This window comes from Dermacentor andersoni, chromosome 10 (assembly GCF_023375885.2).
Source record: "Dermacentor andersoni chromosome 10, qqDerAnde1_hic_scaffold, whole genome shotgun sequence".
NCBI lineage: Eukaryota > Metazoa > Arthropoda > Arachnida > Ixodida > Ixodidae > Dermacentor > Dermacentor andersoni.
In genome coordinates, this window is record NC_092823.1 from 25,492,351 (window position 1) to 25,564,439 (window position 72,089).

General features: G+C 45.0%; 2 protein-coding genes across 2 annotated transcripts; one reads left to right on the top strand and one right to left on the bottom strand.

Annotated features, from left to right (window-relative positions):
- Positions 1–5,757: 5,757 nt before the first annotated feature.
- On the bottom strand, positions 5,758–48,315 carry LOC126519170 (acetylcholinesterase-like). Its single transcript, XM_050168784.2, has 4 exons — positions 48,189–48,315; positions 26,015–26,300; positions 19,045–20,267; positions 5,758–5,925 (listed from the first exon to the last, which is right to left on the bottom strand). Exons 2-4 carry the CDS (start codon positions 26,279–26,281, stop codon positions 5,784–5,786), a joined length of 1,632 nt encoding a protein of 543 aa, XP_050024741.1. The 5' UTR covers positions 26,282–26,300; positions 48,189–48,315; the 3' UTR covers positions 5,758–5,783.
- Positions 48,316–55,651: 7,336 nt separating this feature from the next.
- LOC126519113 (uncharacterized) lies at positions 55,652–56,477 on the top strand. The gene is given in 3 exon segments (XM_072284647.1): positions 55,652–56,034; positions 56,097–56,332; positions 56,335–56,477. Coding segments are annotated over 3 exon segments (666 nt in total). The 5' UTR covers positions 55,652–55,747.
- Positions 56,478–72,089: the final 15,612 nt, after the last annotated feature.

Sequence of the window (72,089 nt, forward strand, 5' to 3'; positions counted from 1 at the left end):
CTGAGACTGAACAAATATCCGGAATGAGATAAATGTCAGTGGCAAGAGCCCAGCCAATGATTGTACGCTATCGGCACATCCCTAGCAATATGTCTATCAAAACTGCATTCATCGGGAGAAAAAGAAAGCAAAATTGGATATTCGACAGAATCTGCTATCGTTCCCAGTTGAGTACATAGAATGAAGCAATCCGATATCTCCATCGGAAATAGCAGGAATAAAAAAAAAGGAAACGAGCCTTATCGTGTTGAATTCCTTTTGCAGTGACGAAAATCCAATCGTTTTGATTGCTGAAGCTTTTACTGAAGAGTGTTTGATCCATAAAAACAGTACTGGTGAGGTCTGGAACGTCTATGTGTGAAAATTGAAAAGCTAGCGAGGCAAATGAAGACAGAATTCAGCAATAATAACGAATATTACGAAACAGCGCATGCTCGTCAATTGCGGCAGTCATTCACAAAGAGGAGTAAGGCACGCGCACGAGAATACGCAGAGGGACTACACATATTCTGATGCATACTTCAAGTATACCGTAAAACAGCTGAATCAACGACAACCAAGTAAGTTCTGCAGTTCTAAAAAAAAGGAAAAGCAGAGGAGATAGTAATGAAGCTAAAATACCGACCCGTACGAGAAGTAGAGCGCGAGTGCGTTTATTCAAAGACCCCAAAGATGTTTCTTCCCGCTAGTCAAGTTTTTGAAGGCGTATGTAAAGAGATAAGCGGGCTAGTTGGTGGTCGTTATTGGAATGCATCATGTAACCGCACAAAAACAAGGGACAACGAAGGAACACACAAGACAGGCGCGGAACTTCAACTTCAAAGGCGAACGCCTGATAAGACATAAAGGTCGTCTCCATAAAGCCGACTATCTTATAACCTACGATAGCCACCTGTGCTTCCAGAACGGATTGGCTTCTACAACCAGTGCCTTGCTGGGAAACATTTGTCAACTCACATTGCACGCAGGGGGGACACCACACAATCGCCTCATCTAACGAAGTTTGAATTCATATATGAAAGTCAGCTGATAAGAAAGATGATTCATGACTGCATTAAACGACAAAAACTGGACGCAGACCTGGGCGTCGACAAAAAGCCCAACTCTGTGCTGACAGAATCAACACGCAATGTATGTCATCTGTGTGGATTGCGCTGGCCAAATGTTTATGAGGGACGCGTGTAAAGGTAGTTCGGAGCGGCATGCTGCAACATGGCCCACGGTAGAAGCGGTACACATCAATATTGTGAACAATGCGGTGACCAATTCGTTCTTACAGGCACTTGGAAGACTAGCACGGAGAACAGATTTGTGTTCCAAGGGACGCAGCTGAGGTAGCTCTCACGAAGAAAATCACATGGATTGGTGCCACATCAAAAACAAAAAGAAGGCACTTCAGTTTATTTTGTTAACGCGTACGCTTCAGTCGGTTGTACAAGCAGTGTTCAGACTCATTTGCTGAGATGAGTTGACCAATGCTGATAAAGTGTTTATTAGACCTTGATGTGGAACTGCACGGATTACGAGTACCGTTCAGTAGACTGGTATGGGATGAGCGGTTATTAAAGGAGTACTGACACAATAATTCGAAGTCGAGTTAGCGTGCAAGATCGATTTATGTGGCTGCATGTACATCGTCTACAAAATATAAATGGGGAATATAGCTTAGAACATAATTACAATCAATCTTAAAGTACGCGTGCACGCAGTTAACCGCAAAACGTAGCACCTCGGGAAATCGACATGAAGGAAGGAATGTAAAGAACCGATAAAACGTTACATCACGAGTTTGTGCTGCCATCGAGGCGGGCCCTGGGAGCAAGTTTCTCACCGCACCGTTAGCTCCGTTTTTTTTTTTTTTTTGCCGCTGACGTCAGGCAGCCCAAAAATCATCAAAATTTTTTTTTGTGACGCGGAAGAACTCAGAGTAAACTGACCTCGATAGCTTGCATGTCATAAAACGTTGCGCGAAATAGTAAATCATTGGCGTGATTTTGACTAGCAAGCGGTCAGCGCAGCCGCTGCTGCAATCGTCTCCGCGAAGCGGCTCGCCTGGCTAACGTGTTTTCTCATGGCTATCAATGGCGTCGGGAAAACTAGTTCTACTCTCAATTAAAGCGACACTAATGTGCAAGCCTTGATTGTGTTGACGAATATACGTGCTTTAGTACGAGCTGCGGACGGATCGCAAGGGCCTCCGGCCTCGAGTTCGACTGCCAGCGAGCTGGGCCTGTACCTTTTCCCAGCGACCGCCAGCTCGCCTGGCTTGATCGTTCGCTACTACCGGCGTGGGTGAGCGGGAACAGTGTTTCGAGCTCGTTCGCGCCGCTGGACGCTTAGAATGGACCCCGTTGAAGAGCAGCCAGATTTGCTCGTTTCATTTCGGGCGTGCCTGGTACAAACAAAACCCGCCGAGCTTAGAGCAGTCCCATGACCTTTAACAGAGACTACGTGCCCCCAAGCCCGACGCTGTGCCGACTTTTACTCCGCCTTGTGTCCTGATCTGGAATATGCTTCATTCCCAAATCGCCCTCGACGAATGGTATCTACTACTTGTAGCAATGCGCCCGCATATTGATAGCTGTCGCTGTCCGCACTTTCCGAGTCGCTGCTTTGTAGTGGATACAATCAAAAGTGGTTGGATCCGTCTAATACGAAGGCGACTCCTGCCTGTAGAAGGTAGTCGCCGCTGGAGGACGAAAACGAGGCCGAGGATGATGGCGACGACATCGCAAAGCACGTGCGGGCATAGAAGACTTACTAGCCACTCGAAGCTCGCGCGCCGGCGAGCACGCTGATGTGCGTACCGCACAGTTTTGTGCGATCACAGCAGCGTTTACGTTTCTTCTTTGGCCCATCTCGTTGCTCTCTCAAACCGAAACTTAGACTGATCGCTACAAACAAGATTCCAAATAAATACATGTCGTGCTCTGAAGCAAATGATGTTTCGTGCCGTGATTACTGGGTCATTAGCTACTTACTGCAGCGGAAGAAACAAGATCGAAAATTTTTGTTTCAGTACTCCTATAACAGCTTTTACCGCTGTATTCACTAGTACAGCTAAAATACACGAGTTGAGGTGTCTTTCAAAAGTAGCAAAAAGTGCAAGAAAAGGTACATGATGGATTTGCAAAGAACACCTCATTCAGAGAACATTTTCTGGAGAAGTATATTGTGGGATATCGATGATATGCTAAAAGCTTGCTATGAGTGTGCCAAGTATACTTCGGATGCACGTAGACTAGAATTCAAATATGAATGTGTGCGGCTCACTGCTAGAAAGCGCACTTTAGTGATGAAGTACCATAATTTCACCGTTGGGAGCGTTTTTCGATGTCGTCTGGCCACAAGCCCAAGCAGCTGGCGTTGGAAGTCAGGTAACATCGCGTTTTTATTTGGCATAATGGATGGTCGTTTCAAAGCGTGCTGACAAAGCCAAGGCTCACCCGGCTCAGTGGCTGAATGACTACGGGGTCCACTGCAGAGCATCAGGTTCCATGTTCGACTGCCGGTCACACCATCGCCTTTCAATAGGGGCGGCGCGCATGCGCCCTGAGAGATTAATGCGCGGGCCTTATTCTATTTGTATATTTGTTGCCGTATCGACAAGAACAGATAAGACAACTAGAACACTGAACTGCCTATCAGTTTTAACGTCTACAAAGCTAGCAGTTTGTAAGTTTACGACAATTTTCGTGTACTTATCAGTGTTGCACGCAAAACGCTCTTTATCGTGAAGATGAACACGCTTAGCTGCTTCATTACTGCCAGCTATTCTTTATGCCGTCACGTAGACGACATACAGATAGGTCTTAAATCTTGCAGCCTTGCAGTGTGCGAGAGACAACTACAAAAGGGCTTGAACAAAGTGTCCAAATGGGGAGAATAAAACGGATTTGAAGTGAGCCCCCACAAGAGCTCTTGTGTACTTTTAACAGGAAAAAAAAGGCTCATTGCTGGTTACAATACTGAAATGCATGGGCAACAACTACCTTTGAAGAAAGAGCACAAGTTTTTAGCCATTATACTTGACTATAAGTTAATTTTCATTCCACGCATAAAATATCTCAAGTTGAAATGCTCAGAAACAATGAACTCGCTGACAATGTTATGCCACAAAACGTGGGGTAGCGACAGGATGTGGTTATTGAATCTTTACAAGAGCCTCATTCAATAGCGATTGGACTATGTTGCCGTGATATATCACTCTGCCGCCCCCAGCACGCTAAACACACTAGATACCGTCCATCATCTAGGCATCTGCATGACCACTAGCGCTTTCAGAACAAGTCCCATTGAAAGTTTATACGTACAATAACATGAGTGGTCCCTCCTTCTGCAGAGAACATACATCAGCCTAACATATTTTCTCAAAGTTCACTCTAATCAACGACATCCGTGTTCTAATACCGTTTACAATGTGACTTGTACTACTGTTTTGTAATCGTCCCTCTGTCATCATCATCATCATCAGCCTGGTTACGCCCAGTGCAGGGCAAAGGCCTCTCCCATACTTCTCCAACTGCCCCGGTCATGTACTAATTGTGGCCATGTTGACCCTCCAAACTTCCTAATCTCATCTGCCCACCTAACTTTCTGTCGCCCCCTGCTACGCTTCCCTTCCCTCGGAATCCAGTCCGTAACCCTTAATGACCATCGGTTATCTTCCCTCCTCATTACATGTCCTGCCCATGCCCATTTCTTTTTCTTGATTTCAACTAAGATGTCATTAACGCGCGTTTGTTCCCTCACCCAATCTGCTCTTTTCTTATCCCTTAATGTTACACCTATCATTCTTCTTTCCATAGCTCGTTGCGTCGTCCTCAATTTAAGTAGAACCCTTTTCGTAAGCCTCCAGGTTTCTGCCCCGTACGTGAGTACTGGTAAGACACAGCTGTTATAAACTTTTCTCTTGAGGAATAATGGCAACCTGCTGTTCATGATCTCAGAATGCCTGCTTTAAGAGCTCTGTTTAGCCACTAGTGCTTCTTGGCAATCCTTGCATCTAACATATTTTGTATAGCGGATCATTATTTCGCAATGCATTTCTGAAGTTTATAGTAGACCTGATTGGTCATTGCCACAATCTTACTACGTGTAGATTTTACGTACTTCAGAATGACTATTTCTAGGCCCCTTTACAGCCACGTCTCATCTTCTTCTCACAATTGATCACTCCACTGCGAACCCATTTACACTGGCATGGCGCTCTTTGGCCACACCTGGCCCATAAGCTACGAAACAACACACATACATTTAATTCGGCCTCGCTCTGCGATCTCTTAGCCTCCTTGTTAGCTCAGATATCAAAGTGACCAGCTCGTAAGCGCGTTCTTCGCGGGTTCGATTGCCAGACAAGGACTCGTTTTCATTCGGCTCTGAAGATCTTTTTGTGCGAAAACCATATACATAGATTCCATTTGCATTACCGTGTGCGTGACAATCGTACGTTTGAGATTTCTAATATTCCTCCGCAAAAAATATTTCGTTGCGTCCTATAGCGAGTTCAAATAAGTTCATGCTCCAAGGGAAAGCCCTCAAGGGGCTGCAAATTCATACTGAACTCTTGCACTACTTGTATGGAGACAATGGGCGCTGTAGTTACTATTTTTTCTTAAATTGCGCACTTCTAACGGTGCACACTGGTTATTAGCAAGTGGTATTTATTTATTGAAGTGGGGAAAAATGCTAGCAGATTTCCAACTTATCCGCTATACTCATCAAATGTACAATAGTTGCGAAATGATGATAGAGGTGGATAAGTAAACCCATTTTTAATTCGTTTAGAACAGTGACCTCCATCGCTCGCAGTGACTAGCACGAAATTCCTGTGTCTGGTTGAAAGTTCCGTGGCCCATCACCACCATGAAGGGCGAACTCTGCGTGTACGGCGGCCATTCCTGGTTGTTCGGCAATTCGGGAACCCTGGCAGAAGAGAAATATTGTGTTTGTGACGGATACTTATTCACATTTTTTGTAGAAACATACGAAAATAAAGACAAACCTTATAATCTTAGCAGTCCCCGGCATTGCTGCATTTTCTTATTTATTTACAAAAACTGCAGGCCTTCATTGGCCAAAAAAAAAAAAAAAAAACAGTACAGGCAGCAGTAAATAAGAATGAGCAAACCTTGTAGTTCTAATTAACAAAATACAATTGTAGACAATACATACAACAGAAAACTTAACTTACAAGTTAATACACGCAATACTAGTACAAAAGTATTAAACAATAAATTACACAAACTGGGATCACATGCTGTCGGAGCGTAGTATGCACAATTGCAAACCAGTGTTATCAAACTGGACAAAAAAGTTATCGGACTCAAGAAGACATGCATACTGGGAGAAGGGTCCAATCATTAATTGCTAGAGGAATGCTCTAGTAGCAGCAAGAAAGGGTGCCAATGAATATGTGTTAGTGTCTCGCCTTTCTGGCAGAGAGGGACTTTAGACAGTCTTGTAACTTTATTGAGGCATTATCAGAAAAACTCAGTGCCCTTCCACTCTGTGAAGAAGGCTGACCAGCGAAGCTGTGTATGTGGGCCCCTTAATGGCGAACGACACCTGCCGCGGGTTGGTCCGGCATTTCACCATCCTTGAAATCGGCGCATGCATAGGGAGTATTTAATGCCTGCGTCACCTCCGCCGCGGGTTGGCCTGGCATTGCACTATCTTCGGGATTTTTTTTTACACACGTACACGATAGTGGGGGAAAGCCGTTAGAAGCTACGTTATTTTAACGCCTGCTTCACTTCCGCCGCGCGTCGGCCAGGCATGCATCGTACTATCTCCGGGATTTTTTTTCTGCACGCGAACACGATAGTGGGAAAGGTAGCAAATAAAAGCTTCGCTGCAAAAATAGTTTGATCTGAAAACGATAGGAAACTGACTTTTCTGCGTTTTTCTAACAATGGAATGCTACTTAGTGTAATAACCTGTGTGGTTGAATGCTCTTTTCTCTACTTGGAGAAAAGAAATCTAACCACTTTTCTGGATAATCTCTCTACTTTGACATCTTTTTTAGTATGTAGGTCCATAATAACTGAACATTGCTGAAATGTAGGCCTTATATAGTCAAGAAAAGCTAGATTTCTTGTTTCTTTATTAGCAGACTTAAGTTTCTTTTTAGGAAGCCATATTTCCTCAATGCTGACGGGCAGATGTTTGAAATGTGCTGACTAGGAGAATATATTTGCTAGAGTGACTCTGACGTATTTGTACCCGTAAACTCTTTTGTACTCATATTGAGAAGGCATATGAAAGATCGCTTGGCAATTCGTTTCGTGCTATTCTCAAGAGAATTGATTTTTCCTTATAAAGTTCCATGCTCCTTTAATGACATCATAAGTTAGTAACATGGCTTCTTGGAGAAAAGCATAACTATTGATTGAAGATATTTCTTTAAAAACAACGCAGTCATATTCAAATAAACGAATAAGTATGTCCTAAGGCACAACTTTAACTAAATCATTAACAAAAGTTATAAACAAAAACTGACCCAACACACTACCTTGTGGTACACCTGAAGTAACATTCAGAACGGAAGAGGAATCCTTGACCTCAACAAACTGATTTCTATGTGTTAGATATGCATGACCAGATTTAATAACACCGAGGCCACTATAATGTAAAACTATTTCAAACTTTTCTATTCCGATTTTGCACTAAGCCGTCCGCGATTGGTCAAAAAATGTTCGGACCAACCTCACTTCGCCTGTTTTTCACACGACGTGTCGAAAACCGCGATAGCTCCACCTCTGATATGACGTGTGCAAACTGGTTATGCCTGAATAGACGGAATAAATGAAAAATAATTATTGCTGGTTCGGCGCCTTTTCGCCATTAGCCCTCTGTTATTGCTCAAAAGATTTAGGGCTATGACCACTTCGCCTGTGCGTCCCACGACCTCACAAAACCGCGAGAACTAACCGCGTCAAAGTGACACGTACGCCTTAAGGATGCTTTAATATGGTGAAAGAAGCTGGATTTTTTTCCGAACAGCGGGAGACTGCCCCGTTCCGAAAGGAATAAAATAGGCCTGCACGCCAATTGCTCAGGCATCCGTTATTCGGAGCTGTCGGGGAGCACGGGTCTATTTGCGTTTATTAAAAGTTTTGCGTGGCCGTACAACGTTATCAGGCCCTTTCGGCACGTATTCAACATCACTCTGCCAACTCTCTTTTGGTAAGGCTCTGTTTTCGTGCTATTCTTAACCTTCCGTTGCAGACCCCCGCGGTTTTCAACGAGCCACCGCAAGCTCGGTAAGGCGAAGCAGACCAACCGCAGACTCCGGCAGCGCCATCCTCATCTGGCTATCTACTTTCACTGTTCTGGCTCCACCCCATCGAAACTTTCTCCACTTGAGCGTGCTGCTCGCCTCTTTTGAGTGAATTAGATAAGAAAAGACTGCTCAACGTAGGCAATGCTATTCGCTTTGAAAGCAAAAGAAAGTGACATACTATAAACGAGAAAGGTTTTTGATTGGGCTTTTAAAACAATGTAGCGGATTACCGGCCGATGCTTGCTTCAGTGGTTACATGAATTTCACGTCAGGAGATTCGAATAAAAACAGCTTGGATTACTTTCACCTTATAGGACCCCTCATGGAAGTCAGATACTTTCTAATTTAAACAATAGCTTTCAATGCGGCACTTCTTCAAACGCCTTCCAAAAATAAAGAAACAACAGAACAACTTGCCAGGACCTATCAAACACTAGCGAAATATCGTACAGTGCAGTCACAAGTTTATAGATATTGTTCTCGTGAACATGGTGAGAGTATGTTAGTATTTTATAAAAAATCGCGAATGTAATCTGTAACGACATATGCTGATAATTTAAAGCAAGTACTTATGATAGAAACACGGTGGTAATTACATAAAGAACAGCGGTCTCTCTTTTTTATAATGACACAACGCGCGCTGTACGTCAGTCACCTGGTATCTCACCTGACCGACTACAACAAAAGATCCTGAGGAAACCAATAAATGTTTTTCATGATGATAATGATGAACATGAAGGATCCTGAATCTGCCGGCCAAGTGCAGGGTTCAGGAATTCACTGATGAAAGTCCAACCGCATGGAATGAGCTTTGGGTTGAGAAAAATACCTACCGACAAAAGTTCAATGCTCCGGCTGCAGATTGAATGTTCAATAATGATTTCAGAAGCAATCATAAAGTTCCACTACAAAATTATAGGAAAACAGACTCTGCGTTTGATCTTAAGGACAGGCTCGACAGCTGCGCGCAGAGCATGTAGAAAATTATCGTGAACATGTTCGCGTGTTTTTTTTTTCTTCTATATGGCGCTAATAGACAATGGTATGTATACCGCTTATCTATTTAGCAAGATAATTATGCGGAAAGAATGTCTTCCAGGGCACTAAGAATGCGGATGCTGCAGCCGAGTCATATGAATTCGTCATCGTTGCGATTGTGACTGACATCTCCGCAAACAACACTATTTTCCAGCATCAGACCAATGGCTCCTCGCGCACGTCGTGCTGCTGTGATCCTTGTCAAATTATCTAAAGATTTCGAAGTTATTTCTTAGATGGCAGCTCATGGAGTACTATTATAATAGTGCCGAATAACTTGTGCAGTGACTTCGCAAATACCAGGAGCACGAGAATGTGAAATTGGGTCGAAGTTGAGCGCGAAAACGTATGTAGCCTTCGAACTCATATGTAATTGAAGAGTTATCGTTGTAGGTCCATGCGACATTGGAGCCGCAGCTTAACTCGACTGGAGTACGCGCCCTGTATGTTCATCAAGAAGCATGCGCTAGCAGTCGGTCAACAAAAAGGTTTCCTGAATGTTTTCACGTCCATGACGCTTCCTATGAAACCGATACATGGCACCCATTTGTGATAAGAATGAACAACGTTTTCTGTGGTTTTAGGACGACTTCGTTTTTTATATACTAGAGGAGGTTAAGGTAAGATCAGTCACCTGAGGAGTGGTAGTCAGGGATGAACCTTTACGAACCTTACTAAATGCAATACAGTTGACGGCAGAAAAACCAGTTATCGTACAGCAGAGAAGCGTTTCTTACGTGCTGATGAGGGCATATATGGCGGAATTAAACTCATATGCGGCCGGAACGAATTGAGCGCTGACCGTGATCGAATTGTGCAATCGAAGTCACGAAGCTTGAGTGTAGTCAAGATGTCCGACATTAATGCTGAATAGCTAGCCGCTACACTACCCGGAAATATAATTGACGAACTGAAGGAACGTCAAACCACCGCTCTGCAGTCGGTGACTTAATGTGGGTTGTCATATGTAGGCAGCTGCAATGAAAATTTAATAGTGGAATTTTGTGGTAGATTCCGCCCCAACGTGCAAGAATAATGATCTCCCTACACTCTCATTGAAGACTGAAAAAGAGTGGCTTGTCTTGTCCAAGGGCAGAGTTCCTTTTTATGAACAAGCTATTGAGTTTCTGTGACAGTATTTCAAAATACCATCCAATGGCGATTATACTCGAAGCTTTAGTCAGCATATTCAGTGAAAATAGTACTAAGGTTTCTTGAATGTAATAACTGCAACCCCAAAAAGGGGCGATCAAAGAGCTTTGATTGTGAAAGAAGTCATCACACTACTCAAGGTGTCCCACTAGCCGTGAACCACAAACACAAGCCTTTCGGATACTTGCACAAGCGATGGAATCAGTATGTGGTCCAACGCTTGTCCATGTATGCCCGGAATGCTGCTGCGATGCCCATGGCCAATGGGATGTTTGATGTCTATTATGTTAGATTACGCCTTAAGTTACCCATTACAGAAGTATTACAATATAGCCGCGGTGTCTGCGTGATCCTATCTCCAGTGTTGAATTCTCCCTCAACCACAAAGCCGGAAGCGACTATATTTCAAACAAAAATATCATATAAAAGATGTCGTAGAGCTTAGTAGTAATGCTGAATATATTTTTCAAAGGCTAATGGGACTGTTGTATGCGTACGGGAGACGCTTAATGTGCTTATTACACTGCATATCGTCAAGTTTAGTAGTTGAGGACCTCATTAACAAAATGCGTCGAAATAACCTAAATTTGTAAGGCATCCATGATTCGCTTTCAGTCATGGAAAGACAAGGAAGGTCTTGAAACGGGATTTGTGTAAAAAAAATCTTGAAATTGCAACTGAAGAAATTGAGCCTGCCCATAGAATAGGGGAGAAAATACAAGATTACTCTCGGCCGGACATTGTGAAGTTCCTCAATTTCAAACACAAAAATTACACGTGGAAATAATGCATCCAAACTGAAAGAATTCATATAACCACGTGCATGGATTGAAGAGGACAGTTCGCCCAAGATGCAACTTATAAGGCCGAAGCCAAGAGTCTTCGCTCGTACTGAATGAAAGCCTGGATACAAATCCAACCTTGTGTTTCACAAGCTTGCCTTAAACAACAGAATTTACACCCTCGACCATACATAAGCAGGGTAACGGCCCTACCGAAGCACCATGCCCCCACTAAATCCAGTGACGAGAACAGGAAAGCCAGGACGATTTTCGTCGATTCTCGTGTCGAGCTTACGTTGTCTGTACCATGAACAAGGTCAGCTTTAATTAAGGAAAAATGAGACATCCACCCGATAGTAGCAATTGCTACAAAGGAAAACCATACGGGTTCATTACTTCTCTACACCTTGTGTTTTTCCGCAGAACTATTACGTCATTATCAGCTTTGTTTGTAAGTTGAATCATCTTCAGTAGATATAGTTTTAGACACAATAACCTGGCTATTCACGATATTGCACACTGCGAGTTGTCATTGTCCCTACAATTTACACCATTCAGAAAATATAGGGGGAAGTCGCGAGGTGGTGGTGTCTTAATTGCAGTAAAAACAATCTGGGAGCTTATATTCTTCATATTTATTCATGCCACAAAATTGTTTGGGTAGCCCTATATGGTGGGCTGCACGGGTCACGAGTGTATTTGGTGGCTGCTATCGCCATTTGATTCATCGGATGAATTTTCTGAGTGCCTGAATTAGTAACTCTTATGCGAAGCAAGTAACCAATTCGTCAATACTTTTAGCTGACGATTTAAATTATCCAGATGCTGAATGGCAATGATTCAGGCCTCTAAGTAGCACAAAGAAGCGTGAATTTCATGATTTCTTCAAGTACTGTCGTCATTTGAATTGCACCAGGTGGTTTGTGCTTCAACACGTCGAAATTTACTTTTAGATCTTTTATTAACCAAAGAGCCAAACAGTACCCAGTAACTATCCTGGGTTGCATGAGCAATCACAATATGCTGCATTGTGAATTCGTATGCAAGCAGAAAAAACAGGAAATGCAAAGGAAGTTTTTCTTGATTACGGCCAAGCAAATATCGATATGGTGATTGGCGATTGGTGATTTTTCGACATTTCCTCCCCATTTTATGCGATCTTTCCACCTTCACAATGTAAGCATGACCTTGGCTCTCATTCGTGCATATTCCTAGGTATGGACAGCGCAACCCTAACCCTAGCAATACGTTCAGTCATCAACTCGCCCAGCTAGCTGTGTTAATTTTTATATCATACATGACAAGTTGGCTTCTCCTAACAGTAGTACATCCCTGAAGTCAATATAACGGTCTCGACGCAAAGCCCATGGTTTACGATGCACGTAAAACGTTGCACTAACAAAAAGAAACGTTTGCACTCAAAAATGCAGTTATCAACCACGGAGGAAGATTGGAGCGTGAACGTGCGCACTTGTAGAAGAACCAAATAACAGCCGCCAGTGGTATGTTTTTTTACCAATGACATTTCAAACACGGTCAAAAACGATAAGAAATAATTTTCGCAAGTTCGAAACCCTAACTACGCGTCAGGTTCAACGGGATGGCGGTATTCTTTCTCCTGAACATGTCTCTGTGGAATTTAATGAGGTTTCTTTCGTCTGTTTTCAAGGATGAGATTCCAATAACAAATAACCGATAATAATTTCCTGTTTTATATTATACTATGCACGATATAATTATTACTGCTCAAGGAACCCAATCTTCCATTGACCGTCTTTCGACTAAACATGCACCTGGTCCTGATGGCTTAAGCCCTAAACTACTCAAATTAGCAAAACCTGGAATATTATTAGCAACATATTAGTCCCCTTATTTCAACAATATATTGACTCGTGACTCATCTAATACCTCAAACTACAGACCAATTTAATTAACAAGCCTTGTGTTGCAAACTTCTTTAACGTATAATTTCAGCCGAAATCATGAAGTTTCTGATAGAACAAACTTATTTTTTGTCAATCAGTATAGGTTTCTACACGGTGAATCCTGTGAAATGCGACTCTTCGAACTATTGACCGACACACACCACTCTATTCATTCTTTAAACAGAGTTGATGCGGTATTTGTGGACTTCGCGAAGGCTTTCGACAAGGTTTCTCAGTTGCGGCTGAATCACAAACTGACTGGCCTGAATATTAGTACGAGAATTACTAAGTAAATTACATATTTGTGAACTGGCCGCTACCGATCACTTATTGTGAGGAACGTTCGTCTCCATTAAATCTCGTTAAATCTGGTGTACTACAGGGTCCGTGTTCGGAGTCATATTATTTTTATTTTATATTAACAATATCAGTAGTGGTCTGCTTTCCATAGTCAGTATATTTGCTGATTACTGCGTGATTTACAGATCAATTACCAATCATTTGTGTACTTGTTGCTTACAATCTGATTTAGACAAGCTGACTAAATGGTGCAATGAGTGACATATGCAATTGACGTCCATAAAATCAAAGCCTTATATTTACGGCCACAGATAACCACATGTTATGCGACTACACATTAAACAATAGGCCTATAACCTGAGCATGCTCTGTAAAGTACTTGGGCGGCCATTTGTCAACAGATTTGTTACGGAACACTCATACAGATGCTATATTTTGCAAAAACTTTGAAACATTTGGCTTCGATCGGCGAAACTTGTTAGCTAGCCCCACCACTAAACTTCTCGCTTACAGCACTTTTGTACGCTTTAAGATCCAATATGCATCCCAAACTTAGAATCGGCGTGAGGCCTACCTCATACAGAAATTTGAGTTTCTTCACAAAAAAGATGCTCGATTCCTCACAAAAAACTACATGCGAACATCAAGGATGAAAGAAATAAAATCGTCAATTAATCTAGTTCTTCTGGAAAGATGCAGACGGCACGCGCTCCTTTGAGTTTTTCACAGGGCTTGCCAGAATGAGTCATCACGGGCTACGCTTCAGATCAGACCAGCCCATAGTGTGTCCTTGAGACTTGGTCCTCAGCTTAAAGTGGAGCCTCTGAATTCGTCAGACCTAATCTCTTTTTTTCACTCACCGCTTCATCTTGCCATACCTCAGTGGATGAGCTTTCGCCTGACATCGCGCGTATTACTGATCATAATGCATTCGCGAACCATCTCAAATGTTTTTGAAACCATAAACTCCTGCCTGCTAATAATTCTTGCAAGCAAAATTGGGTCATCTTGACATATTGCAGATCCATTGCAGTACCTCATTCTCGCTGTGCTTTTTAGAGGATCTTTTTTGTAGTTGTGTTTTTGGTTGTGACATCGCATATACTTCGGGTTACGGCACATTTCTAAATTATGTATGACGTGCTTCCAATTGCTGTTATGATTAATCATTGCGTATTTATCGATCATATGTGACATTAGTGCTGTCGTTGCTCAATCTTTGGTGTATTGATTGAGTTTGTGTTTATGCTTGGTTCTGTATGTTAAGAAATTGCGCTACCACATTTTATTCAGGGTTGTGTTCCCCGATGTGATGCATTTCTGGCTTTTATAAACGAATAAATATATTAGGTGTGCCATTGCGCTAAAGTTACTCTGGATATTTTTAACCTCACGCGTGACTACTGAGTCTCTCGCAAAATTTAAATGTTTAAGCATGCTGGTGCAACAAACTACCCTTGTATGTGATTTCAACAGTAAATTCTGTCAGCGGCCATGATTATATATTTGGTTCTAAGTAACAAAATATTTCGTTCTCTCGCAGTTTTTATCATTTGGCGCATCGCTGTATAGAAGGGCCCTTTTCGTATAGCACATCGCACGCCTACTCCAATTTCTCTCGAAGACAGGTGCATAATTGTTTTCTAAAACCAAAAAAATGTAGCGACATTCAAAGGTGTCACTCTTGTTTTGATGTTTTGCAATGCACAATAATAGTGTAGTTCCCTCTGAAGTACGAATATAACTATGAAACTTCGCACACGTGTGTCGCAGTATCAGCTGCTATGTTTATGTACATTGTTCATGTACTTAATTCTAAGGGGAGCATGGGGTTGAAAATGCCGCAAACAAGAATACCGACCCTTCTGCGGCAGTTATTGATTAAACATAATTAGTAATACTTTTTTCATCACATTTACATTTTGGATATCTTAGGCACGCTTCTTATCTTGATACGTTCGGGGTAAGATTCACTAAGTCATTATTGATATTTAAAAATACGTAATTCGAGTTTAGTATTAGCAACATCTTGGTGAGAGCTAGTTGCTTAATCTTTAAAACTAAGCTCAAATAGCGCGGCTAAAACACACGCGCACAACGAAGCAAATACCACAGAACCACAGAACAAACACTGACTGTCGATTTAATTTTTATTTCAAGAAATCCAGCCTTTATATATGCTATCCACAATAGGCATGCCTACAAAGATACATATAAGCTCTTCAGCGCCGTAATACCTAATTACGTAGATTTTTTCTATTCTTTAGGATTGGCTCAGATGCAATTGCATAAATTAACATGCGCCGTCTCAAATTCTAAAGCACGCGGAATTGCATGAAAGTGGATTAGGCGCATTATCTCTGTAAGCTTGTTACGAAAATTCTCACCAATTTCGTCTAGGCCGTTGTGTAGTCACAGAGGATAAAGGCAACCACGAAGTACCTGTACCTCTACATTGCTGAGTTTACAAAAAATAAAGGATGCAGCAGCGAGACACCAACGTACCACACGATGTTAGATCTTCATCTGTGTCTTTTGGTCGATAAAAATGTCTTTTTATGACAAGAATCATACGCGGACAGTTCGTGTATTTACATGTGTATGCTGGCTCCAGCGTCTATCCGGTGCATTTAAAAGAAAAAATCGTGTTTTCACGTTCATAATATACCAGTCGGTAATAGGAACCGGGTTCGAAAGTTATCCCCAGCGGGCTTCGTGTCTGAGGAAAATGCACTACAATATCTGTCTATCATGCAAAAATGACGCTTAGTATTATTATAGAGTATGCAGGGGCGCGCTTACACCGCTGTCTCCAACCTTCCTAATGTAAAATGCCTCTATCATTTCTCTTTTCTATTCAGTTTTTCCTTTCGATAAGAATTTCGTCTTCTCAAACATGGGATTGAATGCCCACTTATTACTGACGTCAAGGATAGCTATGGAAGCGACTTAGCGGGCCTGTGTAGTAATCACTCATGCCCTCCTATGTGAGAACATACATACATACATACATACATACATACATACATACATACATACATACATACATACATACATACATACATAGATGTGTACATAAGCATGTACATACATACATACGTACATACATACATACATACATACATACATACCTACATACATACATACATACATACATACATACACACATACATACGTACGTACGTACATACAGACGTTTTTTCGGAAAGGATAAAGTAAGAGGGTAAGCGAAATAATGGAGTCCTTTTATACATAGCTGTTTAAGCGGGCCATCTCCTGCTTGGTAGGCTATAATTTTGTATTGTATATGTATATGTGTACTCATCCATTTTCTGGGCAGTTAATATAAAAGCTGGCATTTCTCAAATAAAAATGAAGTTTCCTGTCAGCGCTTGCTCTGAGTTACTTGTATTTCTGTGCATCCTTGATTTACTCGCGCTGTTGAAACTTAGTTATAATGTTTATAAACTTACGGCAACGAAACTGCCGAAACAGAGATCGCAGACTTCATTCCCAGTCGTGTCAGGTGAAGTGCGATGGCGTTCGGTGTGCAAGAACGCTTGTGTGCTTACATTCGGATGCACCTTGCAAAACCCAGAGTGATCAGAATAATATGCAGTAAATGCTCAATGACGGTTTTCATTACCTCGATCCTATGCACAATAGGGAAGTGAAAACGAATATTTGATTTGAATAGTATGCCTCTAGACGCGCTTGAACCAAACATAAATTGAGGAGAATCATGGTCACTGACTAAGTATAATGAAATATCTGGCGTTTCGGAAGTGCGTACGCGTTAATTGTTCACTCAGTTGGACAGGAAATTGTCGTCACTTATGTAGCCAGCACCTAACGCAACGAGCATGCGTAAATGGCAGGTATGCATGGTCCCTGCTGCTCGCTTCATCGTAGCTGGTCTCGACTAAATGATTAGCTATTCAAGCAGCCGCCGGGATGACGTGTTCTTTTCCTAGGCGACAACACTATACCATTGTCCCAGTCAATCTGGAGATTATGTTTTTCTGCATGCTCGGCAATGGCGCCTTGGAAGCATTGGGATAAAAGGTGCTGGCCACATTCAAACCGACACCTACCCCCGTATTCAGAAATGCAACTTAAGTCGAAGCCCATGCGTGACTTGATTTAGATGACGCCTGGCGTTAACGTGCCCAAAGACGCTCCTTGCGCTTCCTTCGGCGCGTTCATGATAGGCGTCACTTAGATCAAGTCAAGCATGGGCTTCAACTTAAGTTGCATTTCTGAATACGGGGACTAAAGTTTTTTATCCCTACGTGGATGACTGCCTCTGTATCTTGAAGAAGCAGAACAGCCCACGCTTCCTGGACTGCCTGAACGAACAAAAGGCGCACATACCGTTCATTGCTGAACATGAGATTGACCATTTGCTGCCTTTCTAGAACGTACTGGTTCACCTGGATGGGGGTGCTCTCGCCTTCTCGGTTTACAGGAAGCTTACGCACACGCGTGGTAACCTCAAGTTTAGTTCCTGTCATCCTGTCTACCACAAGACGTCCGTAGTATCGTCCTTGATAACACGCGCCGTGCGCGTCTGCTCAGGTGGCGATGCATTGAAAAAGGAATTGCGGGTGGTTCTCCGTGAGCTAGCCTGCAACGGCTACCCTAGTCGTTTCATATGGAGGACCGACAAGCGGACATTAGAGCCAAGCTCAGAGATCAACAGAACAATCTGTGCACGTACAGCCGTTCTTTACGTCCAAGGTATCAGCGAGGCATTATCGTGCATGTTTTTCAACTAACACTTGCGCGTTGCCCACATCCCGACTTCCGCAACCACCTAATGTACGTGAAATAAAGGTTGCCCATTTAATCATTTCCAGGAGTCGTGTATAAAACACCGTGCGCTGATTGCCATCAATCATATATTGGAAAAACACAGAAGTTTTCAAGACGCTTCAAGAACCACAAACGTGACGTAATAAATGAGAAGGAAGGGGGCTAACCAAGGGGAAAGATTTTTATTAATCATATAAGGAGCCAAGAAACCTTGACAGCAAGGACAACATAGGGGAAATTACTTGTACCTACTACATGAATTAATTGATTTAATAAGTAGAAGTAATTTCTTCTATGTTGTCCTTAGTGTCAATTTTTCTTGGCTCCTTATGTTATGATTACACGTGACGTAAGAAATAACAGTCACACGAAAACATAATCGCAAGATTGACTGGAGAATGCAACTGTTGTTGCCAAGGAAAAGAGCATGTCATCCCGGCGGCTGCACGAATCGCTATTCATTCAGTCGACGCCAACTACGATGAACCCGACATCAGTGACTATGCCTGCCTTTTACGTACACTCGTTACGTCCCGTGCTGGCTACATAAGTGACGACAGCTTCGTGTCCAACAGTGAATAAGGAACCCGTACGCGGTTCCGAAACGTCAGATATTTGAACAGACTTCGTCAGTGACCGTGATTCTCCTCATTCGTTGATATATAACTAGATGAACATTCGGGGAACCCTTGATTATGTAAACATAGATTGGTTCTAAGTGAAGCGAAGGTGAGAATACGCAACAAACCCATTTTCAGAGAAGGTGGCCATCATCCGCATGAAGGCCTCACTCATGCGGCCGTCCTGCGATGCTGGCTCCGCGGCGTACGTCTCACCGAAAACGAACGGTATTTCAAAGGAATGAGGCTGCCCCATCCAGCCAGGCAGCGGGGCTGTCGCCGACTTGTGGGCGAAGACGAAGGCGAACACTTTTGCTCCCCGTTCGCTGTGCTTGTCTGCCATGAACCGTAACGGACAGTTGAACACCCTGTCTGACGAGAAGTCGACGTACTGCCTCCGGAAAGCGTTGTTGTCACCTTGCGGCGCGTCGTCAACGTACATTCGTAGCACGTCTGGTGTGTCCTGTTTCCATAAACGTGACAAATGGCCTTGAAGAGAATCAGCGAGTCCTTTTGGAGACACTGAAATAAGGTCCTCGGCTAGGAGGTCATGCACCGGCGGGTACAGCAGAAAGAAAGCTGCCTCGTCGGAGGTGACTCCCGCCATGACATCGACAGGTGCGAAAAAACCGCGCTTCATTGCCTCTATTGGATTCCGGGGAAGGAAGGCGTCATGATAGGTTGGAAAGAAAGGCATAACTTTGGGGGCCACGCTTTCTGCAGCCGCGGCAACGAGCTCCTCTCTGGACTTGTTGCGGAGGCAACTTAGGACGTTCTCAGGATTTGAAAACAGGTTGATTGCGCCACCCTCGGAGCAGCCGACGATGCCAGCCACCTTGTCACCCTTGACCATGCTCTCATGAACCATGTCCCATACGTCAATGCTGTACATAGTGCCACTCATCAAGAGTGCTCTCTTGAAAAGACCCTCGCTCATCGGTGACATGATGTGTGCGTGCACGCACCATGACCCCGCACTCTCTCCGAACAACGTGACTTGTTGTGGGTCACCCCCGAAAAATGCGATGTTGCGCTGCACCCACTTCAACGCCATGACCTGGTCTAGAAGACCAACGTTCCCCGGCGCATCTGGAGAGTTCGCGTTCAGGAAGCCCAGGATGCTTAGTCGATAATTCATGGACACGACAAGGACGTCCGCGAACGCAGTCAGCACGGCTCCGCTGTAGTTCGCCTGATTGGCACTGCCGAGCGTGAAGCCCCCTCCATGGATCCAGATCAAGACCGGTCGACTCGAACGGTGGTTCCCGGCGAGTTCGGGGACCCACACGTTGAGATGAAGGCAATCCTCCGTATCGTCGAGCCCTTCCATGCCGATGCCGGGAAAGCGCACCTGTACATAAAAAACATAGGCAACCGAAGTGCGCGTGAACTATAGTACATAATGTAATGCTCGCAGTGAGTTTTGAAATTTATGTGGCACTGACGCTGAATCAAAATTAGGGACAGGTATACATTTTCTGGGTTATGCGCATAACTGCGAACATCTGCCGTGAGAAAATTACTCCAATCCTATTTGCACTTCGGACATTTTACAAGCAGTTGACAGGTATGAAACAAGAAGGCATTTAGAGTAGAATCACCATTTTCGTCAGCCTTCTTATGTTCAGTTCCAGATTAAGGCTTTTCCAAGAGATCTCAAATTACACCTGTTTAACCCCCATTGACATTACGTTATTATTGCAAAATAACACCCAATTAGCTGCCCTATTTCACTGTGTTTCCCTTCTCAAGGCACCTATTCTGCAATCCTTATACACCCCTGTTATCTGCCCTACGCATTAGATATGGCCTGCCGAGCTCCATTTCTTCCTCTTAGTGTAAACTAGAATATCGGCTACGAAAGTTCACTCTCCAATCCACACCGCTGTCTTGCTGTATGTTAACGCTACCCCTAGCATTTTTTGTTGCATCGCTTGTTCTCTACTTTGCGAGCTTCTTTGCTAACCCCCGTTTCTATCCCATTCGTTAGTGCCGGTAGAATGCATTGATTGCCGGCTGGCGGTCATGATTTGTTAATGCCTGCCGTATGCGTTCCATTCATTAGTATTCTTCAGCAAATTTCTCTTCAACGGGGTCACCTGTGAGAAATTGCCCTGATAAAAGTTACGCTTCCACTTATTTTAGAGGATGACTGCGTATCAGACATTCTCGTGCTCTCGGTAAGCTATTGAACACATTACGGCTCAAACATGCTCCTATGCTCTGTCGGCTAATTTGCTCAAGAATTTATTTCAGGTCATCTACAGCGTTGCTGAAAAGGATATTGTCATCTGCAAACCATAGGTTGACGAGATGTTCTCATTTTATCATCACTCCTCATTCTTTCCAGGCTAGCCGCGTTAGAACTTCACGCATGCAGCGAATATCATTGTATAGTTTGTATCCCCGCGCCTGAATTCTTTTTTTCAGTAGTTTTACACTTTTTGGTGAATGATTGAGGATGCCGTTTATTCTTCATAGATAAACGCTAGGATAATTACGTATGCTTCCTGTACTCCTTGAATACACAGTGCCGCCATGACATCAAGTGCGGTTCTGTAATCTGTAAAATTCATCAGGAGTAGTTCACTCCGCAGATTTCTCATTTCCTTGGCTAGTGACATGGCTCTGATCCATTGTAGAACATCCCTTCTTTACTCGGCCTGCACTCTGGCTTGACTGCTCTTTGGGTTAATCAGCTTAGCTTGAATTTTGGTCTCACAACATCTTGTATGATTTCAAATGCTATAAATTCATCCTCTAAATTTTTTCTCTTTATTTACCTGCATGGACCGTATGTCACTTCCGTCTAGAGCGACACATTTCTGGGCAAGATTATTACAGGGCAGGAATGCAATCTTCTCTGAACTTGTTCGAAATGTATTTAGATATCTACATAATCTCCTTTTGTTCAGACAGGTGGCTAATGCCTCCCGCGATGTCGCAATCATTTGAAAAAAAATTGAAGCAGATGACATAAAGTTAAACTGCTGTTTTAATTGTCCTATGGTTATTAATTGCAGTTCTTCGAACCAAGATACATCATTAACCAGGATCATGTCTGTCTATATCAACTACTCAGATTTGTTAATCGTCTCATTCTTTACAGGAGAGTGCACTTTAAACTGCTAAAAATATGAATCTTTCATGCCAGGGATGGTTCTGCTTAGAAACAATGGTGCAATTTCCCACTAAAACTTACCTACAATGACAGTTTGACAAGATAGAGCAGGCTAGCTATCTGCAGAGTGTTGTCGCATCAGTATGTGGTAAATTTACTAAAGAATTGAAAGGCGCGCAGTCGTAGAAATTATCGTGAAACGGAATTAGCCGTTATTCCGTACCTACACAGGTTAACTCATAAACTTAAGCGCGTAGGTTCTGGACGTAATATTAACGCCTATTTTCTGCTAAGAATAAACTTCAACATATTTTCTCCTGTGTTTATAGAAAATTTCCTAATTTTACCGCTACACGCAGCGATAAATTTGTGCAACATATTTCATGCAAAATCTATACGGTGCCTTTTAGCTGTTGCAACGTTTATGTAGGCCAATCTGGTCACCGTATCTCCGTACATATGAGAGAGCATCAAACGTCACAAAAATAATCTGGGCCATCGCACATTGCTAAGGGTGCGGGTCCCTTGCCGTCTCCAGTGTGACAGATAGTTTTATAAACGCTTTACCCAGCTTACACGAGAATAATCTGAGGCGGTCCATATGAAAAAAAAAGGCGATGCTTATGTCAGCCATACTTCTGTCATCCTGCAAAATAAGGCATTTGTATTTCTCGAGTGTTGGTACACGTCGAATTTGTGATTTGCTTTCAGGTTTTTAACATATAAGTGCCTGTGTATCGTTCTTATTTTTATCCCTTGCTTTGGCGGGCATGCGCGCTGATTTCTACGCGCATATATGTGATGTTTCTTTCATTTTTAGTAAAATGCCTGTCGTGTGGATTCCTGTCTTTTCGTTGCGCTATAAAAGTTATCATGATAAATGTTAGCCCATTAGCCAGGTTATCCATATTAGAGCAACAGTATATTGTTTGTTGTGGTGCGGAGTCACACAGACAAAGTTCTAAAGAGTGATTACTTTTCAAGGTAGCTAAATGTATTCTTGAAAACTGTATATGGTCGTTTCAACGCGTTAGCTTCATTGGGAACGTTGCAGGTTGTGTTCAGCAGCACCGAAAGAAGTGCTTTCCTTGACGTTATCAGTTACAAGGGTATTTTTGCTTGGCTCAGAAGAAAGCCCATAAAGTACGAAAATTAATGGCGTCAGTGTCTTCTCCTGTGTCTGGTGTGAAGCGCTTTTAATCAATTTTCCGGAGAAGGTATGCCAGATTCGCGACATATAGGGCTTGTTACTCTAACACCCTATAATATAAAAAGTTAATGATTGGCATGCGCTTTCATGATGTAACGTTTCTCTAAACAAAGTAGTTCAGACAAGCCTGGAGATCCTCTGGTAATATAGGTTAACAAACCTATAATTTGTTGCTCTTTTGCCATGGCTGATGCCCACGCAAAGTTAACTAAGCCTGTGTCAATAATGCTACGTTTACAAGCGTTTGACGCTTCTTTTACTGATGTTCTGGGAGAAGAAACTATCATCCTGAGTTTAAACCTACAAATATAGGGACACACTGTCTTGGGTGAAAATATTAAAGTGTGTTGTCTAATAAGAGACAATTGAAATAGTTAATACAACTGTTCGCAAAAAAAAACTGCGTCAACGCTGTGGCTCCGCAAAGTCTGAAAAGCCTGCTGTGCGCATTTCGCCTGAATTAGGAATTTAATAGTTTACGGGAATTTTACTCTTACGGAATCCAAGCAAAACAGCAGCTTACCGAGAGGTACAAGCTCGAAGTGATCTAGAGTTTGTTGAACAATTAATGTTGATGGATCAACCATTGCGACCAAGGACTTGATTACTTCCAGGTCAACCAGGTCGCGTTGTGCCCTTTCGGGCATATCGCTGCGGCCGGTGATCATGCCTGGCTGCATTTCTACCTTCAGATTTCTGGGCTGCACCAATGCGCCATGCAGAGAACGAAGCTACCACCGCCCGTCAACATGCAGACACATTGCGCAAACCCCGGTTCAACAACCCCTTGACGTCAACGGAAGACCCCTACTTCGACCGTATAGATGCCGGGAGCGCAGGCAGGTGCTTCAGTGGACTTTGTTGCACCGGAAAGTAACGAATGCTAATCCGCCTGTTCTTCGTTATCCAGCTTGCAGGGCAACACACTTATTCCACTCTACACAGTTCCCGAACCTTGACGGTGGTGCCAAGTCCATGTTTTCTTCTTGAAACTATGAAGGGTTGTGTTGGTCTCATCAAATTGCGGTTACTAACTGCCGGCGACATAGAAATCAGTCCAGGGCCAACTTCAGACTCGGAATCTGAATTCCGGTCGACAAGCGACCTCCTGAAAAAAGATTTTGAAAGATCAAACAACTTCAAAATGTTTAAAAGAACTGACTTCTAACTTGAAACGGATTCAATCTGCGGTGGTCAACGTTCAAGAACGGGTTGCTTCTATAGAAAGGAAAAGATGTCCCCGGCAAACTCTAGAAAACAAGTGGCGGTTTGCGAACAAACCTGTAGTAACACGAACGACCAACTTCCTGTGCTGTCGGCTAAAGTTAACGATTTGGAAAATAGGAGCCTCGTAATCAACCTCATAATTTACGGCATCCGTGAAGAAACAGACGATGTTTGGAAAACACTGGAAGCCAGAATTAAAAAGGATGTATTTCAAAAGGTATTAGTCATAGAATTGAAATCGTAAGAGAGGTTTCACCAAGTGGGGGGGGGGGGGGGGACACTACAGACAAGGTCCTTGCCCGGTTATCTTTCGACTGCATGGATTTGCAGAAAATACGAGAATTTTTCCGTGCTGCAGCAAACTCAAAGGAAAGAAAATTGCTATTTCAGAGGATTTTTCTAGAACAGTGCGCGATACAAAAAGGAAACTTTGGCATTCTGGAAAAAACAAGAGAGGACACAAGGCTTAAAAGTGACACTAAGTTATGACAATCTGAAAGTCGACGGAAAGCCGTTCTTCTGGGATGCGCTTCAAAATCGCTTCAAAATTTTGCACTTCGATTTGTCTTTTCAGACTATTCGAAGTGTACCAGTGTTACCGCTCTGCGTAAGAAAGCAGAATTTTATTGTCTTGATCAACGTAGAATAACTTGCAAACTTAAATTTTTGTATCCTCTCTATCATGAGCAATATAAAATATACTGAATGGAGCATCCGCCTGAACCGCTCAGGCACTCCTCAAGAACAGACCGCAAGACAATGCGGCTACCTAAATGTCACAGCAACGTTCACAGAAACTGTTTTTTCCACAATCTATAGCATACCTTCATCAGCGGTGAAATGTTAAACGATAGAAACGTTTGCTCAAGAAATCAAAGAAATTTATTTCTTGTAAATAGTATATTAGTACGTTGTTAAAGCACAAGGTAACGAGTAGAACTACATGGCTTATTATAAACTGTTATTTTTTTCTCCCGCTTCGTGTTGGCTTTGTGGGCTCTGGCATGTGAGCTGAACACTGTTTCGTTCACACTGTTGTTTACAGTGTACTCAGCATTTAATTGTTTCTAAACTTGGAGTGTGTTCGTCTCTTTGTGTATGCAACACCATTGTAACTGTATAGCCTATACTGTGTGGCACTCCTGCTTGAACGGTAAAGGTTTGCAATATATTGAAAAAAAAAAAAAAACTTCAGAGGTGCAACTGCTTTTCTTGGCGCTGACGTAGGCGTAGTTCACTCCCCACCATCCTCAATAGGAGAGCACCATAGCCGGTGCCGGACTAGCCTGTTCTCTTCCTCCTACCCCATTCTCGCCGTGAGCTAGGCGCAGGTAAACGCTAAAGGTAGCAGTTGCTGCCCTGAGGCAGTCAAAACTGCTTGTTGGAACGTGGCTCAAGCGAGGTACCTTGCTCTACAACTGTTGAGCTCCCACGGAATGGAATATTAGGCGGTTGCCCCATTTGTCGGTTTGGGCTTTCCTCCATGGATGTTAAACAACATGCCCCTTTTGCACGCTATCGCTTTCATTTATATACGTACCTGAGGGCAAGCTGTAGATCCTGCAGTGGCATCTAACGTTCCTTCCCATGGTGCCTTTGGCTGTGGAGGACGGAACCTGAGCTTGCCCACGGGAGGCTCGGCGAAAGGAATGCCGCGGTACTCCTCCACACTCTTGCCAAGGCTGCGCACAATCTTGCCGCGAACACGGCCCTCCGTTGTCTGCCTCTCGACGTGCATGTCTTCAGCCGTGGCACTCAGAAGGGCAGTGAGGGCAAGGAGCGCCAACAACGCTGCTTTGAACGCCATTGCTCTCCACTCAGCTTACCTGCACGTTCAAAGTTTTCGTGAAAAGGAATTACGCGAATAAACAGAATAATCATTTGTTACACTGGCTGATCGATTGCCTAATGCTTAAAGGGACTCTGAGAGCGACACTTGGTCAGGTTAGGCTTGTAAATTGTCCTTTCAAATTTCTAGTATTCATTTGGCCGAGCAAAGTTGAATGCTAGTCGAGAGACTGCATGCGAAACGCCGCACTTGCAGAATGTTACGGGGAAAGCTCGGCCCTGACACGTCAACGAGACGTCATGGATCTCATGTGGCACGCATTTTCGAGTACTTGGGCAGTTTTCGTGGAACAAAAGTTCTCAGAACCTTCTTATTTGTGTTTTGGTTCGTTGCGATACAGTGTACTCCTTCCTTATTTATAAAATTTAGATGCGAGTAAGCGCTGTTAACACCGGTGGCACTATAGGGTAGGCTGGTGCGGCAACTTACGGGTTACGTTGCCACACGACCTGATCAGTTTAAGACAATACTGACTCACCAAGCCTCTTGTCATGGTCAGTGCGGCTAGTTAGAGGCGCCGTTTATCTTATCATTTTCACCACCGTGTTTTACGAAATGTGCGATCATCATTAGCGTCATGCGTGGGCCTATGGCTTGAGTCGTGAGCCGCCAATACAACGCGCTTTCTTCACCAACCGGGACGCGGCCGCAACTTCGCTCATCACTGCACGTTTGCCTTTCAGAATAAATTTAGGGTCAACGGCACACTATGCGGGCCGCCATCCCGTTACCCTGCAGTGTTACGTCAAAGCGAAGTACTTTTTTCACTTATTCCTAGCTCTTTGCAGTAGGTAGGTAGGTTCATTACTCGTTTAGTTCCAGGCCTCTTTCATTAAACGATATGCAAGTCCGAAGGTGCAATTAAGCCTCTCACTTCCACCACTGCAACGCATTGCTCTAACGAATAGGTCACCGTCACACGCATACCTTTATCGACCTGAAGCCAAATGGCTCTTTGACACATTTCGCGCGTTCGTCACATGTCACTTACTCATATTCATTTCTCTAGGCAGCGAGGGCTTTGAGACGATGTGTTACATGGAAGCGCAACTTCGCGATCGGCCCACATCCTCCAGTCCTTTCCTCGTAATACCTAACGCTACGTAAAAGCTATGAGAAATTTACCGCCTTCATGATCGGCCTAGGTCGAACAGGTTTTGTCGTTTCCGTGCAGGAGTACGAAAATTATTGTGGTTTCAACATAAACCATGTGACATAAACCATGTGCTGCTAACCTCAAGGTCAAGCATTTGATCAGGAGGCTGTACTGCCTTTGGATTGTGGCGAAACGCAAAGCACTTTCATGCTAAAAACACTCGTTTACTTAGAATTAGGTGCACGGTAAAGCACCCCAGGTGGTCAAAGTTAAGCCGCAGCCCAGAGTACGGCACACCACATATTCAGATCATGTTTTTTTCGGAATATGGATACAAAGGATTACTGCATGTTTAGGGAGAAAACAAACCAAAGCGCCATTGAAAAGCCAACCATGTGTAAACTTAGAACATGTATTGTGCAGTTTAATAGCTCAGAATAAGTAGAAATGCACCATAAACAATCTTACCTTTTGCTTGGCAGAAGGCTAGGCCCTACAGGAACCATACTTGCCTACTGGCCCTGTGCCAGGTTAGTCTCAATTGGAGTCCAGCTTTCCAATATATGCTTGTGTGCTTGCATCCTACCAGAGAGCTGGTAACGTGTTTCACATTCTTACGAGCCAACTAGCCCGTCTTGTAAATGTAGTAAACATGTCTCGACATTTTTTTAAGTATTTACTAGAATGTGCACTCAGTTCACTTAGATAACTAAAGCCATAGAATCAACACAGTGAAGTGGCTTTCCGTTGCCATGTCACAGGTCGAGTCAAGGAACGTGGGAAGTCTTGCCACTGTTGTGACTATGAAAAGCAAAGCCAGTATAAGAGGGTGCGCACCAGTGATCTCTACTATAAGGGCTGGATAGCGAATCGAGTGCCCTTGACTGAACCTAGCCTGGAACCGGAAGTTGGCTCCTTGCAATTTTGCAGTGGCACTTCGCTTTCACGGGAGTGCGGTTTTCCTTCCTCTTAAATGCCTGCCTGTTGTGCTGTAAAATACGGAAGTAGGCCGGAGTGACGTCCAGAACTTTCCATCAGAGTGCCGACAGCTTCTCTAGAATGAGTGGAGCGTGCTGAAAACACTGGTGAATGAGAAAACACTTCATGTAAGAAAAAACTATAGTATACGGGTACAGATTATGGTGAGAGATCTTTCCAGACATATAAAGAACAGATCTCCTGAAATACAGAAAACCACGAAAAATAATGTTTACGGCAGCAATCTTATATGACCGCATGAATTTGTAAGTCGAGCATGCATCCTGCTTTCGGGACAAGCCGCTCTATGACAATACATTTATGCCGCCTAAAATTTCCGCTGGCTAAACATAGCAGAGATCAGTGGTGCAGGAAGTATCTTGTGTCCCCTTTCTCGAACCCAGCTGAACACTCTGTAACCGTTTCCAAAGGAGAAAAACTGAGGGTAAGGGCTCTGAACCCATTGCATTGTAAGGCGACTGGTGCTGGGGCAAAGCAAGTACTGTGGCACAGTAGATTCACACAAGGCAAGCTAGGAGCTCAAGCAGCCTCGTAGTTGCTAGAAAATGTTGAAATAATTTTTTTAACCTCATCATTAAGTCTTGTAGTGGAGATAGCTCTCACAACTGGAGAAGAAGTTCGGGAAGCCTGCAACTCTTCACGAAACCAGTTTCAACATATAATGTGTCCGCATTTCCTGATTTAATGGCTGGAAGAGTGAACCCACTGGTTAAGCCATAGGAGTGTTCACGATATTTGCCATGCATTATCCACTGTATCTGCACCCTCAGCTAAACATCTGAATAGTGGCCACAACATGACATTCTTGCTTGATGTTCTAGATTGCACGCCCTTGCTGCAACGCAATTTAATTTTAAAACAGTTTGTACCTTACTGAAAAAAAAAACTATTTGAAGCAGCCATAGTCACCAATAATACAAGTAGGACACCATTATGAAAATTGCATAATCGTACTTCTATCTGCAATATATTCAAGCACATTGGCAGCATTTAAGCATTTTGGTAGCAGCGGCAGCGGAATACAGACGGCAATCTAACGTGGCTCTGCAACATTTTACAGATTTTTCTCTGCTGCGCGCCTACTGGCTTGGGGCCATCTTTTTGATCTGAAGACAGGATTGCCGGACCACTTGGATGGAAAGAGCATGCGCTAGATAATCTGCTACTCCTCGTGCCTAAAGACTGGTTCATCTACTTGGCGCCTGGCTTATCCTTCACCGTGAATCACGCGCATCCTGCGGATAGGTCACAAGGGTCGCTACTACTTATATGGATTGCGCTGTGTTCTCCTGGTCATTTGGCAGCAGCGGCAGTGGAATACAGACGGCAATCTAACGTGGCTCTGCAACCTTTTACAGGTTTGTGCTTCTTACACATGGTCTCTTTCTGTTAATTCTGTACACGTTCGGTCGTACTTTGTCTTGTTGCTGCTGCCATTCAACAATCTCTGTGATTGAAAGTAGTGCCTTATTTTCCTGTATTTATATAATCACTGGTTGCTATTTGTCGTCCTGTGTCCTTCAGGTGAATCAGAGTGTGGCAAGTGTCACAGTGCCTTTAAGGACGATGACAAATTCATGGAATGCTCCGAGTGTTCAGCCTATTATCATATTGGAACTGCATGCTCCGGAGTTTCTGAGAGCACGTAGCGGTGTAAAGGGAAAGACTATAGGAAACCTTGGCGTTGCTCTTCATGGCGTGGGGACCAAGTAGGACAGAGCTCGTCTGTGTCAAAGGAAACTGATGGCAAAATAGCCACTATGGTGGTCGAGATAAGCCGGAAACTTGATGAATTACTGCCCCTCAAGCAAACGGTAAACGATATTGAGGAATCGGTGAGTCTGTTATCAACCAAATATGGCAAAATTCTTGAGGCCGTTGCGAAGCATGACAATGAACTAAAGGCGCTCAGAACAAAGTTTGCAAACTAGAGGAACAAAACATGAGCGCAGAATTGCTTTCAGTGTGCTCCTAGATAAATGAACTTGAGTACCACAGCAGAAAACTAAATATTGAGGTTCACAGTGTTAATCAAGACAACAACGAGTATCTTATAGATAAAATGAATGTCATTGCATCAAAACTGCAACTTGCCCCTTTGACTGAACAAACGGTTACCTCGATTCACCGGCTTCATACCGAAGGCGACAGGCGTCCCGGCATTATCATACGCTTTTCCAACCAGTCAACAAGGGAACAGTGGCTGAACAAAACGGGGTTTTTTCAGGTGCCCAGCATGGAATGTTTATTACGGAAAACCTGACTGCGCAGAATCGAATGCTCCTAAGAGCTGCGAAAGAATGGGCGCGTGTAAATAATTTCTGCTTTGCATGACACCGCGCTGGAAAAGTGTTTCTAAGGAAGAGTGAGGGCGATCGCGCACACTTGATAAAGTCGTCTGCAGATCTGGATAAGATCGTTTTTTGAGCATAGGAGCGAAAGTAAGTTGTAGTTAAAATGATGATGTTGGGACACTCGAACAAAATAGCTTTAGCAGAGCGTTTACGGTACGCTCCGCTCAGACCGGCCTATCACAACAATTGGCACGCAGCCGCTCAGCAAAGCGCTACCGGGAACACTGACGCGCGTGCGCACAGCACACATAGCGGCAGCGGAACGTGGGACGCTGACCACGTTCCGCTAGGAACCTGATTTAGCGGTGCGTCAGGGAGCGTGTAGTTGCTTTCGTAATCGTTTTACCGCCAAGCTGAGAGCACGTCAGTGGCATCTCTGGGAGACGCGCTTGTTAGATAAGCGAAATCAATGCATTCTGTGCAGCCACCGGTGCGCGTGAAACGTGTGCGGAGCGGAGCGCAAGCAAACGCTCTGCTAAAGCTGTCTAATGTGTTCGTCGGATCTTCATGATAATGCAAGCTCCCAGAACGGTGGATTGATTAGATGCATACATATCAACTGCCAGTCAGTGAAAAATAAAAAGAATGAACTTGACATTTTTTTCAGCGGCCTAAACTTCCGTTTTCATTTCATAATGCTTTCTGAAACGTGGTACAGTGATTGTACGGTCCCCTGGTGTCCGCCAAAGTACGAGCGCTTTGCAAGATCAAGAATGAAGTCGCGCGGTGGTGGCGTTAGCCTAATTGTGTGCGATTCATTTAATGTCAACTGTGTTCAAGAATTTTCTTGTGTTAACGATGACTACGAGGTATTGTCAGTGTTACATGCACGCACTGTTTATCTGTTGTCTACAGACCACCGCGAGGTAATCTCCAAGGCTTTTTTCTCTTTTTTGAGAAATTATGAAAATACATTGTTGAATTACAGTATAAACTTATTTGTGGTGGCAATGCATGCTGGTTGACTGCAATATCACACGTGATTTTGAATTGCTTTTAAAAACGTATGGGTGTTACAATGTTATCGATACTTCTACCAGAATTACCTGCGATACGTCCACATGCCTGGACTTGTTTATTACTAACTACGGATCAAACAGAGTTCAATGTGGCATTATTTCATACAGCTTGAGTGATCACATGGCGGTATTCCTCACTGTCAAACGGAAAGATAAAAGATCACCAGAACGAGTTTGCTCATCGCAAATTATAACTGAAGAACGGCTAGTGTGTTTTCGCGATGACTTACTTCACGTAGTGTGGGACAGTGTTGTTGCTGCAACAAGTGCTGATCGCGCTTACGGTGCTTTTCTGGAAACGTTCATTTCTTATTATGTTAACCATTTTCCTTCCGTTCCTAATGTATCCAATCCACCAAGGATACGTAGACCCTGGGTAACTATTCAATTATTCAAAAAGATAAAAGAAAAGGCTAGGTTATTCAATAAATTCATCACATCTCGGGATCCTGATGATTTAAGAGTGTTTAAATAATTTCGAAATGGCTTAACTAAGGAATTACGCGCTGCGAAAACTACATTTTATAAGCAATCCTTCGCATCTTGCAGCCATGACAGCAATAAGATATGACATTGGCTTAATTCTTTGCTGAATAAAGTGCCCAATTCAGCGGCAGGGTTGCGTATAATTTCCGATGGAGCGGACATACCTGACGAGAAGTTGGTCGACTGTTTTAATAATTATTTCACTAATCTACCTAAACGCAATGTGAATGAAAACGCCTGCCGTTTTCTTACAACGAACTGTGTGCATTCAATTCTTTTGCGTCCCACAAACACTTCAGAAGTAATTTTACTGTTCTCCGCACTAAACAATAGCAATTCCTGCGATGCTGATAACGTTAAAATTAAGCTTGTGAAATTTGTAATAGATATAATCGCTCCTGTACTAGCCCATGTTTATAATATCTGCCTTTCTACCGGTGTATTCCCCTATAAAATGCAGATAGTAAAAGTAGTTGCATTGTTCAAGAAAGGTGACAAAACTGCCTTACCTATATAACTATAGACCTGTGTCTATTCTCCCTATATTTTCGAAGTGCTTGGGAAAAAATTTTTTTTGCAGAATATCAGACTTTCTGGACAAGCACAACTTGATAACTAGGCATCAGCACGCTTTCCGGAAAGATATGTCAACACAGCTAGCTTTGCTTGAACAGAGAGAACTTATTCTAAATAATTTTGAAGAACGTTTGCTAACAGTGGGAGTATTTGTCGATTTTTCAAAAGCTTTCGATTCTATAAATCATGGTCTCTTGCTTAGTAAGTTAAACCACTACGGTATACGCGGAAATGCACTTGACTTGATTAGGTCGTATCTTGGTCATAGAAAGCAGTGTGTACAAGTAAATAGCTTTAAATCTGAAGTTCGGTCGTCAATGTAGGTGTACCCCAGGGCAATATTTTATGGCCCCTCCTCTTTAATATCTTTATTAACGATTTAGTAAACATTGATGTTGATACGCATTACGTAATCTATTCTGATGACACTACGTTATTCTTTTCATCTAACCGCCCTGCCAAATTAATTATAAGAGCTAATGTAGTTTTGAATAAACTGTACACATGGTCATTTGACAACGGTTTGACTATTAAGTCGCAAAAAACTAAGGCGGTGTTATTTCGCGCTAAGAACACGCGCATTTCTCTAGAGGAAGATTTGCTAATGAACAATTCTAAAATTGAACTTCTGCACTCGGTAAAATCGCCAGGTGTATTTTTTGATCATACCATGACGGGGCAGAGCCATATAGATTTTCTTGCTAGTAAGCTTTCACAAATCACTGGATTTTTTTTTCTTGAACTCTTTTCCTCGCTCTATTAATTGCTTGTTATATAATTCACTTTTTCTCAGGCATTTAAATTATAGTTGTTCTGTCTGGGCTACCACTTCTGACACAAATATCAACGGGCTGTACATACGGCGAAAGAAGGCTCTTCGCGCTATTTGTAATAAACCATACGATTTCCCTACAGCTTATTTATTTCATAAACTTAACGCACCGAAAGTACAGGCCTTTTTAATGTATCGTTTAGTGCTTGCGTATAAAAATGAACAGAAAAAGAACGTAAACTACATTACTTCTATGGCTAACTTAGAACTACACGAAACTCCATACAGCACAAGAAAGCCAGAGTACTGGCACGTACCAAAATCGCGCACAAACTATGGATCACAAATGCTGTGCTCCAGGCTACCTCGGTTATTAAACGATCTTATTGTTAATAAAATTGATATTGCAACTTGTTCTCCTCATATTCTTGATTTTTTTCTCTCATATGTGAGTTGTACAATGCCTATATGGTTTTGAAGTGCAGTGAGATTTTTGTTTTTGCTTGCTTGCTCACATCTTGCTTTTGTTGTTTGTTCTTTTTTTTCCTCGCCTGATTTGCAATGCGTATGCATGATATGTTGTAGTGCTTGAATATGTAAGTACTTGCGAAAACTGTATTGCCGCTTTGCTGCTCCCTTCTTTTTTGTATTAAGGGTATTTGGGGCTGGTCAAGCTGCTACGAGCAGCTTTTCTCCCCACTTTACCTCCGCAAAGCTGTATTTAGTTTTTGTGGAAATAAAGCATACATACATAAGTACATACATAGAATTTCGTGTAAGTAGGTTCGTGGTGTGCAACCGCGATGCAAGAATTCAAAAAATAAACAGACACAACAATATTTTTGCTACTTTTTTCCATAACTCACAGCAATTTCCACATGTGAAATAACTTGAAATAAGTATAGTGATTTGGGAAGAGCAATGTCTCATTCGAATAGCACCAGATACAAAAGCTACGACATACTTTTTGCTATGGGCTGCACTTTAATTCTATATATAACCCTGTGATTTGTTGCAAGCTGTATTCAGAACGGCCACCGTTCGGTTATGAGTATGACCTTGTGCAATAAAATAAAACTGGCATCACACGGAAAATGTCACAAAGCTACGAATACAACTTGAACGGGTTCTTTTTAAAAAGAAGACTTAGCTCGCAAAATTATCCTTTCTTATGAAGCCTGTGGAGACAAGGTTTCTTAGACATAATCAGGGCCATCAAGAAAGATGCCGACACCATCGCAGTTGACCACAGAAGCCGAGCCCGCAAGCAGTTGTTCCTGCAGTGACTATGAAAAGGTTGCTTGGAGAACAAGTACAACTCGGCGCCGCCATTATTCACTTGCAGCTCTGCCTACCTAGCTAACGAGGGGGGTCAAAGATGGCAAATGGAAAGGGAATTAACAGCTTCGAGCAGAAAAGTTGCTCAAGCTTATTGCCGTTTTAGCGTAAATTTCTTCAGTTATCATTTACCGAAAAATGGGAAACAAGTAGATCATTCGATCTTCATACAGGCGCCTCTTTCCCTCGAAGAATTGACACTAAAAAACAGCTGATGAAGGTTTGAATATTTCTCGGAATGATTTGGCGTGGATAGGATAATGATTACGAATATTTCTGGTTAAGGTAATGGTAGTAGACTGAATAATAAAAATAGTTTAGATATAGATTAAAGACAGATTTCATTCCACTTCCGGAATATTAAATAGTCTCAGTAATTTATATGTTTGATGGTGTGTTTGTGTATCAAGCGATAGCGCTTCTTGATTGCTGTTTCTTGCTGACATCAGTCTCATGCTGCGTAATAGACCTGTTTACGTACCCTGTTTCTGGCGCACAAGCGAATTTGGAATTATCACAAGAAACGTTGTCTACGTTTAGGACGGCATGTACCTGAGACTTTCTCGGATATGGGTTCAATTTACCGCATAGCTTGTTCAGTATACATCGCGCATCAATCACCGCTAGAGGAAGTATGTAGTGATCATTTATTCTCTTGATGTGCTGCACGCGCCATGTGATCAGCTGTTACATTTCCTATGATTTTACAGTTACTTGGAATCCGCTGGAAAGTTATATCGTGCTGTACATCTTTCGTTAGGGGTTATGTCTTCTGTATTTTGCATGTCAATGTGCTGTTTGCTATTCTTAGGCTGATTTCATTTAAGCACAGCAATGAGGCTTGTGAGTAACTCATAATTAGCCAGCTAAGTGGTTCTGACTGCTGACGTATGTAACGTCAAGCAGACAGTATTTGTAAAGTTCTGCCGTTGTGCACGTTCTAAATTGGCAAAGCTTATAACCTCTTTTCTCTTGGTATGCAGGTATATGAAAGGCAGATGTAGAGCCTTGTTTCCAGCATGATCCATCGGTATACACGTGAATGCGTTCAACGTGCTTAGTGTAAAGATGTGATAAAGTTAATTGCTTTAGCGCGACTACAGGCATACTGCATTTGAGACCTACTAGAGGAATTAGTGACTATTTCTGGAATTGCTAGTCGCCACGATGAGTCAGTTGCACAAGTAAGCCAGTATTCGTAAGCAGGCAGTATGTTTTTGCACCACCGTTTATCATCATGTATGCCTGCAGCGGTTCCTTCGTGGAGGCATAGTGGATCATTAGCGTATTGTGTTGCAAAACAAGAAAAGTGACAAGTTTCCGTAAACTTAGTGCATGAAAAGTTGGTTGGCGGGACTCGGCAATTACCAATGCAGTGGCAGATGCACGTGGAACGCCAATACGTATGCGCAGGCTTCTGGCCAGCAATCTTTCAATTGTTCCCTCTAGAATACAAGATATTCCATGTAGCACAGGAGAAGAGTATGCTATTCTCTGTATAATGATCGCCGTGTCAATGCGTAGTAAGGAAGAGGTTCAACTACCCCTTCTCACTGTAGCAAATCGACGAATACTGTTGATTAGGGAGTTGAGTGTCTCCTCTAATGCTTTTATTTGGAGAGCCTATTATAGCCGTCTGTCTATGACAATACCCAACAACTTGTGTTGTCGCACAAGTTGCAGACGCTGAGAGTCTAGCACGAGCTGGAATCTCTTGCCGCATTTTCTTGCAAAAGAAAGTACAGCAGTTTTCGCATGTGAAATAACCATGCCTCTGCTTTAAAAAAAATCATTAATTATTGTAAGGCCGTCTTGTAGCTTTTGCTGAACGGCTTGAGTACTCGCGCCAGATGGCCATATGCACTAGTCCTCTGCAGAGAGTGAATAATTCATAGTAGAGGGCAGGATAAGGGGTAATTCAGTGATAACACAGTTAAATAAATATGAACTGAGTAAACTACCTTGCGGAACGCCTTGATTCACTTTATGCTCTGTGCTTTCGCCATCAGCATTTCGGATAGATTTTCCTGGCTCTGAAGAAATCCGTAATCCATCTCAGCGTTCGGCCAACTATGCCCAATTGAACTAACCCATGTAGTACGTGAGTGTGGCTGGCTGTGTGAAATGCACGCTTGAATCTAGAAATACTGCAATGGTGATTCTTCCAGAGTTCCTTTCATGATCTAGGTATGTAACAAGATCTAAAGCAGCTTTCATCGTACACCAGTGCCTGCGGAAATACGCCATATTTACTGGTAGCGCGTTGGTGCATTCTGTCCACCGCGGAAGCCTAGCGTCTATGATCTTTTCCATAAGTTTACATAGGAAACTTGTCTGACTGACAGGGGGAAAAGAATCCAACGATAAAGAAGTTTTACCTGGTTTTAGCGTCGAAACCACTTATGCAATTTTCTAGGAATTTTCCACGCATCATTTAGTACTTTTAACAATGTTTTGTGCCACAGCACCCAAGTTTTTCGGGGCAACATATGCCACCCCGTGAGGTCCAGCCGCTGTCATCTGGCGGCATGATACAAGTACGTTGTTTAACTCTTCTAATGAAATGGTGCTGATCTAGGTCATGATGATAGCTATTGACAGAAAACTTGATCGATGCTTTGACTTCTTCGAGACAGTTACGGTATTTAGGTATGTTTACTGCTGCACTTCCGCGTGTAATAAGCAGACAGAACTCGTTGGTAACGGTCCTTTCCTGTGTTTTCTGGACTGAAGCTAAAGCTCGCAATGGTTGTTCGTGCGTTACTGACTCACTCAAAGACTACAGAAAATTCAATAATTTTTATTTAGGCGTAACGGCAGAAAGAAGTGCTTTTTATTGAGGCGCTCCAGAGGCCGACTCATACGATCATACACATTTTTACATTTTCGGTTATTTTTAATAAGACCTGTGCGTCGGCATTTTCTTTCCTCTCTGCGGCGAATTGCTCCGAGCGTTTCGTATTGAGAGTCTACACCAGCGTTACCTTCACGAACCTTAACAAACTTCGCGATAATAGACTATATGTATCACTGACCGCATCAGCTTGGCTTGTAGTGTGATATGGAAATGCCTGCCGAATTTTTAGCTTTGCAGAGTGCCGAAAAGTCAAAAATCGCAGTCTAGGATAGTGTATTAGAATAGGAGAATCATCACTACCACATGTTTCAATGTCTCTTCTCCGTGTTACTCCACAAGCAATACCGTTTGAGCAGAGCGTGAGCTCCAGGCAGCTGCAGTAATTAAAACCCCTTAGGAGCGTTACTGAGCCGTCATTCGACAAACACAACTCACTCTTCTGAATTGCCTTTTCTATCTCATTTCGACAACGGTCAAAGTAGGCGCTTCCCCACAAGACGTGGTGCGTATTGAAATGTCCGAAAGATACTACACCTTTTGTGCATTTCTCAAAGAGGCCCATCAGTCAGGAAAGTGAAATATTTGTAGCAGGTTGTAGATAAATACTGACTATAGTGATATTTACTCGGCCAGACCGAAGTTCACATGTTACGCATTCTGTGATGTCTTATGCTCTGGCATTTATTAGCGCTGACGGCAGGTCTCTTCGAACACAGATCATCGCTCATCTAAGTTCTGAAGATCAAGATGACGTATAAACAATGTAGTTGGATAGTCATAAAGTGTGGTCTACACCGGCCTCTCTAATACATAACAATGGAAAGGAGAACCGAGCCACCAGTTTTCTGAAGTCCACCTACATAGAGCGAAGACTATTCGAGTAGCACGGGAATATGGCAACATTTTGATAACAATTATTCATGCCCTGCCTGCGCAGTGGCTCGCTCAGTGTTTTACAACATCGTTTCTTCCACCGCTAATACGGCCTTCTCTTCCGGAAGGTTATTAGCCCATGGAATCACGTCAAGTTTTGCTTTTAAAGCACAAAACGACACCGGTATGACAACTTCAGCAATAGACGCTGAGGAGTTAGCCTCTTTCGTAACACTTACTGGTTGCAGTATGCTCGTATTCCGTCGTATGTTGGCCATGTGCTTGCTCTTCTGATGAGATCCCTCTTGAGCTTCTTGGCGAGATTGATGTTGGCTTGGTGAGGTCTCAAAACATTGCCCTTGGTGTTGTGGTCCCCTTGTGATTTTTGCACATTGCATAGAAATGTCTTTATGCTGAGGAGATTGTGGCGGAGGTGGTTGCCTTGGGTTGATCATATTCATGTTTGGTTGCGGTATCACGCGGTGTTATGTGCGACCATAGATAATGTCGTGTTGATATTCAAGCGAGGCTGCTTTGTTCTGCGGGCATCCAGAAAACGATGCAGTGTGGAGCCCATTGCAATTAGCGCACCTAGGTTGTCTTATAGACTCCCAGTCTTTGTGATGGTGGCCTTCTGCACATATTTTGCAGCGCCTTGTTCCCCGGATGTCTTTTGCTAAGTGACTAAATCTCTGGCAGTTGTCTCTCAGCAAATCTCTGGCTGGCACCAGCTATTCCTCGAGTTGATAACTAGTAAAGCCAAGACACACTCGCTCTGGAATTCGTCGGTCATAGCGGAATTGCAAAATTAGACTTCTTGACGTATACGTAACGCGTGTTATGTCACTTATATTATGTCGGGTCTTATCTTATGTAATGAGCCTTATCTTATGTCACTCCTGCCTCTCTTAAATAGTCTGTTGATCGTTCCGTGTATTCTGGAGATACATTTCTGATTTTGCCAACATTTCGTATGTATCACTCCGGAATAAATGGCTTCACTAATAAGCAAGCCACCTGCACACATGATAACAAACTCTTGGCTGAGGTGAGTGAGCTCACAGTGATTGGGAAACTTACGCCCTTGTTCCCTCGGAAATAACCTGCTTTATTTTTTGCTATCGCAACGACTTCTGAGGCTACAACATTTGGCTTTACTTTCCAGAACGTTTTAATTTCTTCACATGGTAGGAATACCACAGGAATACACTCGAACCTTTTTTATATGTCACTAGAGTGAAAGACGTAGCCTCGTCAGCACATTCAATCTCTTCTTCTTCGCTAAAAGCGTACGTCGACGTTTTCGCATTCATGTGGTCGATATGACCAGAACTCCGACGCCGAGGCCCACGCAAGCTGTAGGAACGAGCGCCTAAGAGCTGTGCTCTAAAAGTGTGTGTGAGGCGCCTGTATACGTGTTTGCGTATGGATAAGTTAGCACTTATTGACTGAGCATATTCTTGCAGCGGAGCCTGACCAGCCGTGAAACTAAATTTAACTTACTACCATACATGACACCTAGCTTACAGTGAAACTCAGTGTGGTTTTATAGGCTTTTGTGAGCACATAATTTGTGTTTGTGTTCTTCGGAGAATAGGTCATTCATGTAAACATTTTGTCAGTACTTTTCATGATCTCATTTTTACGTATGAAGGGTCATTAGTGTTCTGTGCGGAATAATAACAGTTAAATCTGTTGTGTTTTATTTCTTTACCAATTACTAAGTTTTGTAACTGTACATTCGACGGCCAGCAGCCTTAAACAAAAACGAGTTAATTCCAGTATTGCGTACGTACGCTTCATAGCTAACCTAGGAACGTAAAGATATGCAACCTCTTGGTAAAGTGATTGCCCTTGAAATACTAGGCTCAAAAGATAAATAACAGATAATTTAATACCACTATGTCCCCCGCATGAAAACATTTTGGTAGCAGCAAACACAGGTGTGATTTGCATGCTTAATTTGTCAACTCCGTACTATTTTACATGCATCGCTCTCATAACCTAATGCTAAGTTTGCACAACTTGACACCTTGTTTTGCTGCTGTGCGCGCCGTTGCACACCGTTTATTAGGATAGCAATTACATGGACACTTCAGGTGCATCTCTGCGGTCGTCGTGGACATCGGTGTCACCGCGACGTTCCGTATGAGGTCCAAAGACGATAACATCTAACCGGGCCGTATGCTGCATGTGCGTATGCTGCTGCCCGGGGGAAGGGCGGAGAGAGGGGTCATTCTAGTCCGGCAGCACCTGCTTATGGCGCGGGCCCTATTTTCTAAGCCATCTGCGATGGAACAGAGCGCCCACCGAGTACTAATATAACATTATTGTTTGCCGTTAGGTCGGTCAGGGTGTCTTAATAAACAAACCACATTTTTAAGGGCTCCGTGCTGTGGATTTTGCACATGTGTACCTTTTTATTTCTCCAGAAACAGGGCGTTCAGAAACCGCTGTACTCAACGGAACATTGCCATGTGCCACAATATAACAAGAAATAAAAAAAAAGAGACACATATAGCCTTGTCAGAAAGAAAGTTTCTGATGTGACAAAAAAATTCTACTGTTCTGAAGATTAAGCCCGGGGCGCACGCCTCTCAGAGGCTGCTTCTTCAGCAGCTTAGTTAACTCGGCTATCAGATTACAGAGGGACGCTGAAATAATACACAACTAAAATGAGGGGACACAATCTCTTTTTGGAGCCCGTTGTCGGCACAGCTTCATGTTTGCGTGTCACTAATAACACGGCAACCGCGCTCTGGAAGGTGGCCCATTGCGTGGCCCTGTGCTTCGACGCCTAAGCGCTGGCAGCCTCCAGGAGTGAAACCCAAAAACGAGGCCAGCGCGCTTCCGGCGGTCGGCTTTGTGCACAATCAAGTACCATCGCGTACGAATTTTTCAATTGCCTTTGCGATCGTTCTATGTTCAACCGTCGGAACAGGTGTAATTTGACGTTCGGAGGGAATAAAGGCCACCACGCCGTCATGGCAGCTTGCCGGATGTCAGTCTTGATTCTTTGGTTGAAGGTGGCATGGCTCAAGGTGCCATTGTGGCCATCATAAGCTACCTTGCCAATCATACGTACGCCGAGATCGATATTTGGATGCGAGCGACGTGCATGCACGGACGCCGAACTTGGCGAAGCAAATACACGGGAGGTCACGAGGGGGCAGGCTACGCCATACGATGTTACGTTTCACTGTGTGTTGACTCGACGTTACCTACACTCCCCACCTTTACACCAGTGAGTCGCTTTTCTCCGTACTCTTCTGCGTGGATTTCCTGTGAGTGGCAGTGGCGCACCACCGATTGCTCCAGTGGGGTGGCAATCCGCAAACGAGCTGATCTCTCTCTCTCTCTCTCTCTCTCTGTTTCTCTCTCTCTTTCTCTCTCTCTCTCTATATATATATATATCATTGAATATAATATTACGGTGAGTGAAAGAGCCTGAAAATGCGTCTGTCAGGTATACTTAGTTTTAAGAAACATAGACCTATTTATCAATGACATGTGTTGAACCATGGAGGCCCGAAAAATTATTTGAATTTGCTTTTATTTCTTGCAACTATGTGAAATCTCAAGACGATACGTGGACAAATGGGAGTCAGTGCATCACAGTGGGCCCGGATGCCGCCCAGTAGCAGCAGTACAGCGCACATAAAAAAATGCGCATTTTCTACAACTTTAACAATTAAACAAAGAATTGTACTTGATGTTTTAGTCTAAAGCATAAATGTGTCGCTAGTTTACGTAAAATTATCGATGGTATATATAGCGAAGTACAATCAACACAAATTACTTGCAACAATAACAAGAAAACAAGGCAGCAGATGAGTGCGACCTTGGGAGAATTACAACCCGATTTCCAGCGAAGCTCTCTCTTTCCAACAGTTGCGCGAAAAGCTTAAGTTTTTTTTTTTTTCACTATATCGCATACTTTAGGAAGTTGCCTGTATATATATCACTGTTCGGCTTGAAACCTTGCCCACTAGTACTGCTTTGGAGCACTTCTTGCTGTAAATTTTTATTATGCCACTAATTATTCATCAGCCCGCATGTTACTTCGCCATAATATTCACCATGGTGTCCTAACCACCTGCTTGGCCTCTCCCCCATCTCAATTTCGGCTAGATTTGATATCCGTTGAGTTCACAGTTCTCCCAGGGTAGTGGAATAAATTCTCTGTTCGCAAAACACTGTCATAAAACTCCGGATCTCTTGCATGCGTAATCTAGTGCAAATGCCATAATTAATCCCTTGTATTTGAAGTTTACCTACATCTTGCCCATAACGCGCCCTTGAATTTCGCCAATTATCAACAAAATGTCTGGTTTAGTTCACCGAGGGCATCGCTGAAACCCAGTCGGAACATGTTAGGACGCCTGAAAATAGGGAAACAAATTTCCTATTCTTTTTTCACTACTTTTCTATCAGTAATTATTTGCAACGCTTCTAACTGGACGAGGTATGAAAAATTTTGTCACACATTGTAGTTACCATTGCCCCGTCCGCTTTCAACAAAATATAAACCTTTTGTAATGTATAGCTATTTCGGGACACTGGGAAGCATAGCTGACAGCAGCCATATAACACGCTATAACACTTGAATAAGAATGTTTTTTACAAAGGCCGTGTTTGATACAGCAACACTTCCCCCAGAGAATTTCCATAGCGTACCACCATTTTTCGCTAAATTTTGTTTTGGCGGCTTTCATATTTCTGCCATGCAGTGGGCTCAATTTTCTCCAGCTCGTTAGGTGCGCTCATAACACTCTAGAGTGTTTGCATACGCAATTTATTGCGAAAGGCAATCTATTACCTTGTCCCCACCAATTGTACCTATTACCTTTTACCCATTAACTTGTCTTTGCATCAGCAACATCAGCCTGGTTACGCCCTCTGCAGGGCAAAGGCCTCTCCCATACTTCTCCAACAACTCCGGTCATGCATTAATTGTGGCCATGTCGTCCCTGCAAACTTCTTAATCTCATCCGCCCACCTAACTTTCTGCCGCCCCCTGCTACGCTTCCTTTCCCTTGGAATCCAGTCCGTAACCCTTAATGACCAACGGTTATCTTCCCTCCTCATTGCATGTCCTGCCCATGCCCATTTCTTTTTCTTGATTCCAACTAAGGTATTATTAACTCGAGTTTGTTCCCTCACCCAATCCGCTCTTTTCTTATCCCTTAACGTTACACCCATCATTCTTATTTCCATAGCTCGTTGCGTCGTCCTCAATTTAAGTAGAACCTTTCACGTAATCTTCCAGGTTTCTGCCCCGTAGGTGAGTACAGGTTAGACACAGCTATTATATACTTTTCTCTTGAGGGATAATGCCAACCTGCTGTTCATGATCTGAGAATGCCTGCCGAACGCACCCCAGCCCATTCTTATCCTTCTGATTATTTCCGTCTCATGATCCGGATCCGCCGTCACTACCTGCCCTAAGTAGATGTATTCCCTTACAACTTCCAGTGCCTCGCTATATATTCTAAATTGCTGTTCTCTTCCGAGACGGTTAAACATTACTTTAGTTTTCTGCATATTAATATTTAGACCCACTCTTCTGCTTTGCCTCTCCAGGTCAGTGAGCATGCATTGCAATTGGTCCCCTGAGTTACTAAGCATAGCAATATCATCAGCGAATCACAAGTTACTAAGGTATTCTCCATTAACTTTGATCCCAAATTCTTCCCAATCCAGGCCTCTGAATACCTCCTGTAAATACGCTGTGAATAGCATTGGAGAGATCGTATCTCCCTGCCTGATGCCTTTCTTTATTGGGACTTTGTTGCTTTCTTTATGGAGGACTACGATGGCTGTGGAGCCGCTATAGATATCTTTCAGTATTTTTACATACGGCTCGTCTACACCCTGATTCCGTAACGCCTCCATGACTGTTGAGGTTTCGACAGAATCAAACGCTTTCTCGTAATCAATGAAAGCTATATTTAAAGATTGGTTATATTCCGCACATTTCTCTGTCACCTGATTGATATTGCGGATATGGTCTATTGTTGAGTAGCCTTTACGGAATCCTGCCTGCTCCTTTGCTTGACAGAAGTCTAAGGTGTTTCTGATTCTATTTGCGATTACCTTAGTAAATAGTTTGTAGGCAACTGACAGTAAGCTGTTCGGTCTATAATTTTTCAAGTCTTTGGTGTCCCGTTTCGTATGGATTAGGATAATGAAAGCGTTCTTCCAAGATTCGTGTACGCTCCAGGTCATGAGGCATTGCGTATACAGGGTGGCCAGTTTCTCTAGAATAACCTGCCCACCATCCTTCAATAAATCTGCTGTTACCTGATCCTCCCCAGCTGCCTTTTCCCTTTGCATAGCTCCCAAGGCTTTATTTACTTCTTCCGGCGTTACCTGTGGGATATTGAATTCCTCTAGATTATTCTCTCTTCCAGTATCGTCGTGGGTTCCACTGGTACCGTATAAATCTCTATAGAACTCCTCAGTCACTTTAACTATCTCATCCATATTAGTAATGATATTGCCGGATTTGTCTCTTAACGCATACATCTGATTCTTGCCAATTACTAGTTTCTTCTTCACTGCTTTTAGGCTTCCTCCGTTCCTGAGAGCATGTTCAATTCTATCCATATTATACTGCCTTATGTCAGCTGTCTCACGCTTGTTGATTAACTTCGAAAGTTCTGCAAGTTCTATTCTAGCTGTAGGGCTAGAGGTTTTCATACATTGGCGTTTCTCGATCAGATCTTTCGTCTCCTGCGATAGCTTACTGGTATCCTGTCTAACGGAGTTACCACCGACTTCTATTGCACACTTGTCTTTGCAGTCGCCAAATAAAATAAATCTGTCTCTTTTATTTCAGTGAGGGTACCAGGTGAAATATATCGCGCACGAAAAAGTAAAAAAAAAAAAGAGATGAGGGTTCAACAATTAATCTTAACTCTTCTAAGTAAGCCAGAAACTTTAACACTTAAAATGCTGCCTATTCCTTCAAAATATAAAATATGTGCAAAGCAGAGTTCTCTTGGGACAACGGGAAACATAACTAATAGCAGTAGCGTGATACCTTCGAACACTAGCTTACAATTCTTACGCTGCACTTTATCAACACGCATTTACCATCGCACATGAACTCGGCGGATTGTTCCCTTCTGTTCGCAAAATTTGACGTCAGTTGTAGTTGTAATTATGTGAGTGCAGCCGTATAAGTTTTACACACCTTGTAAAACAGACTATTTACGTTATGGAGCACTTGTATGTGTACTATACTAGAAAATGCGCATTTAACCAACACACTTGGAGCATTGCCTACACTTTGCCCATACCATGCCCGTATTTATCTCCCGATATAAACAAATTGCCTTGTTTAGCTCACCGTCTACACCAGAGAAACGAACTACGAATCTCGGATGATGCACGAAAACAGATGTAGAAACGGGGATTACTTAATTATCTGAAACAGTTCCATTTAAAGCAGGAAAGTGAAAGTTTCGCAATGCATTGCGTTTAAAATTTGCTCTATTTTCGCGGAATGTCAACGCTCTCTTGTGCTGTTATTTCAAAAGTCTGGGAAAGATTTAGATTAGCAGCAATATGATACTCTGCAGCACTTCATTGTGCAACTTTCTACAAAGCTGTAATGAATAAACACAGAAAAAACATATTTCGCTCGTCACTACGAACATCGCTTCATACTTTGAATAAATCTAAACACCGTGCCCGCATATTTTACCTAGGATAGTGGGGGAAAACAACTAAATGCAGTGTATGACACATAGGAATTGCGAGAAAGGACTATCAATAAATGTTTTCAGAGCACATAAGCAACCAACACAGTGCAAAGTTTCGGTACATGTCACAAAAAAGTTGCCCTAGTTTTTCAAGACGGGATATCTGCTGTTTTTTCTCCTGCCAGGAATCAAGTGATAGTGTAGCTCTCATCTAAAAACAGCCTGAGAATCAAATCGTCAAAGTCAGTAGTGGACAAATTCCTTTAGAAAATTTTCAATTCAATGTCCTATTTGAATTCAAATGGCGCTGCACGTTCGACCAGGGTCATTTTCAGCAGCATATATATCTAGCATAAGTCGTGATTACACGATGAAATTAGACAGTTACACCTGCAAGAAGCTTGACTAGACTGCTGATGTACAGCCAGCGCCCAGCGCATTCACTCCATAGCGGCGTGCACCGCTCGTGTTGTCATTGCATACATTCTATACGCCGTCGTGGGGAAGACGTTGTCAACGTCGACCGCCTCAAGACCTCCTATGACCCACTCATAGTGACAAGCTGTTAGGCGGGCGCATGGCTCCGTTTTATTTCCCGAGGGTAATTGTAGAGAAGGATTGAAACGAAACGGTGGGTCGCCCTCTCCAGCGCTTTTTCTCGTGAGTGCCACTCACTCTCGGAGTCCATGCTCTGCCTAGACTGTCGCCGCTGCGCTGCTCTTAGCGCGATCAAGTAAACCCCTTAACAGTGTTCATATACTGAGACTGTAACGCTACATAGGCTATATGTAGTAGAAGAATAAATAGTTCCAGCATTCGATAAACCAACGATTTCGTGCCGTAAGCCATGCCAGTCGCTGGGCGCGGCTGATTGTAATGCTTTATGCGGACCTCCCCCTCACCCACAGGCTAAATGTACCAACCTCATTGTGTTTTCCAATACGGAAACAGCGGTCCCAAATACCTGGGCATGATGCAAGTTGCGCAAGCTGACATTTGATAGGGCGCGAACTGGCCAGCGTCAGGCGTTCTCCGGAATGCGAGTTGTGCACGCTAAGATGGCACAAAAGACAATCCTCGCTGTCAAAGCAGGGGATGAGCAGTAAAGAAAAACATTACGTATGTGATCGCGCTATTAAGAAAGAAAATTAAGCTTCATCTGTCGTTTTGTTCGACGTTGCAGCGTGCAACCGAAAGTGCCCGCTTTCAAAAGTGGGGGAAAAATGACATACTTAGAAACGCCTATGGCGAGTGGTCTTTCTCCGTCTTCCTATGTTCGACGCAAACGCCAAAGGCAGAAATTTCAGGGCGAGCTTATCGTGCAGATTTCTTTCGCTCTTATTCCTTCGTTATCGCACATTGCTTAAGACCAATGGATTCAGTTATTATGTACGCGGACCGGTGGTCGGAGAAATGTCTAAAAGGGGGAATGAACAGGGATTACAACATATTTGCACATTTCCAATGAAAATTGTCAGAGTGGGCACATTTTCCTGGCGTTTCATCTTGACTGACAGACTTTCAACAGGAAAATATTCACAAATGTCTATCCCTACCGCCATAATATAAAACGATTCTTCTTTTAAAATATTTCAGTTTGCATGCGTACAGCCAACAGGGGCGTGACCATGTTCAAGGCAAGAAAAAAAAAAAGGCGATATGTGGAGGACAATGAATAGAAGCATTTTAAAATGCGGCTAGTGGATACAAAACAATCGGATCTTCTCAACTGCCGGACTTCACGAAGGGATGCGTTTGGCGCATATGCATGTTCCTTGGCACTTACCTCGTTCTCTAATAAGGACTCCGGGACCCGGCCGGCTATCGCGAACAAAACAACTCCAGACAAGTACAACCGACGATGCGCTTGTGGTAGGCAGGATCCCGGCGATGCTGTGGGTATTTCGCCGGCACGCTCCCTCGCTGACTCGAAGAGGAAAGCTCGCGTGTGACGCGAGGGCGTAAAGTAGACGAGACTAAGTGCTGTAATCCTCACCGGCATCGCGGGTGCATGCCCGTGTCAAGGACACGAGTATGGATTTCACAACAGCCACACAGCTCCTCTTGATGAAACTCGCGTACGCTCGCGAACGCTCTCGCTCGTGCGTCTAACCCAGTGTCTGGTTTCCATCAATAAGACCGTTTCATGTTTGCAAACTTAAGGCCCAGGACGGCTTCTTTTTTTGTCTCACTGACGTTTTAGAAAAGTTTATTTCAACCAAAGACGATACGAACACTAAGTCACAATTACGGCACATTTCCATCAGGACGATAACATATATGAAGTGCGAACCATTGTATACATGGTAGTTTTGAAAGAAGTGTCCGAGTCAACACTCACTAAGACATAACCACACAGACCCACGAAGCGCACCGCTACACATAAACTATTTGTCACATTAAACAAAACGATGTTCGATACATACAGTGTACGGAATGGTTATGTACAATGACGATGTGACTTCACATAGTTTCGTAGTGATGCTATGAGATGTGTATGTACAAAAGTGATCATGCATACGAGAGCACAGAGAAACCATGGGCACCTATATAAATGTATTTTCAGCGAATACTTTGGTGGCCTCGCTACAAGAAACAGGCTTGTCGAAAATCAGGCCATACGCGTCCATCAGCCGATGAGTGGAAATGGCATGACCACTGTCGAAGGAACTCCTCCAAGAACGAATAACTCCTCTGACAGAAACGACTGTAGCTCAAAGCAAAGCCTCTCCAGAAGTGGAATCCAAGCGCAGCGACGATGTCCCGCGGCAACTACCTCGCCCGGGTTACGTAACCCGCTAAATCTAGAGAGCAAGAAAATCATTGCCCGCTATATCGAGTAGCTGGAGGGCGTCAAATTCTAAGACGGCAGATTTTCAACACCTCTCCTCTGTACATAACAACAACTTAAAAGGCCAGGATTGCCGTAAGTTAAGTAATAAAGGGAACAATTCGTCCTGGTCCAGGACGAATTTTTCTGCAGCGGCGAGGCTCTTCTTTCATATAACCCGCATAGGTTTCCTTTGTAGCCATTGCTAAGAACGGGTGGATGTCTGATTTTTCCTTTATTACTTAATTATCTTCACCTTGCGCGTTTACACAGAAATATTACGTCAAACTATTGCCGTAAGTTATAGCAGAAATTGAATGTGCTAACCGTAAGGCGTAATTCGCATGTACTTAATCTCACAATTTAAAAATAGACTTTCCGCCAGTGCTTTGTGTTTCGGCACAGCGGACTGGTGAGGCCCGTGACCGGAAGTTTTTTAGGGCCGCTCTCTCGCTCCTGCTATCATACGGGCGGAACCGTTGTCCGCGCTGCGACAGCAGTGCGTTCAAGTCTTCAGAACACTTCCGGCCACGCATTTTTGACACTGAAGTTGGCCACGCACAAGTATATTGTATTACAGCATACTGTAATACAATATGCACATGCTCTAGACGCGTTTAGATATAAGGAATGTCCTCCATGTGTCGACCTCCTGCATCCAGTTTTCTTTTTGTACTTAGCAGTAAAATTTACTTCTCGAACACGCTCTAACTCTGCAGCAAAACTGGTGCCTGCTGGAGCGTTATATATGGTCATATGCAATTGTCATAGACTCCGGACTCATCCTACATTTTCGCGACCACGGAATATAATGCAAACCGAATGGCGACAGCACTTGTAGGATTGTAATGGAAATGGAATTAGGCGCCTTTTGCCAAAATGGAAACGGAATGGAATTACGAGTTTTTCCGACAATTGAGAGCGTTTCCTTCTACGCGCATTTTTTTTTTTTTTTTGTCAGAATACGCCCTAGAACCAACCAGACCACGTACAAACATTATTAGGTCAGAGCCTCGAATCTAACAATAAAGCATTAGTTTTAAAATGGCTTGGCTGATTACAAGCACCATACATTTATAAGCAACGCGCCTACTACAATTCTGTCGTGATAGAGTGAGTTGCTCCGAAGTGTTTATCGATTCTTCGCATAACAGCGGCTCTGTGCCGTTGGTGTCCGTCGTGCGGAACTACCGCGGCGGCATACTCCACCCCTCCGCCCCCCTTTCTTTCTTTTTTTTTTACCTCGGAAACGCATTCGCCCGCCGCGTGCTTTCTTTCCACCCTTCACATCTTTAAGTGCGGAGCATTTTAGGGGCGCGGGATGTCTTCCATGCAATGTCGTTGGGTGTCACGCACGCAGGCTGATACCGAAGCTAGTGAAAAGAGCGCGCCACAGTACCCTGGCTCATCAGTAGTACAATCAGGACTCGACGGTAACCAAATGTCAGTGGGACGCCTCGCATTCGGCTCTCACGGGATGACTACAAATGAAGCTGTACAGCGTACAATCAGCTGGACAAGCTTTGAAGTGATAGAAGCTCACAGTAAAATTGATTATGAAGAGCGACTGAGAAATATGGAAGAAAGTAAATGGGCTGGGAGAGTTTTCAGGTATAAGAACACAAAAAGAACTAGGAAACTTATCAGCAAGTATGCGGCTTGTATGCTGAGCAACATGGCAACAAAAAACGTCAAGTGGAAAGTCAGTCTGAGATAATCTCACGATTGGGGGCAATGAAAAATAAACCTTGCTATGAGGAGCTATTTAAGAGGAAAAAACAAAATCAGCAAAGAAATAATCTTTAATATCTCACAGCGAAGCACATTAGATTTCGAAGCGAGATATCAGAAGGAAGAAGGAGCACGTGCTTGCTGCGGTAAAGCTATTGAAGCCATGGAGCATGTTTTATTCGAATGCAAAGATATCTGCCCAGCGGTCGATTAGGCATCTCTGGCTTCCTTGAAGCCATTGGATTCAGCGAGAGCAGGGGGAAAGTAAACATGCCTGAAGTAGAGATTAATGAGCAGTGAGTGGAAGATTGGTGGAAGAAAAGTAGGGAAACGACAAACAACGGAGGCGTGTGAAAGTAAAGTTCTAAATAGGGGTTCTGAAAATTTCGTCATGGGAATTTCTCGTGTTTCTTTTCCTTTACTTTTTTCTGTTTTTTTTTAACATACTTAAGAGATTGCGTAATACAATAACAATAGCTTGGTGGCGCAACCCACCACCCCGTTACAAAGCTCATAGCATCCATCCATCCATCCATCCATGATACCAAACTACTCAAGAGAGGGCGCCACAGCCTCTCTGGATAGACCTTACTTTTGGAAATGCGGTTGGCTGCTTGAAATCAGGGTTACAATCAGGACTCGGTGGCCACCAAAGGTCAGTGAGACGCCTAGCATTGGGCGCGCACCGGAAGACTACAAATGAAGCGGTGTAGCGTGATATGGGCTGGAAAAGTTTTGAAGCGAGAGGAGCTCACAGTAAAATTAATTATGAAGAACGACTGAACAATACGGAAGAAAGTAAATGGGCTGGGGGAGTGCTAATGTATTTGTGCAGGAAAAACATTGATTCACAGTGGAGGAAAAGAACTAGGAAGCTTACCAGCAAGTACACAGCCTGTAGCGTGAGCAACACAGCAACAAAGGATCTCAAGGGGAAAGTCAGAGAGGCTGAATTAATCTCATGGGTGGCGGCAATGGAAAAGAAACCTGAAATAAGTAACTACTTAAGAGGAAAAAAACGATATCAGGAAAGAAACAATTTATGATAACTCAAAAGGAAGCTGATTACTTTTCGAGGAGCGATCAGGACGCTTTAGAACATGCACCTATAAAGAGAGATATAAGAAGGAAGAAGAAGCATGTGTTTGCTGTGTTAAAGCTAGCGAAACGATGGAGCATGTTTTATTAGAACCTGAAGTTTCTCTGCCCAGCGGTCGATTTAAGCACCACTGGCCTCCTTCAAGCCCTTGGGTTAGCGTGAGCAGGGGTAAAATAAGCATGTCCGCAACAGAGTAAGGGGCGATTGTATGATTGGTGGAAGAAAAGTAGGGAAGCGACAACAAACAGAGACGTACAAAAACAAAGTTCACAATAGGTAGTCAAAAAATATGGCTATGGAAATTCACCGTGTTTTTTTTTAGGTTAGGTAGGACATTAGGCAGTTTAATATCAAGAGTTTGGTGACGCATCTCTCCGCCCCGTTCCAAAGGGAACGCTCAAAACATCCATCCATCCATAGACCCTGCGAACAAAGAGCCGCTCTTTCCTGCTATGGGCGCCGAACAGTTGACACGGATCGAGCGACAGCGGGTGCTTGCTCGCGAAAAGGCTGTTTCACATGGCGCGATTGGGGCGCAAACAATCGCTCTGCCGCGCACGTCGCAGAGAAATTTTCGTTGACAGCTTTCACATGCGACTGCGACAGCGCGATTTCCGTCGCAGCGACGCCGAAGGTTTGCATCTGCTCACTAAGTAACCCTCCCTGCCTGCATCGTTAAATAATAACAACATGGAAATTAGTCAAATATAAGAATTTTCTTATTATTTCAAAATAAAATAAGCACACCATTTTTCAATGTTAAAAGCGTTGAGAATTTACGTTCGCTTATTAGTCTGCAGCTGCGGCGAGTAAAACGCTGTACAACAACGCAAGTGTGAGCGTGCGGCTAGTTCGGCGTCGGTCGAGTGGTTTCGTTTTCTGCACTCTGGTTTCGTTGTTGCGGTACTATGGAAGCCAGAGCTCTTCTCTTGGAGGAGTATTTACTTCTGCAAAAAAGGGAGCTATTATTGAGTGTGCAAGCATCTGGCAAAACTTGTAGCGATGAAGTTGACGACCATGACGACCGAGTGGGTACGTGCCGAATGTTAAATTCGTCTGCTCCCGCCCTGGATACCGTGAAGCTTCTTCTTTCAAATGAACTGTGTGAGCTGGAGAAAAAGAAATTGCTCATGAAGCTCCTAAGCCACCGGCGCTGGTGGGTACGCCCTATTTGGGAGAACCGGAAGCAGGAGTCAACAACGCTGAGTTCGAACTTGTACAGGAAGCTTTTGGTCCGGGGCCCCTATGGATAAACATGCAAAAGGATAAATTATTTGTGTTGTGCAGCTGCCCTGCTGATGTCGGGAACAAGGAATACTTCAAAAAGTATTACAGAATGTCACCGGAGACCTTTGAAGCTCTGCACTTGCTTGTCGAAGCAGGTTTGACAAGGCTTCACGTTGTGCGCGAACCGCTGCCCTGACGTGCACGGCTCGCTATTGCAATCAGTTAAGCATGCTATACCTAAGCAGCATTGGTCTCAGTCAGTTCCTGGTACCACTTGCGAGGCAGTTATCTCACCTTACTATTTTTTAACCGTTTTGATGCTGTAACTGATACTATAGTGATGTTCAGGAAAGAACACTGAAAGCTGATTCTGGTATATCTGTCTAAATATTGTTTCATTTCGGGAAGACGGCTTGAAAAGCTGCATAAAATACAATTTTACGCTTAAATATCTCTTACAATGTTGCATTTATAGCCAAAGGAAATGCTATGCCATTTCTGCATACAGTTAACTTTACATACACCATTCTTGTCTGGTCAAAATAGAACAACAATGCAGAATGCGCGATGTTGCTCAAACGTTGCATTTTTGTGTTCTTGTATTTATTTAACCGCACGTGCGCACTCAAGAAGCCTTGCCTAGAACATCGGCGGTGCTTATAGAAAGCGAAATGGTTCCTTGTCTGGCCGGAATGGAGACTGCAGACGGCATCACCTCGACGGAGGCAGCCTTTGCCCTCGGTGATTGCGAAGGGCAGGGCGTCGCTCATGTGTTCTTGCAGTTACCTTGACCGCACGTGCGCACTCAAGAAGCCTTGCCTAGAGCATCGGCAATGCCCAGAAATGCGAAATGGATCCTTGCCTGGCCAGATGGAGATTGGAGACGGCATCACCTCGACAGAGGCAACCTTTGCCCTTGGGGATTGGGAAGGGCAGTGCGTCGCTCCTGTTGTGTTTACATCTTGGAGCTGGGGTGGAATTTCGACGATGAGAGGGGACGGATCGTCCACGTGTGCGTGTGCATGTGTGTGTGAGAGAGAGGAACAGACCCTTTGAATCTGATATGCATTGGAAATATCAAATTGGTAAGGCTTGTTCCAAATTGGCGTATGGTTGTCATGTATTGTTAAAAGCCTGTCAATGTTTCGACCCATAAGTTTAAGGATACTTTACTTGGTATTATACAGTCACGTACAAAGCCGATGTAGAACCTGTCGTCAGTCTTCAAAAACGGGCGCTACGAATGGTTAACTTTTCTAAAGATGCTCATCCAAGTAAACCTCTGTTTCAATTGCTTCGTGTTCTGCCGTTCAGTTAGGCGTATAAAGTAAACGTTCTTCAGGTAGTTAATGCAATAATACGTTATAATAATCCGCTACCTATCACAATATTTAATTTTCCGGCACGAAACTGTATTAGCTTACCACCATGTCACAATTTATATGGATGGAGACTCGTGGAGTTGAACGGTGCTCTAATATGTCATGCACTCCCACTCAGTGTAAAGACCAGCAAAAATATTGTGCAATTCTTAAAAAACTTCTTTTATTTGTGCGTACAGGGTTTTTCTATTTGTATCCGCTGATGTCATGACAGTCTTGTTTATTCTATATTTTCCATGTAAAAATGCTTTCATAACATGTGTTTAAGTTGTCTCGTACAATAAGTACGCTGTTTTTCTTATGTCTATATTCTTATTGGACTGGCCGCCAAGGCTATGGGTCCAAACGGCATTGTGTATTGTGTGTATGCAATGAATTAAATAAAAAATAATAAAAAAGACCAGGCAGAGCAGACGTTGTGTCGTATCACGCTGCGATGTTTTCCTTTGTTCTCCTGTAGTGTTAAACAACATAAGCTTCCGTTATTTCTCCCTTTAAACCGAGTTCTGTGTTATCAATCTTAACACCTTGTTCTTCAGGTACCTCGCATCTGGCATGTACATACAAGATGTTGCTATTAGCTTCAGGGTTGGCATCTCAACGGTGGCGACCATTGTGCATCACGTATGCAGGCTGCTGTGGAGAACACTGCAACCTTTATACCTAAAGGTACGCATTTAGCCACTTCACATGGAGGCTGTTTATTACCGGCACTTACAGTGTGGTTACAAACTTCAACTCCTTCAGCTTGTTTTCTGAGTACCTGTGTGCATGAACTAGCTTGCTTCGGGTATGCTTATATCCAACAAATGTTTTTTCACACGCTAAGAGCGACCTTTTTTTTTACTAAGGTGCCGACAATTGAAGCCTGGCAAGAGGTAGCCGAAGGATTCGAGGAAAAATGGAATTTCCCTCACTGTGTTGGTGCTGTCGACGGCTAGCACGTTCAGATACAAGCTCCTCCTAATTCAGGCAGCTTGTATTACAACTACAAGGTAATTAACGCAGTAGGTCATATTTTCATAACATGCGCTTATAGTCTTATTTTAATACAGGGCACATACTCCATCGTCCTCATGGCCGCTTTTGACAGCAATCTGAAATTCACATGCGCTGATGTTGGGGCGTATGGACGTCAAAGCGATGATGGCACATTGTCTGCTTCTCGCTTTGGAAAATCACTGGAAGAAGGCTTGCTCGGCCTTCCACCTCCGAAGCAGCTGCCTGGCACAAACATCGTTGCTCCTCACGTTTTCGTCGGAGATGAAACGTTTCAACTTCGTCCGGATTTTCTGCGGCCATATTCTGGGAGATGCCAGGATGAAAACAAGCGCATCTATAATTACCGCCTAAGCATAGCCAGGTAACCAAAAGCACATAATTTACCCTTGCTTATGTTGAATACTTTTTCACTTAACTTTGCAGGAGGTGTGTTGAAAATGCTTTTGGAATGATGGTCTCCCGATTCAGGATTTTTCGGCGTGCCATCAATCTGTGGCCGCAAAATGCAGACTACGTTGTCATGGCATGTTGTGTCCTACACAACTTCTTGCGTGATGACGTGATCTACATGACGCCGAACTATGTCGACACTGAAGATGCATATGGCAACATAACCAGTGGCCAGTGGCGCACCACCCAGCACATTGGCACCTAAGCCATGTTCATCTGCGACCTCCAACTGGGCACAATTCTACAAGGACAGCAGCGAAAACAAGAGACCTTTTCTGCTCATACTTTGTGAGTAGGGAGGGTTCTATACGCGTGCTAAGCTATACGAGTGCTAGGCATGCACATTCAGGATAATAAAAGAAATACGGAAACGATTAGAAAGCTTGAAATGAGCGTAAGCCAAACATGCCGTCTACTCCGAAGAATCGCCAACAAGAAGGCAGGCATGAGGGAGGCTAACCTATTAAGGATAGTACAGTCCTTCGCGATCAGCAAGATCACATACGCAACACCGTACCTTAAACTAACAAGGGCCGAGAAAAACAAAATAGAAATCCTCATTAGGAAAGGAGTTAAAACAGCCTTAAACCTGCCACCATGCACATCTACGCAGGAGATACTAAACATGGGCATTTCAAGCACCCTAGAAGAGTTGATCGAAGCCACACTAGTCTCCCAGCAACAGACACTAATGCGAAGCAGAGGTGGTCTGAGAATTCTAGAGAAACTAGGATACAAAACTAACAACAAAGTAAGAAACACGGGAGCCATCCCGTCACAAATCATAGACAGGATACGCATACCACCACTTCCGAAGAATATGCATCCCAGTCACCACCAGGGCAGGGGGAAAGACATGGTTAAAGCGTTACAAAAATCACTAGATAAAAAGCAAGGGGTGTTCTACACGGATGCAGCAGAATATGAAAGCAGACCAGGTTTTGTCTCAGTGACGACACAGGCTAACGGTGCGAACTCAAAGAGCTGCAGTACCCCGCAAAACATAGTGGAGGTTGCAGAGGAGGTGGCCATAGCCCTAGCTTTGACTCAAAAAGGGGTCAAAATCATAGTGTCAGATTCCAAAACAGCTATTAGGAATTATACCGCAGGGAGAATCTCCAAAGAGGCGCTCAACATATTGGAGAAAGGACCAATTCCAGAAGAATTAGTAAACCTTATATGGACTCCTGCCCACGAAGGCTTGCCCGGCAACGAGAAAGCGCACGCATTGGCCCGAGAGCTTATTTACCGGTACACCAATGCAGCCTCTACAGCCAGGGAGCCCCTACAAAAAGAAGGCATAAACACTTACACCGAAATTCTCGATTATTATAGAATGGGAAGGAAAACACTGCCAGAGGCGCATAAGAAACTAAGTAAGCAAGAAGAGATAACATGGAGGCAACTCCAAGCGGGGGTGATCTGCAACGCCTACATTCTGAAGAGATGGCACCATAGCATTGAGAACATGAATTGCAAACACTGCGGGGCAAAGGCTGACATGATCCACATAATATGGACATGTCCTAGATACAATAAACCAGATAGAGATAGACAATCCTGGGAGACTTTAATGACCAGCTCGAAGGAAGATGACCAAAGAGAAGTGATCCGCATGGCCCTGGACACCGCTGAGCTCCAAGGAGCATCAGCCAGCTGAAAGGGGAGGAGTAAGCCGAAGAGACAGGAAGACCCTTGACTCCTTGGGGCTCTTGTTGCGGGTGCAATTAAACGTTATTTCTCTCTCTCTCTCTCTCTCTCTAGAAGAGCTAGTCGCCGTTGGGCATATATATAGCGGACAAACTTTATATAGGTAATATACAGCCTACGTGAATTTGTTAGAATGTCTTCAGACATTTTACAAAATCCTACAAATTAGTAGTATATTTCAGAGAGGTTCATCATATGTAAATATTTTCCCTTTATATGTATTATTAAGTGCAGCTTGTATAATTATGATAACGTTTTTCAATTCCGAGTTGTAAAATTATAGTCTAGTTTTCCAAAATTTTGCTGCAATAATGCAAGAAAACTTACAGCCTAATTAAACACTCCACTTACCACAGCCACTACATTTGAACTCTTCCTTTAAATGCAACAGACTTCATCAAATTTCGTGCAATAGTTGCTGAGAAAACCGATTTCTACGTTTTCGTGTATTCGATAAGAGTCGATTTATTTACATTTGAGCAAATAAAGAGGCCGAACACATACCGTTCGGGTCGATGGTCCTCATTGCCTCCAACACTTCATCCCACAACGCAGACCTGTTCGAGGTCTTCTTGTAGTCGTTAAGTGCGGCGTTCCACAAAAGTGGACGCATGACCACTTCATCTATTAACACATCATTGAAGCTGGCGCGCGACATTGCTCAGCTGAGCTTCCAACTCGCGGTAAAACAGAAAAGCGCCTATTTCGACGGCGCTTGCTCTTACGTCACACGTTGCCCTTCCCACATCGCGCCGATCGCTGCGACTGAGCGACGGCGCGACCAACTTGTTGGAATCTCGTCGCGGAGAGCCCACCACGTCGCGGCGGTCGCTGAGCGACGGAATTCGCTCTGACGCTGAAGAAAATCGCGCCATGTGAAACAGCCTAAAGACAGCGACGCCGTAGGGCCGATTCGTCTCCGCGACAACGTGCAGCAGAAGGCAAGCGTCAACGAAGAGGAAAATCCTCAGCTTCGTCAGACAGCAGTGAAGGCTCAACAACAGCGACGGAAAGCAGATCCTGCGATTAAAACTCGGGAAGCTCAAGCGAAACGGCAGATGAGGCAAGCTAACCCTAATTTGGTTAAAAGTGAAATGCAAGCTGCACGCAAATGTAGGCAAACGAATCCGCCAATTCAAGTCCAGAACGCTAAAGCGAAACGACAAGCGAATCCCCAACTTCAAGTTTCAGACACACAAACAAAACACAAATAAACGGAAGATCAACACAACGTACTCACAACAATTATACGAGACAAACACTGGTAAGTCACTGCTCCGCATATGCGACAGCTTCCACGTTGAGTGGAACTGCATCCATTTTTTTTTCTTCTGTCGCCGTCAGCGACTCAGACGCATATTCGAAAAAGCTCTTGTCTTAAGTTGTGATGCGTATGGATGCTGGTGCGATGCTTGTGTTCACTGCAAACTTTCGGATAGAAGGCAAGCGTCAACGAAGCGGAAAATCCCCAGCTTCGTCAGACAGTAGTGAAGGCTCAATGAAAGCGACGGAAAGCAGATCCTGCGATTAAAACTCTGGAAGCTCAAGCGAAACGGCTTGGGGATGCAGACGAGGTCAGTCGGTGCTTGCGCGCCGTCTGACCTCGTGCTCCTCTTCCCGCAAACCCTTTTGCAATAAAGTCCCATTTGACTAGACACACGGACGCATTTGCCCGAAACTCTGTCGACGAAGGTCTGCAGGTCAGCGCAGCACACAGACGTGCACGATTAAAGGGGGCAGTACACACCGACGTAACGCGCGCGCGCGCGCGCTCGTCATGGCGACGTTACGTTGGCGAAAACACGACCCTCTACAGTCCGGCGGTATCTGGCGCCGACGCGACCGGCGGCATTCAGCGCGCTCGGACGTCGTCCGGCGCCGAATGCAACCGACTGCATTTCGCGCCGACCGCGTCGAGAAGGTTAGCGCCTAGCGCCCTCTCTCGTCGAGGTAGAGACTCGCTACTCGGCAGGCTGAGCCAGAACGAGATGGCCTCTTCGCAAGAAAGCGTGCCCGACCTTTACGCCGTCCAGCAACACCCTCCTGTCTACGACACCAAAAGAATGGACTACTGGGATGCGGAGCGGGAAAACAACACGTGGGAGCAGATACGCATGTATTCCGGCCTCTCAACAGGAGCGTCAATGTTACGCACGTGTGTGTATACGGTTCCGGACATGCTATGCACTCAGCGCCTGTTTGTTTGTCTTGTTTTCCCTGTTTCATTCGAAGAGTGCCTGAAACTATGGAAGCGGCTGAGGGACCGCTATACTCGTGAACTGAAAGCTATTGAAGCGATGAAAAGGAGTGGCAGCAGCTACGTGTCTGTGTTATGTAGAGAGACCTACCTGGTAGACACACGGTCCGATTCGGTGTTTGATCCGGCGTCCGACGCGCCGGAACGGCAGCCGGAACCGAGGTGTTTTGCCGTGCCGAAGCGCCGGATTGGACGTCGGGCGTGCGGCAAACCGGGCAGATTTTCATCGTCTGACGCGTCCGGCAACCGCACCGTCGGCTGGCCGCAGCCAATGACAGCGCGGCTGGCATGTGACGTTCTCCGACGTTCCCTCCACGGAGGCGGCGCTGGCTGGCCGGTTTCTCGCAGTTTTTTTTTTTTTTCCTTGCCTGCTGCAGTTTGTTTCCGACAAGAAATAGTTACCAGTTCAGTAAAATTATCTCGAACGTGTGCCTGTTATGCAAAGCAGCGCCGCGTACACTAGCACTAAGCTATTGGCGAGATCGGGAGCCGCGACGCGAGAGCATTTCGCGGGCAGACATCCCACACCGACCGTCTGAGTGAGCCCTCTCGCTTCGCTTTCACATTTGCCCTTCGCAACGACTGCGTCGAGTAAGCCAATTGTATTTAATTACGGGCGACCTAAGTGTACAGTGTTAATTGTTCGGGCAAAAATAAGCGCTCTTCGACGAGCTCTGGTTGGATCGTAAGCGCCGTCTGCCTAGCTAGGGCTAGCGGCCCTATCGCTGGCTGTTAGCGGAGTTGTCAGTGGGCGGAGTCGTCAGTGGACAACGCGCCGTCGTGAAGTATTCTGTCACTTGCAGGGGCATGATTTTATTGACAGTGTCCGTGTAAAGCGAAGCATTGTTGTGCAGAGTTGTTTATATTGCGTTTCTCGACGTGGCTATGAAGTCAAGCTGGGGGGCTGGATCTGGGCGGAGCTTACGCGCAGCTCAATCTTTCGGATGCACGCACCGTGCGCCTCGAATCGTCGTATGCCGCATGCCGGAGCATGCGGCGCCGCACGTCCGATCGAACGCCGAATGGTACCGTGTGTGCTTCGTCTTGCGGAATGTGTCTGCGTCCGTGCCATCGCCGAGCAACAGTCCGGTCCGCGGTGGCAATCGCTACCGACAGAGAAAGCACGCGAAAAGATTTGTTTCGATGTTCCACGACAGGCGGCACGGAGCGGCGCGGTGTTCTGCGCATACGCTACTCCAGCTGCGGCAGGTGCGCGGCGTTGTACTGTAGGGGTACGTATTTACGCCTGACCCGGCGTAGCCGACCTGGCGTGACGTAGCGCAACCACCGCGCGCGCGCGCTAGGCAACGCTAGGCAATGCTTGGAAGCATCCCTCTTGGCTTTCTGTTCTTTCCAGCCCCACCCTCCTTTATAGCCTTCTATAGCAAATAAAAAGCGCTTTCTTAACGCACTGCCACACGGCTTCTGCGCCCTGCGGCTCACGTACGCAGTAAGTCCGCCAACACGGCCGTCGCAATGGTAATAATTTTTCGAAATTTCCCGCGAAGAAAATAAACAAGCTGCACGCTGCAAGCTTTGTTCCGAAACGATACATGCTGTAGTCGGAATTTCATTAAATTTGATTCGGCGCATAAAAAGAAAGCACGAACGTTAGTACACGCAACAGGTGAAAGTACTGGCAAGCCAGGCTAAGGTAACGTCGCCCTTCACCACTGGGTTCAGCTCTGTGGCTGTTCATTGAAAGGCTGCTCTTGACGACGCCATCACCAAAATGATTTGTACTGCCATGGAGCCATTTCATGTTGTCGAGAGGGAGGGAGTCAAACAATTTATAACAGTAAGTTTGACAATATGATAAGCCACTTTCGACAAAGTAAGTACTTTGTGTTCTTTCAGATTCAGGTCGCCGTCCTGGGCTACAAGTTGCCATCGCGGGATGACCTCAGAAGTTCGCGCCCGGGAAATTATCAGCGGTCCAGACCAAAATATCATTGTGTTTAGCGGGAGCAGAGCGGAATGTTTAGCCGAATTTTCGAGCGTGCTTCGCTTTTTCATCTTGAGGATTCGTAGTGCACTTGTAGCCATTGCGGAGGTCGCGAACTCGGTCGCCCATTAAATAGTGGCTGTGGATCATTTTTCCGCGGCATGCCAGGCATCAAACTTACGCGACTTCAACGACTGCTCTCACCACGTCAATCAACCGTTGTGAAATACCTCTAAACTTACGCAAAAACAAAACTGGCACATCATGTAAAGAACGCCCACGGCGTCCTGAAGTTATATTTTAAGATATTTGGATTTGGTTGATTCCTTTTCATTTCGTCTGGTGATTTTCGCCTTATTGTTTTTTGTGCTGCTTGCTATGTTTCTTGTTTCGTGATCTCCCTCTCATTCTTTTTTTTAATAACAGCCACCCTGCCCGGGAAAATGAAATCCTGCGTCCGCCACTCCTTCCAGTACAAATCGCTCTGACCGCACATTTGCCTGGCATAAAAGACCAGTCAGCGAAACGGTAGTCTGCTGCCAGTATGTTTATTTGAATTACGAAGCCCATTTCATTAAGATAATACCAGCGGTAGTGCAGTAGCCATGGCACTACGTGCACGACATTTATTCCTAAATAACAGGAGGGTGCAGCCTATGCATTAATGTGCTCTCAATTTATTGTAGGGCTGGAGAAAACGGCTGTGTGTATCCCCACTTTATTTTGTCTAACGTAGTCTTGAAGAGTGTTAGTCTCTCGTCGAGTGCAATACCATACGATAACATATGTCATCATTCCTTTTTTTGAAACTCTATTGCATTGTATGTTTTCCGTTTGCGCTACCTGTACTTGCATTGTCAATATTCACTATTTGTCGTTCTCGCTTTATTTTAGGACCCAAATGCCGAGGTAGTAGTGCAAAAATGCGCGCCATCGCTGCAATACGCAAGAGCACCGTCAACCCGGAAGAAGTGTTGAATGCGGCCGGACCGCATTTGGGGGAATTTGAAAATGCGACGAGCTGGAACTCGCCGCTGCAAATGATGAGAAAGCTCGCTACCATTTTTTCGAGCCATCCTGGCCTCACGGAAGCTCTGCACGCGAGCAAGACGACTTGACTGAGACTCTTTTCCCTTTAGAGGAAGCCGCGGAGTTCCCGCAGAAAAGGCACGAGACAACCGGGCTTTAGCTTTCCGCGTTGCGAAATATCGAAGTTTCCCTTGCGGTAATCTTAACGAAAGGCATACTTCTTTGCAAAGAGGCGGCTAAAGGCCTACAGCATAGCCTGGAGAAGCGGTTCGCAAGCACGTGGACTGACTTTGTTCTTTTGATGGGTGCCCTCCCAGACCCACGGTTGGTCTTCTTGACGTTCAGCTGCAACAGATGAGCAGACGCGTTCTTCTGTGCTGGGGAGGGGGCCTCTTTTGCTGGGGCAGGAAAGCGTCAGCACCACCGCGAATGCAAACTCTGAAGTAGGCGCAAGCACACTGATGTTTAAAAATATCAAGCAAAATGAAAATACCGGCCAAGACAATATGCCTAGATCCACTGCAGGGGAAATTTCTCTTTACCTTGCCCAGACACGGTTAAGCCCCTGACCTATCGGAACGCGAACGCTAGGCCCTTTCACTTGCTTTCCCGCCTCGATGATGAAGATGAAGCAGCATGCATTGGGCCCGAAATAAATCGGTGGCGCACGCAGTCACCTCCCGGGGTGGTTCCCTAGTTACGGGACGCATATGTTCCCAGCAACTCCTGGCCCCTGTCCGTCAGTGCGAGCTGAATCGGTAGGGCGGTGCTGGATAACAAAGTCTCCCATCGCTCAAAGGGTTGGGATTGGGGGTGTTGGTGGGATGGGGAGGAGGGTGGGTCTTGAGTTCTGTGCACTCTGCCAAGACGTGCGGCAGGGTGCCCTTTTCTCTTCTTCAAGGACAGAGCATATCGTGTTCCGCAGGGTACAGGCGGTTCATCAGTACGGGATGCGCAAGCGATTCCTCCTGCGCTCGACGCAGGATCGTCTGTTGTTGCCTGGTGAGTTTGGGGTGCGGTTCTGGCCGGCTGCACCTTTCCTCTCGGTACATCCGCGTAATGTCCCGAAAGCTGGTAACCGGGTGCGGTAGCTCTTCCGGCTCATGCTCGGCCCGGATTGACATTTCTTGGTCATGATAGTAAACAATAGTGTTGCCTGCTACCTGCGAGTCAGCCGGGACCTACACGAGCTCTACGGCGCTTCCCGGAGGCTTTCGCTTGGATAGAATGGCTCGGGCCGCGGAGGAAATTACCCCCCTGCGGAAGCTTCCGTAGGCTATCTTTGAGTCGGTGACTACGGGGTCCACGGTCGGCTGTTCGAGTGCCAGGGTCACGGCCGCTTCTTCGGCAACTGCAGGGTATGTTGTCCTCAGGAACGCGCTGACGATCAACCTGTCTTTTGACGTAACCACCATCGCTGCACGGTCACTGTGTTTTCGGAGCGAGGCGTCCGCGCAGAGGACCCTGGTGTTCTCTTCCAGCTTCCGGGCTGTGGCTTTGGCCCGTGGGGTGCGCCTCTCGTCGTCCTTGCCCGACGTCATGTTCCGGGGAAGGGGTTTGGTCTGAATGGTCGTTCCAGTCTTCTGGAAGGGCCGCCTTGACGAGTACTGTCTCGATCTGCCATCCTATCTTGCTTAGGATGGCTCGTCCGTGTTCCGTGTGGCAGCTGGATTCACTGAATAGAGAGGTGGGTTTTGATGAGCTCCTCCACCGTGTTGTGGGCGCCAATGTCTAGCACTCTTTGCGTGGACGAGTATATGGGCATGTCCAGTGCTTGTTTCGTTGCCTTACGAAGCATCGTGTTTAGGGTGTCCCTATTCGCCTTCGTAAGCTGGAGATACGGGGCGGAGTAGGTAACCCGAAACACGACGAACGCGCGTACCAGGCGCATGGCGTCTTCTTTAAGGCCTCGGTTTCTGTTAGATACCCTCCGAATCAAACCAAGTATCTGCTCCGTTGTAGTCTTGATGTCTGTGATGGCGGCGTGTGCCTTCCCGTCGCTCTGAACTAGTAGGCCGAGAATCCTAATCTACTGTGTTCGCTTTATGGTCGTTCCGTCGATGGTGATGATCACGTTCGGCGGCAGCTCCTTCTTAGATTTTCCCGGTTGGATCATGAGCAGCTCTGAATTCTGGGTGGCGCAGCTCAGTCCGCACGACTTTGCATGCTTGTAGACGGTCATTGCCATCCGCTGCAAGACTTCCTCCGTCCAGGCATCGGACCCGGCTCGGGCCATCCAGACCGTAATATCATCGGCGTAGAACGCGCGGTCCACACCTGCGATTTGTTTGAGTAGATCGGGCAGGGGCAGGAGGGCCAGATTGAAGAGCTGGGGCGACAAGACCGATCCCTGAGGGGTGCCCCCATCGCCGAGATCGACAGGGTCCGACTTCTCCTCCCCTATCCTGATGGTCGCCGTCCGGTTTGACGGAAAATCTTTTATGTAGCTGAACGTTTTTCAGCGAACCTGGTCTTGTTCAGATTCTGCAACACGCTCGCGTGGGACAGGTTGTCAAACGCTGCCGACAGGTCGAGGACGAGAAATCCCACGTGGCGCGTGCCTCGTTGCCGGCTTGACGACCAGTTCGTGGAGTTGGATCATCACGTGTTGGATGCTGAGATGTTGCCTGAAGCCGTACAATGTCTCCCGCATCTGATCCGTTTCTTCGAGGTGCTTCTGCAGCCGGCGAAGGACCATGCGCTCCATCACCTTCCCCACGCAGGACGTGAGGGAGATGGACCGCATGTTGTATATTATGAGGGCCTTGCTGGCCTTTGGAATGAAGCGGACCTCGGCGTCCTTTAATTCCTTCGGCAACTGCGAGCTCTCCCAGGCTTCGTTGATTTACTCTAGGAGGCCGCGGGCCGCTGTACCGCTCATGTTCCCGAGCAATTTGTAAGGTATGGCGTCTGTGCCGGGTGCACTTCTCTTGTTACTATCATCTATCGCTGTCCACAGTTCCGTCATGGTAAACGGCCGGTCCAGTTCTTCGTTGTCGGGTCCTTTGTACCTCTCGGGCACCGGCTACTGGCCCTTCTCTGTCTTTAGGTATTTCGCCTTCAGGTCTTCCAGGAGCCTGCGGCCGTCTCCCTTGTACTTGTTCAATACTTTGGTGAGGTTGCGATCGGTCGCAGTTTTCTACTCAGCGGGACGATCAGATGCCTCAAGAGACACCATGTCTTCCTTTTCGAGAGCTTGCCCTGCAGGCCGTCGCAGGTGTTCAGCCAATTTTCCTTACATAGTTTGGCCGCGTGCTCGGCGATCTGTTTGTTCAAGACTGCTATGCGCTTGGCCAGTTTTCTGTTGTGTCTCTGGCGTTTCAACCACCGCCCACATTAGGGTCAGTCTGGCGTCCACGTACGGCGTCTGCTAGTCGTTGTGATTTCTTGGGTAAATTTATTGAGGGCCTTCTTCTTGTCCCTCGCCAATTCGGTGTAGGTCCTTTGTGTTCCAGCTTGTCCCGATTCTTCCTCGGACGCTCCTTCTTGTTCTTGGGTAAACTTTCTCATCTTGTCCCAATCCGTGACCCGCGCCTTCCCCAGCACAGCCCAATATCGGGAGCCTCAGACCGTGATGTTGATCACACTGTGGTTAGATCCCAGGTCCACTTCGCTTCTCCAGGAGACGTCTAGCGTGCCCAATAACAAGGAGAGTTCTGGCGTGGTGTCCCTCGCGGAACTGTTGCCTCTTCTGGTGGTTACGTCCGGCTCGTTCCGGAGGGCCATCTCGTGGCCCTCCATTGCTTTGGCCAATGCTTTTCCTCTCTTGGACTGGAACTTCTAGCCCCACGTTCTGTGAGGGGCGTTAAAGTCGCCGAGGATCAGGAGCGGCCTGGTCACCGCCAACCCTTTCGCCTGACTCACGATGCGGTCAAATTCGTGCTGCCCTTGTGACGGCCGGCAGTACGCGCTCATTGCAAATAAATTGCCCGAACTGCTAATTTCTCTCGCATGAATTTCGATCAGCGTGTGCTCGCACCCGCCCTGCGCCGTGAGATGTTGAGCTGCCGCCACGTTGCTGCGGACGAGCACCGCCGTGCCGTTATCCGTAGGGTCCCCGTGAGTGACGTACCCCGGGAGCCTTGGTTTCCTGTTTGTTTCCTGTAGAGCAATTACATCGGGCATGTTTTCCTGCCCATCACAGAACTAATGTATAAGACTTGTTCCGCTTGTTTGTTGTGAATCCCGCGGCAGTCCCACTGTTAAATTACGGTGGTATCACCCCTCCGGGGTTCATTTTGTGCTTCTTACACGGCTTCTGCATCATCCTTTCTGGACGTCTCGAGTCCATTCCGCCTTTTCGCAATCGCTCCTTTGATTTTTTCAGCCCGCTCCTTTTTCAGGGACGCGAGGCGGTTCCTCACCCATGTTGAGGCTACATTTGGCTCTAGGCGCTTGTGCTTCGCCGATGGCGTGTGAGGCTGACTATCGACAGCTTCCAGTCGGGCGTCCATTTTGCCTAGCCTTTCATTAATTTGTGAAATTGCGGCCAAAATGGCCGTCAGCTCTCCATCTCGCGGTGTCTGTGCCGTTGCCGTGGTCGCGGTCTCTGCGGCCGCTGCTTCCTCTTCGCTCGCGGGGCTCATTTCGGCGTCCATCACCTCTTGATTACTTGATGCACGTTATGTGGCCCCAGACATTCCCGCCGCCCGCCCTAGGCGGGGCGAGGGGGTGTCCCTCCGCCGCAACCTGCGCAAGAGTGCGGCGTTCTTTGCTGCCACACTGTTGTTTTGTGGGCTTGCATTTGCCGAGCTGCCGTTATTCCCCATTGCTTCAATCTTACTCATCATCAGCATCACCAGCCTGGTTACGCCCACTGCAGGGCAAAGGCCTCTCCCATACTTCTCCAAATACCGCGGTCATGTACGAATTATGGCCATGTCGTCCCTACAAACTTCTTAATCTCATCCTCCCACCTAACCTTCTGCCGCCTCGTGCTCCGCTTCCCGTCCCTTGGAATCCAGTCCGTAACCCTTTATGACCATCGGTTAGCTTCCCTCCTCATCACATGTCCTGCCCATGCCCATTTCTTTTTCTTGATTTCAACTAAGATGTCATTAATTCGAGTTTGTTCCCTCACCCAATCTGCTCCTTTCTTATCCCTTAACGTTACACCTATCATTCTTCTTTCCATAGCTCGTTGCGTCGTCCTCAACTTAAGTAAAACTCTTTTCGTAAGCCTCCAGGTGTCTGCCCCGTACGTGAGTACTGGTAAGACACAGCTGTTATAAACTGTTCTCTTGAGGGATAATGGCAACCTGCTGTTCATGATCTCAGAATGCCTGCCAAACGCGCCCCAGCCCATTCTTATTATTCTGATTATTTCACTCTCATCATCCGGATCAGCAGTCACTACTTGTCCTAAGTAGACGTATTCCCTTACCACTTCCAGTGCCTCGCTACCTATCGTAAACTGCTGTTCCCTTCCGAGACTGTTAAACATTAATTTAGTTTTTTTTGCAGATTAATTTTTAGTCCCACCCTTCTGCTCTGCCTCTCCAGGTGAGTGAGCATGCATTGCAGTTGGTCCCATGAGTTACTAAGCAAGGCAATATCATCAGCGAAGCGCAAGTTACTATGGTATTCTCCGTTTACTCTTATCCCCAATTCTTCCCAATCCAGGTCTCTGAATACCTCCTGTGAACATGCTGTGAATAGCATTGGAGAGATCGTATCTCCCTGCCTGACGCCTTTCTTTATAGGGATTTTGTTGCTTTCTTTATGGAGGACTACACTGGCTGTGGAGCCGCTATAGATATCTTTCAGTATTTTTACGTACGGCTCGTCTGCACCCTGATTCCGCAGTGCCTCCATGACTGCTGAGGTTTCGACTGAATCAAACGCTTTCTCATAATCAATGAAAGCTATATATAATGGTTGGTTATATTCCGCACATTTCCCTATCACCTGATTGATACTGTGAATATGATCTATTGTTGAGTAGCGTTTACGGAATCCTGCCTGGTCCTTTGGTTGACGGAAGTCTAAGGTGTTCCTGATTCTATTTGCAATTACCTTAGTATATACTTTGTAGGCAACGGACAGTAAGCTGATCGGTCTATAATTTTTCAAGTCTTTGGCGTCCCCTTTGTTATGGATTAGGATAATGTCAGCGTTCTTCCAAGATTCCGGTACGCTCGAGGTCATGAGGCATTGTGTATACAGGGTGGCCAGTTTTTCTAGAACAATCTGCCCACCGTCCTTCAACAAATCTGCTGTTACCTGATCCTCCCCAGCTGCCTTCCCCCTTTGCATAGCTCCCAAGGCTTTCCTTATTTCTTCCGGCGTTACTTGTGGGATTTCGAATTCCTCTAGACTATTCCCTCTTCCATTATCATCGTGGGTTCCACTCGTACTGTATAAATCTCTATAGAACTCCTCAGCCACTTGAACTATCTCATCCATATTAGTAATGATATTGTCGGCTTTGTCTCTTAGCGCATACATCTGATTCTTGCCAATTCCTAGTTTCTTCTTCTCTGCTTTTAGGCTTCCTCCGTTCCTGAGAGCTTGTTCAATTCTATCCATATTATACTTCCTTATGTCAGCTGTGTTACGCTTGTTGATTAACTTCGAAAGTTTTGCCAGTTCTATTCTAGCTGTAGGGTTAGAGGCTTTCATGCATTGGCGTTTCTTGATCAGATCTTTCGTCTCCTGCGATAGCTTACTGGTATCCTGTCTAACAGAGTTACCGCCGACTTCTTTTGCACACTCCTTAATGATGCTCACAAGATTGTCGTTCATTGCTTCAACAGTAAGGTCCTCTTCCTGAGTTAAAGCCGAATACCTGTTCTGTAGCTTGATCTGGAATTCCTCTATTTTCCCTCTTACCGCTAACTCATTGATCGGCTTCTTATGTAGCAGTTTCTTCCGTTCCCTCCTAAGGTCTAGGCTAATTCGAGTTCTTACCATCCTGTGGTCACTGCAGCGCACCTTACCGAGCACGTCCACATCTTGTATGATGCCAGGGTTAGCGCAGAGTATGAGGTCTATTTCATTTCTAGTCTCGCCGTTCGGGCTCCTCCACGTCCACTTTCGGGTATCCCGCTTGCGGAAGAAGGAATTCATTATCCGCATATTATTCTGTTCCGCAAACTCTAGTAATAACTCTCCCCTGCTATTCCTAGTGCCTATGCCGTATTCCCCCACTGCCTTGCCTCCAGTCTGTTTCTTGCCTACCTTGGCATTGAAATCGCCCATCAGTATAGTGTATTTTGTTTTCACTCTACCCATCGCCGATTCCGCGTCTTCATAGAAGCTTTCGACTTCCTGGTCATCATGACTGGATGTAGGAGCGTAGACCTGTGCAACCTTCATTTTGCACCTCTTAGTAAGTTTCAGAACAAGACATGCCACCCTCTCGTTAATGCTATAGAGTTCCTGTATGTTACCAGCTATATTCTTATTAATCAGGAATCCGACTCCTAGTTCTCGTCTCTCCGCTAAGCCCCGGTAGCACAGGACGTGCCCGCTTCTGAGCACTGTATATGCTTCTTTTGGCCTCCTAACTTCACTGAGCCCTATTATATCCCATTTACTGCCCTCTAATTCTTCCAATAGCACTGCTAGACTCGCCTCACTCGATAACGTTCTAGCGTTAAACGTTGCCAGGTTCATATTCCAACGGGGGCCTGTCCGGAGCCAGGGATTCTTAGCACCCTCTGCAGCGTCGCAGTTGCTTCGCAGCTGCTGGGGACTGAGGGCCGGGGTTTGATTGTGGTGTTCATATAGGAGGTTGTGGCCAAGTACTGTACCAGGGTGGCCAATCCTGCCCTGGTGAGGGAGTGCGTTACCGGTTCTGGTCACCGGGATCAGGCCACACTCCAGGCCTGTTTATGCAATTTTATCAACACGCGGATTTTTTTTGCTTTTTTTTAATCCGGTGGAAAATTGCGCGGCACCGTGATTCGAACCACGGACCTCTTGCACGCGAGGCGGGTGTTCTACCTCTACGCCCCCGCTGCACTCTGGTAGTAAATCTTATGAAATAAGCATAGGCGTGATTGTTTCCTGCGGGTTAATAGCGAAGGTAGGTTCAGAGTAGTATTCATTTGTGTTACGCTTGCTGTACGCTGGTAATTAGCTAGTATAAACCGAGCGGAGCGATTCTGGACACTTTCAAGGCAGTTAATTAAGGTGGCATGATGTGGGTCCCATACTGATGATGCACATACTAGTACATTAGTATCAATGTTTAGTGCGCTGAGTTTAGATAGCAGTAATGTGTGGTGCACTTTGTCAAAAGCTTTAGCGAAATCAAGAAAAATACAGTCCGTATTAGGTTACAGTATATCACGTAATTGGGTACTTTGTGCCCTTCGAAAGCAATGATGGCTGATCGGGTCTTACCGATTCGGTTTGCCTGTAGGGCTGTTGGGTTATGCTTGTGCACAGCATTGTGCTGAATCTCATGGGCCGTATCTTCGAGCGGGATGCCCCTGATGACGCCCTTCACCGCGCCGTGAGGGGGCCGCTTGGTAGGTACTTCGTGCGCCGTTCCGCGTATGTCCATCCTTCCTGCTGCAGGGTATCGGTCGGCGTGCTCTCTCTTGGAGGTGCTCACCAGGACGATGTCTTGCTGGAGGTTAGGGCACAGGGCGTCTTCACTTGCTTCATTGGCGGCGATCTGTGCTGCCTGGAAAGGGCAGTTTACACTGTGAATGCGACATCAGCTGACGTGGAATGTCTTTTTTGCGGCATCCCTGAAAATGACAGCGAAGCGAAATCGGCTGTCAAGCACCTCTGTCGAGCATGTAATCTTTGTGAAGCGCAACGCATAGTTACGTAGAAGGCAATTGTATTATGTCACTTTTTGTTTTTAGAACTAACCCTTGAAGCAGCCGTCATTTACACTTCGGGTTTTCAAAACTAAACGGTGAAGCGCTCATTTAGCTCACATATTGCTGCAAAAGTTCGATGAATCAAACCAAAATAAACTACTTTTTGCACCTTGCACTGATTTTGACCTTTATTGCAGCATCTAAGAATCACGAGGACACCTAAGCAAATATACCCTATGTCGCGA

Bases quoted from the DNA above. Each gene is read 5' to 3' on its own strand.
- LOC126519170 (XM_050168784.2), bottom strand. From the start codon at position 26,281: ATGGCGTTCAAAGCAGCGTTGTTGGCGCTCCTTGCCCTCACTGCCCTT. The intron at 20,268-26,014 runs GTACGTATATAA...TTTTATGTACAG, and splicing joins GATCTACAGCTTGCCCTCAG to GTGCGCTTTCCCGGCATCGG. The intron at 5,926-19,044 runs GTTTGTTGCGTA...CTCTTCTGCCAG, and splicing joins GCCACCTTCTCTGAAAATGG to GGTTCCCGAATTGCCGAACA.